At 42.4% G+C, this 72,089-nt stretch overlaps 1 protein-coding gene across 1 annotated transcript; it reads right to left on the bottom strand.

The window, feature by feature from the left end:
- Positions 1-32,246: 32,246 nt before the first annotated feature.
- LOC147888872 (protein NRT1/ PTR FAMILY 8.3-like) lies at positions 32,247-64,334 on the bottom strand. The gene is made up of 4 exons (XM_087392308.1): positions 64,028-64,334; positions 35,000-35,217; positions 34,252-34,805; positions 32,247-33,915 (listed from the first exon to the last, which is right to left on the bottom strand). Exons 1-4 carry the CDS (start codon positions 64,203-64,205, stop codon positions 32,958-32,960), a joined length of 1,908 nt encoding a protein of 635 aa, XP_087248434.1. The 5' UTR covers positions 64,206-64,334; the 3' UTR covers positions 32,247-32,957.
- Between the last annotated feature and the right edge of the window lie 7,755 nt (positions 64,335-72,089).

The raw sequence follows: 72,089 nt of genomic DNA, 5'->3' as shown, positions 1-72,089 counted from the left end.
CTACAATATCATCAAATTTCAGTACTCCACCAAGTGCAGAGTTATGACAGCTATACGGAAGGTATCCCATGAGGATGGCAATGAACATAAGAGAAATATTGCCTTAGTATCCGCATCAAAATTCATCTTCTGAGCCTAAAGCTGGCTGAAAATAATATTGAATTCATTCAAGTGAGAAGCAATGGAGACCCCTTCCTTCATCTGTAGCTCAAACAACCTCTTCATGAGGTAAACTTTATTAGAGGCAGTTTCCTTCTCATAAGTGGCACATAGTTTCTTCCACAAATCTTCCGTAGTCTACTCATCTACTACTGTGAAATAAACTGACTCTGCAAGATGAAGTCTAATAGTAGACTTTGCTAATGCATCCAACTCATTCCAATCATCCTCAAACATATTTGCAAGCTTAGCTTCAATCCCTACCAAGGGGTTAATCTGCTTCTTTTGAATAAGCACATCCCTTATCTGTTCTTTCCACAAAGAAAAGTTTGTCCCATCAAACTTTTTAATGTTGAAAAACTCCTTTTTAGACATGGAAGAGGATTCCATGATGCAAATAAAGCAAAATCCCAAATGCTAGTGCCTGTAAGAGAGAATCACACCAAATACTAGGTGAACCCAAATGTGTATGCCACAATAGACTGAAATATCACCAAAACTCAAAGCTCAAAGCATCAAAAGGTGCACCTGACTCATGTGCATGTACTATGCATCCATATGAGCAAATCTGGCCCAAAAGAAAATCCCAACTACAATGGCAATCCAAAATGCCAATAAGTGCCAAATGCCTCAAGCATAAACACCATCCATGGGCATACACATGAATAATATCTCATCCAAGAGAGCATAACACTGTCAGTGCATCAACTGCAATGTGTCAAAGCTGTCCCTCAACATAAAATAGCATCCATATGCAAAGCATCCATAAAAATAGCATCCCACAAGGCAATTTGGGCCTATCAACGCATCCAATAAGGATCACAATGCATCCAAATGGCCTATAAATCATCCACTGCAACCCAATGCACACCACGAATGAGCGCACATGGCTCAAACTATAACCAGAGTGATCTGCATAAGGTATGCTCAAGAAATCATGGTCCCATGGAAAAGACTGCTACTGAAAATAGAACCTGAGATGCCTCAAAACATGGGTGCCATTGCATAATCAAACTCAGCAAGAAAATCTACAAATATCTCTCTTCTGCCAGAACTCCAAAATCCCAACCGATGAGTGAGAAATGGGAGTCAACACTTATCCACTGCCATGTGGCATAAATCTAAGGTTTCAAAACCTTAGAATGAAAAATGCATAACAGAGAGACGAAATCGAATACATAGAGATCTATAACTCTAAAAATACTCCACCGAATCGTGCAAGAACTGACAGGTAGGGGTTTTTGGGCATCCGAAATGCAATGGGACAAACAGTTTTGGAAACCATGGTCTCAATCACTGGGTCCAACACACGGATTGAAAAACGTTTTGAAAACAGAGCTGTTTGTAAACTCCACCGGAGTGCGAATGATGAGCAACATAGAAGTTTTAGGGCCTCCTGAGTCCATCGGAACTGATAAATCTGCAAATGGTTACTCCAAACTTGAGTTCCAACACCCGGGTAGAAAAACGTAGGAACTGACACAGTGAGTCAGAAATCCAATGAAATGATCCCAGATTCAAGAATGAAAGTGTTTCCAAGCTCCTGAAGTGAAATGGACACCAAAAGCAAGCAATATTTGCCTCTACAAGTTAATACGGAGTCTCTATCATCGAACGAAACAGGGAAAAGCTCAAAAAACGACTTTTTCTTTAAAAACACCTAATAGGCTCTCAAAACCACTTCGCAAAGCCAAAGTGACTTTTCCAAAGGTTCCTCCAAGGTCTCTACACACTTCGATGCAAGTAAAGTCACCCACAAAGCTTCCCACAGAGCTTCTCCTTCCTCCCACAGAGCTATTGAGCTTCCAGGGATTCACACACGCTCAGCTAGATCACTCGGGCTCTGATACTAGTTGAGAGTGCTCTCAACGGAAGCAAGAACGGAAGAGGGAGAAAGAGAGAGACAGAGAGCCACACAAGTTTTGGTGGGTGCAGAACCACCCTAATCTTCTTTTTCATTCATTTATATATGCATTTGAGTATTGTGCATAACCAGGGTAAAGGCACAGTGACCTTTAACCCCCACACACATTAAGTCCAAGCTAGCACGGTTTCAAAATTAAACAATTAAACTATTCCAAAACTCAATCATAGACAACCATGGGATTGGTTTAGGCAACCACTAACATGCATTATATCCAGCATGTGTATGATGTGCTCATCCAACTTCTTGCATCCTGTCTTCTAGGTGTGCATACTTTTAGCACAATATTGGAGGCCTCTTAAACCATGCCTAAGGCTCTCAATTAGGTATTTTTTTGAGATGAGGATAAGCTTGTGTAGTGTACTTTTAAATGATTACTTGATTGCATGTGTGTAGAACAAAATTTTGATGTTTTTGAATAACTTATTGTATCCATACTCTTCAAGATGCATGCTTCACATCCAACATAGAACTTGTAATGCTTTAATGATCTTATTCCAAATTGTTATTCCATATTATTTTAGTCTCATGTCCAAGGTTAGAATGTGTACTACAACTTGAAGACACGTTTGTCAAATTCCATAGAGCAATGTATAAGTTATGGGTTAGGCAAGATACCTATATACAAAAAATACTGTGAACCTTAAAAAAAATGGCTACACCCAAGCAAACATTGACCATTGTAGTTCTTTGAACAAAAAAGCAAATAGTTAGATATTGGTGGATAGGTCTCAGAGTCCACATAACACTATAAGGAATTTTCACAATCAATGGAGGGGCCTTATAGGTGTTGTCATAATCCAAATGAAAATGAGAATATGAAGAACTCGGTAGGTCTTGGTATCATCACAACATGATAGATGAGTTTTTAGATGGATGGAGGAGCCCTAATTGCATTGTGATGATCCAAAAAAAAAGTTAAATAAGAAAACTCTAAGAGTTCTCAAAATCATCACAACATGATAAGGGAGTTTTGGAATAGATGGAGGATGCTAATCTCATGTTGTATTGGGGGGAACAACAAACATAATATGATGGAGGGGAGTTATAATCACAATGCATTGTAATGTTTAGAATGACAAACATAATAAGATGAAGGGGCCTTATAATCACAATGGGAATAAGAAAAACCCTACCGGTCTTGAAATCATCACAACAAGGGTAACCCAATCAACACAAAGTGATGAGGGAACTTGAATCGATGGAGGGGCCATAATTAAAAAGAAAATAAGATAGACCTTTGATAGGTCTTGGAGTCCACACATGATGCTATAAGGGAGTTTCATAATTGAGGGAGGGCCTTATATGCATCGTCATGAACCAAATGAGAATGCAAATATAAAGAACATGACAGGTCTCAAAATCATCACACAACGTGCTAAGCAAGTTTGAGGACATAATCACAATGCATTGAATTGTTTTGAATGACAAACATAATAAGACAAAGTGGCCTTATAATCATAATGAAAATAAGAAAAACCTGACCAGTCTCAAAATCCTCACACCCCAATAAGGGACTTTCATGATTAATGGAGGGGCCTTGTGATGATGATCTAAATGAATAGCAAATAAGAAAGGACCGATAGGTCTTAGAATCATCACAACACAATAAGGGAGTTTTAGGATCAACTGAATGGCCCTGATCACATTGAAATGATCCAAACGAATTTTCTTTTTTAGGATCTAGGATCAGCATGTGTTGGAAGAACAATCCCAGGGGGTGGAGCTCATGGACTTGAAAAACATGATAGAACTTCAAATCAGTAGAATAACATGTTGGAAGAATGATCAAACAAGGAGGTTGCATAGTGAGATTGCATAGGTGGGGGAGGGAGGTCCATGAAAGAGGGTGCAATTCATAAAAGTTAGATGGAAGAATGTGAGATATGTCTATGAATGACTGTGTGGAGGATAAAAGAGATTGATGATGCCTTGGGATCTATTGGAGTAGATTTAGACCCAAGTACTACTCTTTTGTGCTTACAAAGTGCATATTAACTGCTTGTCTCATAATTTGAATGCCTATAAATAGATTAGTAGGCCCAAGAGAAATCATTGTCATCTTTTAAATTAGTTTTTTATTACATGCATTGTGATTATCAAAATAGGTCTTAGCACCACTTTTAATCAAAGTCGAGTCTTTCCACACCATCCATGTTTTATATTGAAAATACCATCTATGTGAGGAAGGTGTTAACAAAATTTGTGTTACATGCCAAAGTAGAATCTATATCAGAGCCATGTTCACGTTTTGAATCCAACAAAATATGTATTACATTCCAAATCGAACTATTACATGTCAAAGAAAAACTTGTATTAGACCATGTTTATGTTCTGAATATAACAACTATATTACATGCCAAGAAAAATATGCTACTACCATGTTCCATGATAACGAAATTTGTATTACATGCCAAAGCGTAAACTATACTCCACGTAGCCCTATGCCAAGGCTTGCATAGACTGATCAGCCATTGCAAAAGGACAAATACTTGATCTAAGGGTTTCATGGAGTGATAAGCCATTGTGAAAGGAAAAATACTTAGTCTTACAGTAGTAGATGACCAAACCGTGTCAAAAGACTTGATCTAGTTATGCCAAAATGGCTACTTCAGTCTTGAGTCTCTTTGATGGCTGCTTGTTTTCAACCTTCTCAAGTTCCTCCTATTGTTCTTGAACCTTCTCCATGAATCATGTCAACTCCAATTAGGTCCTTTTCCTATTACAATGGTTGCTCTTGAAAAATCTTGCAGGATGGCAAGCTTGCTAAATTTTTCAAACAACCATTGTAGTAGGCAAAGGACTTGATTGCAACAGCTGACATGCTCCATGGAGAAAGTTTAAAAAAAACACAAGAAACTCAATAAGGTCCAAAAGAAGTTGGTGAACAAACCATGTCAAAGGCTTGCTCTAAGGCCCCACCTCTCATGAAGGTCACCGATAGTGCAACCATGAAGGTAGTAGACTATGTCCCCTATCTCCAAGCATCAAACCATCACTCACTATGCTTTTCAGAGATATCTCAGACAATGTAAGGGATGGGGCGACTACATGTAGATGTTGGCACTGACTCCCTTGTTGAGATATGGTGCCATAAGCACATAGATTAAAGGGAAAAGGTATGTGATAAGGAATGTATTAAAGTAGCCACCCTAAGATGTGGACTACATGATGTGGAGATGTGGATTGAGTATATCCACAAGGAGAAATGTGGATGAGAGGATCCCACATGGTTTGACTATTCTTAAGGCTCTCTCTATATAAGAAGCCTATCATGTATTGTTGAAAACATGACACACATTGCAAGAGAGATAGATTTGCTATTTCCCTCTCATGTCTTATTTAGTGTGCTTTGAGCCTCCTTAGTTCTTCCGCTGAACTTGTGTGCACTAGGCTTAGTGGCGATCACATGTTGGCTCTTTAACATGGTATCAGAGCATAGGTTTCCCACAAGTCTTTTAGAGTGAGTGGCACACTCTTATCTTGATGTTAGGGAGAGTTTGTGAAATTATGTCCATGAGATAGTTTCAATTCATCGTGGATTCTTGAGTGTTCATTAAGAGCTTTGAGATTTTGTGAGAGTCCTTTGTGAGAGAGAGTGTGTTCATTTTGAGAGGAATATAGGGAGAGATTTCTGAGAGGAAATTCCCTCGTTGAGAGAACCTTAGAGAAAGACAGCACAGCCAGCTTCAGCTTCAAAGCCATACAAAATCTAAAGAGTAAGTACATCTCTTTAATTAAATTTCAAAACAAATCAATCTTTGCTTATAGAAATCAATGGTAGAATCTAAAATAGACAACATATTGGCATTGTCCCTATTAGGTAAACTTTCCTCTACCTCCGATGCAAGAAAATAGCTAATTGTTTATTAAATTCATATTTTGATGCATGAATTTTTAATAAATGGTGCAAAAGGTCACAATAATCATCTAAATCATGCCTTGCCATTCGTTTTGATATGTAACATGACCCCATTTGGATTTGTAAATCAAAAGATACAGGACGTCAAAATTCTCATCTTTTGGGCCAAAAGAGGGAGCGCATTAACGCGTTGCTTGTTTTGGCCCAAAAGATGAGAATTAGGCATCCAAATTTCTCATCTTTTGGGCCAAAATAGGCAGCACGTTAACGCGCTCCCTCTTTTGGCCTAAACAATGAGAATTTTGATGTCCCGTATCTTTTGAATTACAAATCCAAACGGGATCATGTTACATATCAAAACGAATTGCAAGGCATGATTTAGATGACTATCATGACCTTTTGCACCATTTAGAGAAAATTCATCTAGCAAAATGTGAATTTAATAGAATTTTGCTAGTTTCTTGCACTAGATTTAGACCAAGACCACTCGTAATAACATGTTATGATCATTTCGACGTTGAAGTTTTTATTGAATGATGCACTTAAAATATATACTACTTTTTGGTAGCCAAAGCATTTCTATGCAAGATCATCTCATGAGAATAAATAACACAATAACTAATGTAGACTTATATTATAGTCATCTTCAAAATTATGGTGATACGATAAAGCTTTATTAACGATCAATACATGCATATAGTGAGGTTATGTTTTTGTCAAGTGATGCACTTCAACTATATAGTACCTGTTATTGATAGCCAGATATTTCTATTTAAGCTCATCTCATAGACTATAGAACACTATTACTAATGTGCAGTTGCAATATTATGTCATAATCATGTTTAATGTTGAGGAAGCACTATAAATCTTTATTAATGATAAGTACATACATACAATGAGATTATGTGTTGGTAGCCCAACCATTTCTGCTTTGCTCACTTTTTCTTGCTCGCTTATTTGGTCCTGCTCGCTCGACATCGCTCGCTTGATCGACTGCCTCATCAACATCCACTTCCACTTCTCAACCTCAGCAAGCACCTCACCAACAAAGAAAATGAAAAAGAAGAGCAACTAGGCAAGTGTGGGTCCGAAAGGATCCACTACAAGGCCAAGGGTACTTTGAAGGTGAATCATATATTTGGGTTCTAGCAAAACCTCAACATCAAAAGCCACCCCATCATGCAAACAACAAACCCCAACATCAAAGAACAAAACAGTGCCATCCAACAAGAAAGGTACAATACCATTGGGTTTCCACAAGATTACTAGAGGCCCAGTGATATTACATTGGAAACACTTATATTTGGATACCCAAGGTACTAGGTATAACAAGATACCCAAGGTACTAAGTGTAACAAGAGCACCTCCATCATCTTCCAGTAGCAATGACTATGTGCTCAATAAAGATCAAAACAAGGAATGGAGGCCCAAGCCTCTTAAATCTTCATCCTCAACAAATGAGAGGCAAACAACAAACTTTGGGCCTATTGATTATGGAAAATCAAGGCAAAGATTGGAGAGCAGAACCACAAGAACCTACCTTGAAAAGGTAGAACCACAAGAACCTACTCACAAGGACAAAAGAAAAGCACCACTACAAGAGGATCACACACAAAGATCGTCCTCTACCTCCTATCGGGTAGCTACACAAGAACTTGTCTCAAAGAAAGAGACTAAAACACAAGAACCTACTCAACCACCAGTCTACCAAAATGCCTTCGAATTCATTGCATCATCCTCATGCCAAATAGCAGTTACACAAGAACCTATCTCCAAAAAGAGATATTAATACAAGAACCTTCCTTAGTACAAAATTTGGCATCAAGCTTTGTGACAACTACACATGTCAAACCAACCATGCCAAGCACAATGAAAGTCACACAAGAACCTTCCAATGAGAATGATGAACTATTTTCACTGGCAACTTTCTTAGTAGAAACATGGGCCCAACAAAAACAAAAGATCTCTCATACATTGTGATCCTACTTTGATTTGATACATAGAACCTATATCACTATATTATGATGAGTATCATAGAAGTGGTACATGTGGGAGATCACAATGTTCAATGGTGCAACACGGACATCAAGTACACAGTGGTAGTAGATCCACAAGAACCTACTCCTAAAAATAGAGTAGCTCCACAAGAACCTGCTACTGCAATGAAAGATATCAAAGGACTTCAAGCAATGTTGCTACCAATGGGAAGAAAACTACCTGCAAACAACAAGATCTCAATCGATGTCTTAGTGACACTTCTTCCCAATGATTATTACAAAAATATGAGGACCATGTGGAAGGTGAGGTCAGAGATGAAGTAGAAGATATCAATCTTGCTGAAGAAAGACAGCTTGGTGAGCAGTTCAATATTAATGCTCAGCTGAAAGAGATACCATAGTTCCTATAACCATAAGGTATAATCTTAATTATCACTATTAGCTATTCTTCCTTGGATAAAACTCCCAAGGCAAATAGCCCCAAGGATTTGCAATTGTAAAGCAATGCCATCATATGTTAGTCATCATGATAAGGACCAATCATCAGTAAAACTTCAAAACCTTCGACTCTTGAGACATATGATCTCAAGCATGGCTCTAACCTTAGCTTATAAGGCCCTTCATGTAGTTTCTTAGCATGTAATACACATGGACAAAGTAGAAAAAATTCAATGGTTAAACATTCAGGTAGAAATCCAAAGCATATATTGTCAGGATACAACAACCCAATTTCCAACATAGACATCATCTTGGGTGCAACGTTCTTCACATAATTGTAAATCTTGCCAAAATATGGACAAGGACTAGAAATTCTTATACAGTGTTGAATGTGATAGAAACTAGAAACATATCTCACATTGGTAGCTAGGGAAAACTAGGGTTTTTGTAACAATAGAACATCAATTGTTCTGTTTCAAATCATATTACCTCTGTCTATCCACAAGGAGGGAATTGTGATGTCCAAGTGCAGCAACTAAGAAAAAGTGATATCCAAGAGCCGTTTGGTCGAACATTTAAGAAATAAGACGTTAATTTAAAAAACCATATCAATGAAAAATAAGGAATTACATAATGTAGATTTGAAAAGGGAAAAGAAAGGTGGGGTCGGTGTGTGTGGGTGTGTGTGTGTGTGTGTGTGTGTATAAATAATTAGGGTTATATCAATAACTATGAAATAGTGCATCAAGTGCCAAGCGAGTAAGTTAGAGCAGAGCACATATCACCTTACTATCTGAGAGAAGAAGGTGGCACAACATGAGGTAGTAAGGATACAGGACAATTGCGACCAGCTTTGTAGCCCCATAGATGAATGAGTCATGAAGGTGAACAAGTAGTGATGGGCAACCTTGTAGCTTGGATCACACATGAGTAATGAAGGGAGAGCAAGCACCGAGAGTGAGAAGAAAAGAGGACATCTCACAAGGAAGGTAGCAAAGTGAAGAAACAAGAAAATTATAAAAGTGAAAAGAAAGATAACGGAGGGGCGGTTGCTACATGCATGGGAAGAAGGCATTAGGTAAAGAAGGGAGGATGGTTGTTATTGTTTCATTAATGGAGTTGGGTTGTGGGTTTTGGGATTAAGGTGTAACCTAAGCTGTAAGATTCTGTGGGAGTGTGTTCTTAAGGAGGTCAAAGATAAATTGTTAAGTAGGACATTAGGGGTTTATATATATATATATATATTCTAAGTAGGGGGTCAAGGGATTTTTATTACTCTCAACTACTCTCCCTGACTCCCTTTGCTTAACTCCCTCGACTCCCTTTCTTGACTCACGGAGCCATAGGATTGGCTCAAAGTTGCAATAATTGCCAGCATGTTGAGATATCGAGCTCCACTCGTGATATGCCAGGGTGACCATTGTGCATTTATGTCACCGACTTGTTAGCTGCAGATGCGGTTGGTACACCGCCCATGAATAATAGCTAGATGACAGCTATCTTTATGTACTCTAGTTAGTGGCTCAGTTAGTATGCCACCTTAGTTAGCTGAGTTTGGTTTGAGACCCACATATAGGGTTCACCTATTCTTTTGTACTGAGAGAGTTCTTTTGGCTTTCACAACTAAGAAGAGGAAAACTATTTTCAACCTCCACCTTTGTGTATATTCCCCCATTGTGTATGTGAGAAAGCTGCAAGTGAGACTCCTTCCTCCTCTCCCACTCTCTTCACATGGTATCAAAGCTCGGTTTGTGGTAAGGAGCTCAATAAATCAAACCAAGTTCGCGGTGTCCTAGTAAGAGGATCAGTGTTGCTTTCCTTTTTTTTCGAGTTTGGGACCAAATCTCTACAGGTAGCACAGCCGAAAAGTGCAAGAGTGGACTCTCTCAGATTGGGACGCCCTTCGCGGTGTGGCGAGAGGGTAGTATATGCTACGGGAGGAGGCGAAGCCCTTGGTAAAATTATTTTTTTGATTCGAGGCCATTTTGGGGCCCGTTTTGGTGGCGGAAGTTTTTCGCAGGCACTCAGGAAAGTGCCCTGTTTTTGGTGTGCGACCACTGTTCTGCAGGTCAATGAAAAGTTATCGCAGAAATTACATCGTATGCCTATGCACAGAGATATTGGGAGTGATAGAATCATTCTTATTGCCTGTTGATGCATAATCGTCACTAGGAAGTGACTGTGTGGTCAAATACCACTCTCGTCAGTTTTACAGATTTGCCCTTGTGAGGCAGAAGTTGTGTATTTTTGCAGTGACAAAATATTTTGCAGTGTTCTATAATGTCGTCTGATGCTCTTTCATAGATTGTCACTGAAAAGCTTGACAAGAACAACTTCCAAGCATGGAAGTTTAGAATGACGAATTTCCTAAAGGGAAAAACTATTGGCAGTTCATTACTAGAACTGAACAAGAACCAGTTATTCCTAATGTCCCCAATCAATAGGAGTTGCAGGCTTTTAAGGTCGGCATGAGAGAGCCTGAAAAGTTATGTATTGGCTATCTATTAGTATTTCAGATTCTATGATTATGCATATTCAGGATGCAAGCACGTCGAAGGAGGCATGGGATACTTTGACAAAAATTTATAGCACAAATATGCAAGCCAAGAAAATGCAAGCTCAAGCAGGAGTTGCATAATGTGCAGAGAGAAAATATGAGCGATTGCAGATGCACTTGCTTCTATTGGGTCGCCAGTGGAAGATGATCATTTAGTTTCCGTGACCTTTGCATGGTCTAGGAAAGGATTTGCACAATTCCGGACATCCATTGCCATCCGTGAGAGTTTCCCTGATTTTGAGGAGTTGATTTCTCTTCTAATTTCTGAAGAGCAGAGAAATGGTGCTGCATCTTCTTCAGGAGGAACTTCAAAAGAAGCTGTCTTCTACTCAAATGCTGGAAGAGGTAGAGGCAAAGGTAGAGCAGGACGATTTGGAGGCCGTGTAGAAATCAGAATATGCATCAAATTCAAGAAAACCAGTCCTTTGGAGGAGGACGTGGTAACTTTAGAGGCGGGGGGAGCCAAAGAGGTCGTGGTGGATGGCAGAGAGGCCAAAATGCAAACATCAATATTGAATGCTACTACTATGGTAAAATGGATCATAGCATCAAAGATTGCTATAAAAAGCAGAATGATATCATGACTGGAAAATTGCAACAAGGCAATTATGCATCCTCTAGTAGATAGGGTGATGACAGAAATGAGCATCTCTTTATGGTGCAGCACATGACTAATTCTATGACAAGTGTAGAAGAAAGCAATGATGTGTGGTATGTTGACTCAAGTGCATCGAACCAGATGACAGGTCATGCAGAATGGATGTAGGATGATGCAAGGAAAATGGAAAGACCGGGATTTGTGGAGACTGGCAATGATACTGCACATCCTATTGTGCGAATTGGTAAAATTCCTTTGTCTATGCAGGATGGAAAAAAGAAATACTTGTTTGATGTATTTCATGTCCCGAATATCACCAAGAACCTAGTTTTTATTGGTCAAATGGTTGAGCAGGGCTTGTAGGTCAGATTTAATCCTCATGGATGCTTTGTTGGGGATATGAAAAATAAAGGTCGCTTGATAGCAAAAGGGAAGAAGAAGGGCAGGATGTTTACGTTGGATGCGGACATGCCTAAATTGAGTGCAACAATGTTTGCACATGGGACCGGTGTAGTTGCAGATATTGATATCTGGCATAAACGCATTGGTCATGTTAATGTACAGCGACTTAAATTAATGCAGGCCCACAATATTATTATAGGATTGCCTAAGTTCAAGGTTGCAGAAATGCATAAGGTACGTTAAGCCTGTCAATTTGGAAAACAGGGAAGGGAACCATTTCCTAGACATGTTCAAGAGAGTAAGAGGCCATTGGAATTAATCCACTCTAATGTGTGGACTACTAAAGTTGCATCTATTGGAGGCTGTCATTATTTTGTCACTTTTATTGATGACTGCAGCAGAAAAGTTTGGGTGTATTTTATGAAAAAGAAAAGTGAAGTGTTTGCACATTTCAAAGCTTTTAAAGCTATGGTTGAAAAAGAAACAAGCCTGCAAATAAAATGCCTAAGGTCAGATGGAGGGGGATAGTACCTCTCAAATGAGTTTGCAAGTTTCCTACAGAAGCATGGCATAAAGCAGCAATATTCATGCAGTCATATCCCACAACAAAATGGACTTGCAGAAAGTAAAAACAGGCATATTGGAGAGGTATCTTGTGCCATGCTTAACAAAAAGACATGCCAGATTATTATTGGGCTGAAGCAGTTGCTACGGTAGTCTACATAATGAACAGGACTCCCACTGCAACAATACATGGCATGATGCCAAAGGAGAGGTATACTAGTAGGAAACCAGATATTTCTCATTTGAAAGTTTTTGGTTGCATTGCCTATGTTCATGTGCCAGATGAGTTGAGATCCAAGTTGGATCCAAAGGCTAAGAAGTGCATCTTTATTGGTTATTCTGTGCAGCAGAAAGAGTATAGATGCTATAACCCTTCTACTCGTAAGTTTACAGTGAGTAGAGATGTTTTTGATGAGATGAGTAGCTGGTATAAACCAGTAAATGTGATTGATGATGTAGATGCATAAAATGGTAATGCTGCACAGAATTCACAGCAACAGTCACAAAATATTAGTGGACCTGTAGTGTCCTCTAGCAGTGGTTCACATACTTTTCCCTGGACAGGCAAATTGAGATCAGGAGGATCTCCTCAAAGCAATGCAGATAGTTGTATGCAAGTATCACAAAAAGGAAAAGATAATAGATCAGCCCATGGTTGATGTGAATCCAGGTCACTCTCATGTGGATGGTGAATCCAGTGGCTTAGAATAGAGCCTTGATGATGAGTTAGGTATTCCTTCTATTGTTACACCTGGAGTAAGGAAGACAAGGGATGTTTTGAGAGAATCTAGTAGTGAGCCTATTTTGCGTAGGTCTACCAGAGCTAGGTATCCTGTGGATAGGCTAAAATATAATGGATTTATAGCCATTCACTATGCCTATATGGTCAAAGTGATACATGAACCAGAACCCACTTCTTTTGAGCAAGCAATGGGAAAAGAAAAATGGGAGAAAGCCATGGATGAAGAAATGGATGCCTTGGAAGCAAATGCTACATGGGAATTGGTGCCTTTACCTAAAGACAAGAATGCAATTGGCTGCAAGTGGGTTTATAAGGTGAAGCACAATGTAGATGGTTCTGTGAATAGATACAAGGCAAGATTAGTTGTCAAGGGGTATGCACAGACATATGGCATTGATTATGAAGAAACACTCAGTCTGGTTGCAAGGATGGGAACCATAAGAGCAATCATTGCTATGACTGCATCACAGGGATGGCCTTTACATCAAATGGATGTAAAGAATGCTTTCTTGCATGGTGATTTGCAAGAAGAGGTCTATATGGAGCAGCCACTAGGTTATGTTCATGCTATTCATCCTAAGTTTGTTTGCAGGTTGAAGAAGGCCTTGTATGGCTTGAAGCAAGTACCCAGAGCATGGTTTGACAAGATAGGACAGTACCTTGTCACTATTGGCTTTCAGATTTCCAAGGCCAATTTCTCACTTTATGTGAGAAAAACAGAGAAAGGCATTATGCTTCTTGTCATTTATGTTGATGATTTGATCATCACAGGTGATAGTGATGAAGATATCCTTCATGTGAAAATTCTATTAAAGCAGAAGTTTGAGATGAAGGATTTGGGAGAGCTACGTTACTTCTTGGGCATTGAGGTGATTAGATCCACAAGTGGGATATGGCTCTTGCAGAGGCATTATGGATTGGACATGCTGTCCAAATATGGGATGACAAGCTGTAAGCCTATTTCAGTTCCTTTGGAGCAGAATGTGAAGCTGAGCGCAAAGGCAGGTGAGCTTCTGGAAGACCCTACTATGTACAGACACATAGTAGGAAGTTTGATTTATATGACTATTACCAGGCCAGATTTGAGCTATGCTATTGGTTTGCTAAGTCAGTTTATACAGGCTCCAAGGAAACCGCATTTGGATGCGGCTAGACACATACTGAGGTATGTGAAGTTCACATTGCAGTATGGACTATTTTATGAGACTGGGGTTCAGATACAATTGCATGAATACACTGATGCTGATTGGGCTAGTAGTATTTTTGATAGACGATCTACCAATGGTGGATATGTGTTCTCTTTTGGGAGTGCTGCAGTCACTTGGAGCAGCAAGAAACAACCTACAATTGCCTTGTCGAGCACAGAGGCTAAATACAGGGGTGCAGCAATGGCTGCATGTGAGGTAGCCTGGTTGCATAAGCTACTTTATGATATGCATCACTCTACAGATGGGCCAGTTGTCATTTATTGTGACAACATGAGCAGTATACACTTGGCAATAACCTAGTCTATCATGCTAGAACAAAGTGAGAGTGCTCTCAACGGAAGCAAGAATGGAAGAGGGAGAGAGAGAGACAGAGAGCCACACAAGTTTTAGTGGGTGCAGAACCACCCTAATCTTCTTTTTCATTCATTTATATATGTGTTTGAGTATTGTACATAACCGGGGTTAAGGCACAGTGACCTTTAACCCCCACAACCTCCCACTTAAAGGACAATGTGCCTTTAAGGGAGAACAACCAGTGAGCATACTATCCAATGCCCATCAATACACGACAATACTCAAACCGCTGACTAGGTAGACTCTTTGTCAGCATATCTATAGGGTTATCATCTGTATGAACCTTGACAAGCTCTATGCGCTTGTCCTCAAGTACCTCCCTGATGAAATGGTACCTGACCTCAATGTGTTTGGTCTTTGCATGAAAGACCGGATTCCGTGCTAGCTGAATAGCACTCATGGAATCACTATGCAATGTCGGTACACCTGTATGAATCCCCAAATCTCCCACTAGCCGATCAAGCCATATAGCCTCCTTGCAACCCTCTGTGGCTGCAACATACTCAGCCTCTGTGGTAGACAAAGCAACGCACTTCTGTGCATAAGACATCCACAACACTGCACCACCTGCAAAGGTGAACACATAACCAGAAGTGGATCTCCTACTATCCACATGCCCTGCATAGTCTGAATCTGTGTACCCAAGTACACGCATGTCTCCTTTACCAAAGCAAATGCACATCTCCTTGGAACCCTTCATGTACCTCATGATGCACTTAACTGCCTCCCAATTCCTCTTTCCTGGATTAGCCATATAGCGGCTAACAACTCCCACTGCAAATGCAATGTCTGGTCTAGTAGCTATCATAGCATACATAAGACTCCCAACCGCTATGCATAAGGAACCTTGGCCATCATGGCCCTCTCCTCATCTGATTTGGGACTATCTGTATGACTCAGTTTCACATATGGAGGCAATGGAGTACTCACTTCCTTCCCCCCCTCCATATTGAAACGCTGCAATACTTTTGTAACATACTCTTTTTGTGAAAGCCAAAGGAGTTTCCTACTCCGATCACGCGTGATGCGCATACCAAGAATATGACCTGCAAATCCCAAATCCTTCATATCAAAGGCCTCATGCAACTTGGCCTTTAATGCATCTAGCTCATAAGTATTCTTGCTAGCCAATAGCATATCATCCACATATAGTGCCAGGATTATCAGGCTACTATCCTTAGCCCTTTTAGTGTAGAGGCAGTGATCAATTTCACTCCTTCTGAAACCCTGGGACCGAATGAAAGCATCAAACTTCTGATACCATTCTCTAGGTGCTTGCTTAAGACCATAGAGACTCTTCTTCAGCTTGCAAACTAAATGCTCTTTGCCCTTTTCTTCAAAGCCTTCCGGCTGCATCATGTAAATTTCCTCATGCAAATCCCCATGCAAGAAAGCTGTCTTGACATCCATCTGCATAAGCTCCATATCCTCTGATGCCACTAGTCCAAGCATGCATCTAAGTGTGGTCATCTTCACAACCAGAGAGAATATCTCATCAAAGTCCACACCCTTCTCTTGCTTGAACCCTTTAGCAACCAAACGGGCCTTGTACCTAGGCACATCATCACCTGTGACCTTCATTTTGTAGACCCATTTACATGGCAATGCTTTCTTTCCATGTGGCAAAGAAACCAAGTCCCAAGTCTTATTCTTCATAAGTGAACTCATCTCTGATTGCATAGCATACTCCCCTTGCGTTGATCCTCACGCATCATAGCCTCTTTGTAGCAAGAAGGCTCCCCGTAATCAGTAAGCAACACATAGTCTACCCCTGGAACAAACCTATCAGGTGGTCTAGACACTCTAGATGATCTTCTCAAGGGCATTTCAGCTTGCTGTCCCACCTGCATATCAGCCACATTTAGCTCATCATTTCCACCAATAGATAATCCATCATCTACCCTTGATTGTATACCTGTGGGAGTACTTGGTGGTACCATTTCTTGCACATTTGGTGCATGGACAGCTTGCTGTCTATCAACATATGCAGGTGGATTCACATCCTGGAAAGTGATTCTCCTCATTTCCACATCCCTCATGGGTGCCTTATGCATCTTCTTCTCATTGAAGACCACATCATGGCTGCGTATGATCTTCTTTGCTTCTGGATCCCAGAGACGATAGCCCATCTCTCCACTTTCACCATAGCCCAGAAAGATGCATTTCCTAGACTTAGGATCTAGCTTCTTTCGAAGCTCTTTTGGCACATGTGCATATGCCTCACACCCAAATATACGCAAATGAGAGTAAGAGGGCTTCTTGCCACTCCATGCCTCTTCAGGAATACCACCATCCAAACTCTTACTAGGTGATCTATTGATCACATGCACTGTAGTCTTCATTGCCTCAGCCCAAAAACCACCAGAAAGACTTGCATTGGAAAGCATGCATTGCAACCTTTCTTGAATGGTACGGTTCATCTTTTCTGCAACTGGATTTTACTCTGGAGTACGAGGGGATGTGAGCTCCCTTTTAATACCACGTGTATCACAGAAATGCTGAAAGTCATGAGAGAGATACTCTCCGCCATTGTCAGTCCGTAGGCATTTAAGCGTTCTACCTGACTGATTCTCAACCAAGGCCAGCCATTTTTGAAATACCTGGAACACATCACTCTTCCGAGCTATAGCATAAGCCCACACTTTCCTAGTTGCATCATCAATGAATGTCACATAGTATTCAGCCCCGCCTAATGACCGTGTAGGCATGGGACCACATACGTCTGAATGCACCAAATCAAGCATTTCAAACTCTTTCTTTCCCCTTCTTTTATGGGCTGATTTAGTCTGCTTCCCATAGAGACAGTGCTCACAAAATTCAAAATCAGAGAAACTCAAATGCGGTACATAACCCAAACGGCATAAGAGTTTCATTCCATTCTGGCTCATGTGCCCCAACCTGCAATGCCACAAAGAAGTGCTTGGCTACTCGGTTATTGCAACAACATGATCAAATACCCCTGATACATGTAAGGGATACAAAGTCCCACACTTGGCACCCCTGGCCAAAAGCATAGAGCCCTTCTGAATTTTCCAACTCTAAAAGCCAAAAGTGGTGTGAAAACCAGCATCATCTAGCTGACCCACTGAAATAAGACTCTTGGTCAGCTTAGGCACATGTCTCACATGTTTCAAAACAAATGCAGACCCATTTGCAAAAGAAAACTTTATGTCACCTGCTCCCACTATGTCACATGCATAGTCATTTCCAAGATGCACACAACCTGTCTTTCCACTGTCATAAGTGGAGAACCATTCCCTATGGGGAGTAACATGGAATGAAGCACCAGAATCCAAAATCCAATCCTGGGAATATGCATCATCTGAAGTGGCAAGCAACTCTGTAGATAAACTAGACATGAAGAGAACGTCATTGTCACTATCATGTGTGACTGCATTGACCTCCTCGATCTTCACTTTTCGTTTGTCCTCCCTTGGACTCTCTTCCTTTTGATTTGCACCCCAATTTGCATTCTTTTTCTTATACTTTTGCTCTCTTTTCAGCTTGTAGCAATCCTTTTTCATATGGCCCTTCTTGCCACAATGGTAACACTCAATGTTCTGTGCCCTAGATTTGCTACGAGACTTCCCTCTTTCTTGGGACTTCCCCCTGAACTGTGATCTGCCCCTTTGCACATTTAAGGCTGCATCCTGCTTGTTGCCGTCCATAGACTTCCGTCTAATCTCCTCGGCCAACAAGCTACCTATAACATCATCAAATTTCAGTACTCCACCAGGTGCAGAGTTACTGTTAGATGTACGGAAGGTATCCCATGAGGATGGCAATGAACATAAGAGAAATATTGCCTTAGTCTCCGCATCAAAATTCATCTTCTGAGCCTGAAGCTGGCTGAAAATAATATTGAATTCATTCAAGTGAGAAGCAATGGAGACCCCTTCCTTCATCTGCAGCTCAAACAACCTCTTCATGAGGTAAACTTTATTGGAGGCAGTTTCCTTCTCATAAGTGGCACACAGTTTCTTCCACAAATCTTCTGTAGTCTGCTCATTTACTACTGTGAAATAAACTGACTCTGCAAGATGAAGTCTAATAGTACGCTTTGCTAATGCATCCAACTCATTCCAATCATCCTCAGACATATTTGCAGGCTTAGCTTCAATCCCTGCCAAGGGTTTAATCTGCTTCTTTTGAATAAGCACATCCCTTATTTGTTCTTTCCACAAAGAAAAGTTTGTCCCATCAAACTTTTTAATGCTGAAAAACTCCTTTTCAGACATGGAAGAGGATGCCATGATGCAAATGAAACAAAATCCCAAATGCTAGTGCCTGCAAGAGAGAATCACACCAAATACCAGGTGCACCCAAATGTGTATGCCACAATAGAGTGAAATATCACCAAAACTCAAAGCTCAAAGCATCAAAAGATGCATCTGACTCATGTGCATATACTATGCATCCATATGAGCAAATCTGGCCCAAAAGAAAATGCCAATAAGTGCCAAATGACTCAAGCATAAACACCGTCCACTGGCATATGCATCAATAATATCTCATCCAAGAGAGCATAGCACTATCAGTGCATCACCAGCAATGTGTCAAAGCTGTCCCTCAGCATAAAATAGCATCCATGTGCAAAGCGTCCATAAAAAATAGCATCCCACAAGGCAATTTGGGCCTATCAGCGCATCCAACAAGGACCGCAATGCATCCAAATGGCCTATAAATCATCCACTGCAACCCAATGCATACCACGAATGAGCGCACAGTGCTCAAACTACAACCAGAGTGATCTGCATAAGGTATGCTCAAGAAATCATAGTCCCACGGTAATGAGCGCTACTGAAATTAGAACTTGAGATGCCTCAAAACATGGGCGCCATTGCATAATCGGACTCAGCAAGAAAATCTGCAAATATCTCTCTTCTGCCAGAACTCCAAAATCCCAACCGATGAGTGAGAAATGGGAGTCAATACTTATCCACTGCCATGTGGCATAAATCTAAGGTTTCAAAACCTTAGAATGAAAAATGCATAACAGAGAGACGAAATCGAATACACAGAGATCTATAACTCTGAAAATCCTCCACCGAATCACGCAAGAACTGATAGGTAGGGGTTTTTTGGGCGTCCGAAACGCAATGGGACAGACGGTTTTGGAAACCATGGTCTCAATCACTGGGTCCAACACACGGACTGAAAAACGTTTTTGGAAACAGAGCTGTTTGTAAACTCCACCGGAGTGCAAATGATGAGCAGCATAGAAGTTTTAGGACCTCCTGAGTCCACTGGAACTGACAGATCTGCAAATGGTTGCTCCAAACTTGAGTTCCAACACCCGGGCAAAAAACGCAGAAACTGACACAGTGAGTCAGAAATCCAATGAAATGATCCCAGATTCAAGAATGAAGGTGTTTCCAAGCTCCTGAAGTAATGTGGACACCAAAAGCAAGAAATAGTTGCCTCTACAAGTCAATACGGAGTCTCTGTCATCGAACGGAACAGGGAAAAGCTCAAAAAACGACTTTTTCTTTCAAACCACTTAACAGGCTCTCAAAACCACTTCGTAAAGCCAAAGTGACTTTTCCAAAGGTTCCTCCAAGGTCTCTGCACACTCGGATGCAAGTAAAGTCGCCCACAAAGCTTCCCACAAAGCTTCTCCTTCCTCCCACAGAGCTGCTGAGCTTCAAGCATTCACGCACGCTCAGCTAGATCACCCGGGCTCTGATACCAGTTGAGAGTGCTCTCAACGGAAGCAAGAATGGAAGAGGGAGAGAGAGAGACAGAGAGCCACACAAGTTTTAGTGGGTGCAGAACCACCCTAATCTTCTTTTTCATTCATTTATATATGTGTTTGAGTATTGTACATAACCGGGGTTAAGGCACAGTGACCTTTAACCCCCACACAAAGCACATTGAGGTGCATTATCACTATGTGCGGGAGAAGGTTCTAGTAGGTTTTATTGATCTAGTTTATGTCAGCATAAAGGATCAGGTAGCTGACATATTCACGAAGGCATTGGGTGCAGAGAAGCTGCACAAGTTCAGAGACCTACTTGGTGTGCAGGAATTGGGATTGAGCTCGAGGGGGAGTGTTGAGATATCGAGCTCCACTCGTGATATGCCAGGGTGACCATTGTGCATTTAAGTCACCAACTTGTTAGCTGCAGATGTGGTTGGTGCACCGCCCATTAATAATAGCTGGATGATAGCTATCTTTATGTACTCTAGTTAGTGGCTCAATTAGTATGCCACCTTAGTTAGCTGAGTTTGGTTTGAGACCCACATATAGGGTTCACCTATTCTTTTGTACTAAGAGAGTTCTTTTAGCTTTCACAACTAAGAAGAGGAAAAGTGTTTTCAGCCTCCACCTTTGTGTATATTCCCCTATTGTGTATGTGAGAAAGCTGCAAGTGAGACTCCTTCCTCCTCTCCCACTCTCTTCATACAGCATAGCTCCCTCTCCTCCTCTTGGCACCTGACAACAACTTCAGCCTATCGTTTCTCAAGTAAGTCAGTCAAGTCCCCTAACTTTCAAGATTTTGAAAGGCAAAAAAAAATCAGAGAAAGTATCTCCCAAGAGGTCGCGGTCTCAAGAGAGACACTCTCCCGTGTTTTTGCCCTTCATGGGGCTCTTGTTGAACGTGCATTCCAGGAAGATTTTTTCTTGAAGTGGCCTCTCCATATCTAGTCTTGTCCTACAAGGCTCCAAGAGATTCTTGATCCTTTGAAGGGAAGAGCGGATCCTTGAAGTGGGCATTGATTGTGATTTATAAAAGACAAAAAAATAGGGCCGAGGGGACTCATAGGAGGCCGTGATATTGCGGCCTCCTATGAGCCCCCTCAGCCTTGTTTTTTGGTCTTTCATATGGCCAATGGTTTTCCCCTAAAAGGGCTCAAGCAATAAAGGAGCATGACTCTCCAAAAGATCCTGAACAATCACAACTATTGGAGACATCTCGACCTCCTTTGGCCCTTTTCTTTGATCATGTTTTTAGACAAAAGGAACTCGAAAATGAGACAAAAAATGGGGAGATAGGTCTCCTTGGAGGTCACAATATCGCAGCCTCCTTTGAGGGAGCAATCAAAGGCTTTAGTACCTATTGCCGAATCAATAAGGCCATTTGATACACCATCTTGAAGGTTCAAAAAAATATAACAAAGGAGGCTTGAAAGGAACCATGGTATCACGGCCTCCTTTGAGGGCTAGATCAAAGGCTTTAGTGCCCATTTCTGAATCATTAAGGCCATTTGATGCACCATTTTGAAAGTTTAAAAAAATATCAAAAAGGAGGCTTGAAAGGGACCACAATATCATGTCCTTCTAAGAGTCTCCTTTGCTTGATTTTGGGGGCCTTCATAAGGCATACAAAGCTTTTTCTTGATTTTAAACAAAGATAAGTATTTTAAACAAAAATTTCTAAACTTGTATAATTTTCACACTCTAACATGCAAAATAGCTTCATTCATATCATTCCAATCGTTTCAACTATAAACATGACCATATTTGAAGTCCTATCTAATGAAGTTATGGCCACATTAAAATTTATTGGAGGAGCCTCCCAAGAGGCCACGACATCGCGGCCTCCTTGGAGCCCCCTTTGCCTCCTTTTCTTACCCTTATGAGGGCTCCCTTCAATGTTGCGACCTCTTAGAAGTGTTGTTTTGCCTTTTTTTTTGCCCATTCAAAGGCCTGAGCCAAATACATATGTAGCATGGAAGAATACCCAAAAAAATGGATAAAGGGGGCTTGAAGGAGACCGCAATGTCATGGCCTCCTTGGAGTGCTATTTAGCCTTTTTTGGCCCATTTAAAGGCTGAGCCAAATACCAATGTAGCATGGATGAATATCCAAAAAACTGGAGAAAGGGGGCTTGGAGGAGACCACGATGTCGTGGCATCTTGAGAGTGCTATTTGGCAAATTTTTAGCCATTTGCTTGACCTAAAAGAGCTAGGTGCCTCCAAATTAGCCCAACATCTATGCAACATTTTGAAATTTCTTTGGAACTCTTCCTTGGCTCTTTTTTTTGCTTCTTGGAAGATGCATAATTACCAAGGATAAGTTAGATTTGAAATCCTAAAAAAATAGTGAATGGAGGGCCAAGGAGACCGCGACATCATGGTCTCCTAATAGCGTCACTTGGACATTCTTTTGACCATTTAACAAGCCCATATTTTGTGCAGAAAGGGCTTCCTTACATTCTAGTAAGGTGCCAAAAATTTAAGCAAATTAGATGTGGAGAAGGCCGCAACATCACGAGCACTTGTATGCCCTCTTTATTCTTTTTTTGAAAAGAAATCAGCGTCTTAATTCTATCATCGCAATTGACTTCACAGCATCTCAATTTTATTATTCTAATGGCATTGTGAAGAATTGTTTATTTCTTGTGGTTGTTTGAGTTACTGTTGCAGATGGATATGAGGGAGAGCACAACTCCTCCACCTCAGACAAGGGGGAAGGGTAAAGAGAACGTAGTAGCACCGTCACTTGAGAGGCAACTATGTGGTCGAGATATACATTGTTGCTAGGATTGAATTCCAAAAGGTTCCTTGGAGAAGCCGAAGCCTTGCTCTTGGGGGTATCCTTGGGGAGGCTAAGGTAGATATGGGAGGTGATATGCCTATGAACACAGAGGATACTACAAATCTTCATGACACTGAGGGAGTAGAAGATGAGATTGATTCGAAAATTGAGGATATTGACTTGGATCTTGTCACTGGGGGAGACATCATTTCAAAGTCTAGGCTTAGCTCAGATGACTATCCCAAGATCCCTCTTTGTAGACTCATCACCTATGCTAGAGTGAGGGGTGTGGCTGCACTAAAGAGTGCATTTCAGTATGAGGGTTATCTCCTCGTGAAGGGAGCATTCATTATATCCATTTGCATAGGGAGTGGGGAGGAGATGGTGGCTACTTGAGCAAAGAGAGAGTCTTGGTCTCCAATGCAGAGAGAGGTCAATGATATGTTCGAGAAAGAATTGGAGCAGAGGTCAGATTTGTATTATCGTGTGAGAAGGCAACCACAGGACAATGGCATGGATGTCTGCCCATCAAGGAGTCTTACAAGGAAACTAGGGCAAGGCACATACATGTTATGTGCACACTGATAGACCAACGGAAGACATCTGAGCTTGTAAAGGATGAATTCGTAAGACCCAAATCATTTTTGCCTATTTTTTCATTATTTATTTAACCTTTTTACTTAGGACTAATCTTGGAATTGGATTGATGCATATTGAATGAATATGTTATCATAAAGTCGAGTTTAAGGGATGTTCTCATTAATGCCATTTTTTCATTGTTAACTTTTTTTTAATTATTTGTTTACCTTTTTATTTAAACTAATCTTGGAATTGGATTGGCAGATTGAATGAACATGTTGTCATAAAGTCGAGTTTAAGGGATGTTCTCATTAATGCCATTTTTATTTTACTTAAACTAATCTTGGAATTGGATTGATGCAAATTGAATGAACATGATGCCATGAAGCTGAGTTTAAGTGATGCTCTCATTAACGCCAACAACATTTATGAATGCGATGCTCAGGCATTTATGAGCACATTAACCTCACAAGAACGTCAAGTAATTATTAATGCTAGGAATAAGGAGGTGAAGGAGACTCTGGGATGGTATCCTCTTAGTAGAGGGCATTTGGCATGTCTAGTTTTCTAGGTAAACAAGCTACTTGCACCTCCTTTGGTTGGAGTTTGTTTTGTTTTTAGTACATACCAACCAATACAATAACTTTGAACTATAATTTGTTTTTGGAGTATGAGCTCAACAATCTCTCCTTCTTCCATGAATTAAACACAGATGTGAAGAGAGCACTTGAAAGAATTAAAACTATAGTTCCTGTTGGGGAGAGGGCTGCTACAAAAAAAAAGGAAATTGATGGGATTCAACAACAACAAAATTTGATCGCATGGGAAGAGTAAGTGAACTAAATTTTGAAAATGTAAGTAATTCAAACTCTTTCTGTGTTAATTCTCTTATTGTAAACTTAATCTAGTGTAGTCTTGAATTGTCTTTATCCACAATCAAGGGATGTTTGGAAAACAAAACTCTTTTCATTGAATTTCAAGGGAGCACAGAGGGTGATTATACTAGAAAAACTTAAGTGTATTTCCCTCGCACCCCTAAGAGTCGAAAAAAAAATCAATACCTATCATTGTTGGAAGTGAGTTCCATCATGAGGAACATGTATTCGATGCTTGCTTTTGACATTCCCTATAGAGGGCGAGTTTATAAAACCTATGTATTTCATCTTCCACTTTCATGCTTGGAATATTGGTTTATTTTTTATTTCTTAGTTTGTTTCAAAAATAAGATGGATGGCTCAAGAGGTCTTTCTGGACAAGATCAAGAATCGCACAATAGCAGTGCTTGGGGAATTAAAGATTATGGCAAACATTGGCCGTCTTTTTGCCCTACCTCAAAATTATCCTCTAAGCTAGTATTATGATGACATTAAAGTGGAGGGAAGGAAACACATGTTCACATCCCTGAAGATAAGGGAGTTTAGTGAGTTGAGGGGTGTTTCAAAGACTGATAATCCTACTACAAAAACAATAGAGCTTGACCAAGAACCACAAAGGATGGTCTTCAATACAAACCAATTTCACTAAATTGAATTGATGAACTCCTTTGCAAATTATTGGATATATACTTCTTACTTATGTACTTATTTTTCTTGTAAGTTGTTTAGATATCTCACCCATTCGAAGTATAAGGGAAAGATAGATGATCTCCCATGCCATTGCAGGGATTGGACATAGATTTCCAACCCTACCACCTCTATGTATCCTACCGCAATGCATGACCATTCTTAATGGGAATCGACGAACTGTCCATGGTGGCTAGACTTCTCTGGTGGTAATGTCATCATGAGGGTGCTTGACCTTTAAATCATGTATTCAACAACCAAGAAGAGGAAAGTGTCCCCAATGGGTAAAGATGTTGTAAGTAGGTCAAGGGTGCAAATGAAGGAAAAGAAAGATGGTAAAGAAGGTGTGTTCTTGTTTTTACATAGATCCACTTCTAGGTTCTTTACAACTCCCATGGTCTTTACTCTAATATTTCAATCAATTTGATACAATAAGGAGAGATACTATTAGAGTATTTTAAATTGACATATTTCATGATCTTCTCACTTATGACATTAATTAAGACACCTCCATTAATGTAACATTAGAAATTATTTGACCATCAATGACCACATCAACCATACGCACGTCATCACCAACATCTATATCTGTCTTTAGAGCAAGTGGAATGACATCGTTCTTCTTTTTCTTCTTTGATATCCTTGTGCTTGCTAGGATTATCCATTCTTGTTATATTGGAGACCAAGCAAGCAGTTGGCCAAGGGTGATACAGGCTTCCTTTTCTTCAAGGCCAGACAACAAGTTTTACCTTTCGATACATTATTGTAAAGGAAAGTCTGACTAGCTAATTTTTCTCCTAGATGCATTCTTTTTCTTATTGAAGCGTTCCTCTTTTAGATGTTTGTTATCTACTGCTTCCTCACTCGCTTCTTCTTTTGCTTTACGATGCTCATGATCCATTTATGGATCAATCATGAAGATGCCATGGCTCATAGAGCTGTCCTTTCATATTTATCCACAAAGCATCTGTATCAAATTGCTAATGTAGAGATTGTCTCACCCTCTCCTTAATTAAACTAGTCCAACTACAAAAACAAAGCATTTGCCATTTCCACTGCCCCAAATGTCAACTCAATTGCAGCCACTACTTGGTCCTAGTCCTTCTTGGTAAAGTCTAGTAAGGCCTCATGCCAAGTTAAGGCTATATCTTCTAGAAAATCAAGCACGATCTCAACCAACCCTCATGAACCACTCAGAAAGTCAACATCCTGAAACAAAATCCTAAAGGTAAGACTTTGGGTCTTTCCCTTGGATCCCTTAAAATACGAGAATCTTCACCACAATGAAACAAATAAGGAAAAAACCAATATTAAAAAATAATCTCCCACAGAACCTCAGTAAACCAATCCTAACTTATTATACATAATTAATTATCCCTTCAAAAGCTTCCAGAATATGATCATCAAGCACATGCTCAAGAATAATAGACCAACCAGGCCCATGAAACGACTGTGTATACATACAATCAAGAAACACTCTTCTAATAATTAGAAGTATGCATAATAGCTTCAAGATGTTATGCTCGAGCAAAAGAAATTAAAGTTAATCAAAAACCACCGAAAGACTTAACTCCTCTTTATACCATGCTGTCAATGCATGAATCAAAATCCAACTTGTCATTGTGCTTAATAGTACCGTCGATTTACCAAAATATCCAAGAGTGCAAACCTAAAGGATATGATCATAATGACAATGCAAATGGCTTGGGCATCACCATTAACATCTTCTAATTCTTGTAACCATGGTTCTTTCTTTTGGCCACATTTTTATTTTCCATTATTGAGATCTCATTCTACTAATCACACGTTTGTATTCTTCCATGTGGGTCCTAATTGCAGGATTCACATCCCCTGACCGGCATCTTCTGCTACCATGTGGACATGTCTTTCTACAACTTTGAGTACTCTCTTTTCATGGTTGATCACCATGCACGCTATCTTCTGTATAGCACTTGTCACCTTTAGTGTGACTTTTTTCAGATTTTAGAGCTCTTATCACCTTCAATGCGATCTGTCGCCTTCAGTGCGACCAATCACCTTCAATGTGATGCACCATCTTCAATATGGTCTTTCTCTACCTTCTTTATCATGGCCATGGATCTTCAGTATCCCATCAATCACATTCAGTGAGACAGGATGTCAAAAGCTAGTGCATGGGGTGGACTTCACACCAGTAAAGTTACGAGTCAATTGACTACCTTAATGGATCACTCTCCACCTTGTATTAAACTATCAACATGCCATAATGATGCTTCCCACATCCACAAGGGATCTCCATACCCGACCTTTCCTCCCTAACATCTTCAACAGCCTTGGTGTGTTAGGCTCTGATGCATAGCCAATGAGGACGGATCTAGATCGCATAGCTTAGTGAGTTGGAAGTGATCTCAAAACCTAGTCTTTAAGTATCTAGTTTTGAAACCTAAAAGATGGTCTCAATTTGGTAGAATTCTTACTTGTCTAGAGTTAGATAGAAGTTGTCTAGGTTCTCGGGTTAATTGAGTCCTAGGCCTCTAGATTAATTAACCTTCGTGAATGGGTAAAATAACAATGATAATAATAACTATATTCATAAAGTTATTGAAGCATTAAATTATTAAAAGTTGATGCTTTTCTAAAAGTTAAAGGAAAGGCTGAAGCTATTCATGTGGCTATCTTCACCTGGAACTGCCAGTGGTTTGCTTTCTTGGATGAGTATGGGTCATATGTATATTTGGGCTCTATCTTTGACAAAGCATCTTTATAGAAGTCTCATACTTGAGTCTTAGTCTAGAATTTTGGGATTATCAGAGTGGGTTTGGCCTAAAGATCCATATTACCATTGTAGTGAGGCTAAGCATCATTGAAATATAAAATACAAGTGGGATTACCCAGTTGGGGGAGCAACCTCATTCTCACCCAGTCATTTGTTGGTGCTTTTGTCTCCATCTCTTATTTTCTTTTGATATGTGGATGAATATGACGTGAATGCATTTTAAGTTGTCGTACTAAGAAATGTATTAAAATTCTTATTTTATTAAGTTAAACTGAAAATCGCGCTTTCGAATAAGCACAACTCTGACAGGTTTCATAGCCTAATAGTATTTTCCAGTTGAAGAACTTGGTAATACCTAGGGTTTGGTCTCAAGTTATTCTAGGAAAAATACCTTGTGTACCTGATTGAGCATAACCATTGTTTAGCCTTCTATCATCATGGTGAATATAAGAAAATCCCAAGTCGAGATAGCCAAGAAGCAACCTTGGCAGTCAACAAATCCAATGCCACTAAGCCACAAAGAGCTCGAGAGTGAAGCAGGTTGCAAAATTCAAAGCCCACGAGAAAAGAGAAGACAACTCCCTCTACCTGAGATGAGAGAAGAGATAAGAAATTGGAAGAACTTTGGTAGATGATTCTCTCTTAAGGTGAATATGGAAGCAGATTTTTAGCGAAGGTTTGCAGCCCTACAAAATCCCATGGAGGGCTCAAGCCAAGGCAAGCATGAGGCAAGAGAACGGGACGTGAACCACAACTCCACGAATTAACCGAATAGGAAAGTACAAAGACCTTGACCTTTAGCCTTTAAAGGAATTGATGATATGCTTGAAGATTATGATGATGAGGGTCTAGAGGAATGGATGAGGTACGAGAGGAGTCACCCCAAAGAACTTCAAAGAAGCACCATGCTCAAAAATCACCCGAGGCATCCTATTCGGAGTCACAAGGGTGACAACATCGACTTATCAAGCTTGGTGAGAAATATGTACAAATGACAAAGTATAAAGGAGGATCAGTGCTCAATGTCTGATTTCAATGAAGCTTATATTAGCAAGAAGCTCTCCTTAAGGCACATCTTTCGATGTATTTAGTTTTAATATTAGAGGTCGGAAGAAAGAGTTATGAGTCTCTTTGTGTGACTGTATATTTTATGATGGTTTTTATTTCCCTTTCAGTCAATTGTCCATAACTTTCATGTCACTTCTCGATTTTCCATAAAATTTATGTAAGCATAAAGCGTAGTTAAAGGTGTTCTCCCCAATTACTAGTATGACATTTCAATAAAAAGTTATAGACCTATATGATGACTTTAAACTTCTTTGAGAGAAGGACGTGCCATGTTTCTCTGCACTTAACCATCCAACCAATTCATTCTCTTCATCTCTCTTAAATATAGCTGTCACATGGGAAGAAATTGCTTAAAGATGCTCTAACTTCAGCTCCAGCTTTGGTGATGCTAGATTTGCAGAAGCCATTTGTAGTCCAGGCTGAGGCCAATGGTTGTTGCATTGAAGTAAATCTTTCACAGGAAGGACATGCATTTGCCTACAAAAGTAGAAGACTTAGAAACGTTAAGAAAGTTTTAAAAATTTCAAGTTTATTAAGTTATTCGACTGGAAATCACGCTTCCTAATAAGCCCGACTCTAACAATTCTTGTAAACGTGCTGCAATCTTTTCTAATGGAGTTCTTCCATGCATCTTTTTTATCACATAACAAAACGCATGCCTATACTAGGCACGACATGCAATCCACTATACTCGATATCGTTTAGTAAGACGAAATGAATCCAAGAACAAGCCTACCCAATGTCTCCATCAAAAGATGTGACATGAAGTTAGGAATAATGAAACTTCATGACTTTAAGGCTTCCTACTTATTTCGAACTCAGTGATAAAAGAGAGAGAAAATGCAAAGGGAACAACTACATACCTTCTTTTCTTTCTTCTGTCAGATAAGAATAAAGATGCGAACACTCCCAAGTTGCAGTATAGTCTAACATAGGACAATACATGAACTGGTATTCTTGTTCCAGCTACAGTGTTGGAGATCCACTTGATTCAATACAACCAGACATGGTGCAACACAGGCTCAGACACATGTAACACAAGCTCACAGAGGCTTGAATATGATGATATCCCACCCACAACAAATTGTTGGAGATAAGTGCACACTAAGTGTACTATTTCCTAGTCTAAGTCTAAGTCTAGTCTTTATGTCTTGAGTGTGTGCCATGTGGCACTTCTACAATTATCCCATAAACACTCTTGCATTATGTCTTGTACTTTGGCCCATATATTCAATGGGTCACATCATTCTAATCTATCTGTCTAGCTTGTGTCTTGTCTACACTCTTCTCAAGGTATTTCTTATCTTTCAGTCTTGTCATCTCATTTCTAGTTTCTAGTTCTAGTTCTTTCTTCCATATTCCAACATGGTATCAGAGCTAGGTTGATCCCTCTTCTCCCTCTTCTCTCCCCTCAAGTCTGCCTTCTCTCAGAACTCTCCCCCGCTGCAGTCTGCCTTTTCTCAGATCTCTCCCCTGCTCCAGATCTGCGCGCCAGATCTGTGTGTTTCTGCTCCAGATCTGCGACAGATCTGCGCTCCAGATCTGCGCATCATTTCTGCCAGATCTGAGCGCCAGATCTGCGCAGAACCTGCTGTCACCGACAGATCTGCGCAGTCTAACATCCACCTCTGCTCTCCGTACTCTTCCGTACGCCGCCGTACGTCGTACTCCGTCCGTATGTCGTCGTCGTACGTCGCCCGTACTCCGCGCCGTCGCCCGTACTCCGCGCCGTACATCCGTACTCTGCGCTGTCGTCCGTACGGGATCCGTACCTGTACAGACTGACGACTTCTCCGTACCTGCACAGGCTCACTTCTCCAGCAGCTGCCCACGAAGATCTACCCCAAAATTCTGCATCTCTGCTCTCTTTGTCTCCCTCCGGGTATCGTGGCTTTTGTACTTCATCTCTTTCTATCTGTAGCAATCTCGATTTGCAGCTGTCTCTCTCTCAGGTTACCCCTGAAAAGGTGGAAGACCTGAGGCAAAAACAAAATGGATTATCTTCTTATGCTGCAATATCTCAGTTCTATTCTTAATTGTTCTCTCTCTTGTACGGGATTAGACACTGCCAAGTATGGTAAGACCTTCCCATCTCTCATATCTGTCTATGCTTTCCTGTTATCTACCACCAATGATCACCGATGATGTAGATCATGGGGTAATGTCATGTCTACTTGTCTACATGGACTCATCTTTGTACCTACCCAAGAGGCACCCCTACATTACTCACTCTAACAGGAGGATTGCCCTTGAGGAGGGATTATTAGTCAAGGTCCATCTCTCTGTCTATCTACAATCAGTCAGTCTCTCTGTCTAGGTGTCTACAGTCATATGTCTCTCTCTTTGTCTGTCTATGATCCACTTTTTTGTCCCTACCCTTGTGGACCCATATGAGGATATCACTTGAGGAGGGGTGTCTCAGGATCTTTTGTCTGTCATGTCTTCTATCTTGTCTCTCAGTCTATCATTCTTTATGTCTGTCTTCTAGTCTTGTCTTTCTGTCTTACTCCTAGTGTCCACTTAAGGAGGGTGTTGGAGATAAGTGCACACTAAGTGTACTATTTCCTAGTCTAAGTCTAAGTCTAGTCTTTATGTCTTGAGTGTGTGCCATGTGGCACTTCTACAATTATCCCATAAACACTCTTGCATTATGTCTTGTACTTTGGCCCATATATTCAATGGGTCACATCATTCTAATCTATCTGTCTAGCTTGTGTCTTGTCTACACTCTTCTCAAGGTATTTCTTATCTTTCAGTCTTGTCATCTCATTTCTAGTTTCTAGTTCTAGTTCTTTCTTCCATATTCCAACACAAATGGCAAATGAATCTGTCCTGCGAATGCCTCAATGGTATGGGCAAAATGCAAAGAAAATTCAGGTTACTAGGGCAAACTGGCGGTGTCCACCCTGTGAATAACTACCTGTTGCCTCCCAGTATTCAATAAGAATTTAGATGCATAATAATCTAATATTAATCCAAAAGCTCGCCCAGAGCTACTCCAAATCTATTGAGGTAACTCCATCTAGGTGGGGTCCTTTCTGATTAAGAAGCAAAGCCCACTAATCAGAAGTAAAAGTCATGTATACCTGTGTTTCAGTGAAGACATTTCCAATACTTGAAAAAAAAACAATAAAATATGTCTACAACATCCTTTCAGTTTTCTGGCAACGCCCATTTTGGATCCAATACTAGCTCAGCATCGAATTTCGTATCCTGGAGGAAACGGAGTTTGACATTACCTCTGAACTACATACCAAAACTAGGAACTGTAACCTTTAAGATCTTTGAATTAGTAACCATTTCATCGCGGACTTTAACACACGATTTGCTCTTTTTCTCAAGATAGCAGCCCAGGTGTAAAGTGGAAAACTCTTCCGATTTTTTAAGGTCTGCACAAGGTAAATATAAAACACCCCATTCTGTGTTGCAGACTTGCTCGTCCAACTAGGGACTCAACTCAAGCCTGTTCGTTTTTCTGGAGCCTCGTTTGTCTTTTAGCCACCATGATTTCATCCAAGATAGACGTTCACAGCAACAGGCTACAAGCCAATGATTGGAATCCAGCCTGAGAAGCCTTTGGTAAATGTCATCTTCATTTCAAACTATCACACAAACAGCCAACAATCTTTTGAGGAGCTCCATCAAGTTGACCTTATATGGACTTATTCTCTGCTGCCTCCAATGTGTCCTGTTCATTGTAACTTCTTAGATAGTATCCTCCTCACTTACCTGTATTCTTGGGGCGGTTTCAACTGTCTTATAAGTATATGATGATGCCAATGTGAGAAACACACACAGATTTAGAGCACATATAATGGCAAGAAGCCAGTAATAGTAATCCAGATGACACCTGTTCAGATTATCTACAATCCAACTCTCGTTTCCAATTCTACCTGTCACGGCCTCCACGACAGTGATGAGAACACTGCTTAAGAAGCTTCCCAGCCCATTTGCACACAAATAAAGAGCCATACCCAAGCTTCGCATTGCGTCTGGCACCTGATCGTAGAAGAACTCTTGCTGTCCTACAAGGGCAAAGACATCTGAGACACCTAAAATCACATACTGAGGGACTAACCAAAACACACTCATTGGAATTGTGGCACTTGAATCATCTAGGAGTCCATAATCTCGTGCAACTTGCAGACGTCTCATCTCAACCAAGGCTGCAACTACCATAAACGCTATTGATAAGGATAGGCCCACCCCTAATCTTTGAAGCAATGTTAAACCGCGTCCAGAGCCAGTAAACCACCGAGCAACTGGAACAAATACACACTCATAGATGGGCAGCACAATAAGGACAGAGATTGAAGAGAAAGTCAGTAACGATGCTGACGGAATTGTAAATGAGCCCATTGTCCTGTCCAGTGTGGCAGCTTGTTCTACAAAAAATGTAGTTGCCTGAGCAATGGCCAGTCCATATATGGTCATGGTTAGCCATATTGGCAAGATCCTGATAACAAGTTTGACTTCTTCAACTTGTGTCACCGTACACAGTCTCCAAGGATTTACATTTGTTCTCTCTGAAATATCGGAGTCTTGTGTTGCAGCAGAGATGTTGGGTATCAAAAATGACTGTTTCCCATCTGCGTCTTCTGTGACGTCATGCTGCCATAAAGCTTCGAGTGAGCTATCTTGTATTGCTGCCTTATCAAGACACCTATGCACAAGTGAATATTGACAATGAGTACGTCTCTGAGGAAATATATTACATTATTTACCAAATCAGATTACTAGAAGGTCACGTGCATTTAACTCTCTCCCCCTTCCTCTATCTATCTACCTCCCTCCGGCCACCCTGTCCCCTGCCCTACACAGACACAAACACCTGCATTTGCTCTCCGCCTCCCTCACACCTGTGTGCATCCACACGCATGGGCAAGGCAAACTCCGTCATGCACACACAAACACACACACACATGCGCGCGCGCGCATAGTGACACAAGTACAACCAGTCACACTAGAAATGACACAAAGCTGGTCGAAGTGCGCACACCGTAGGTCTTTTGTATGCAGAAGCTGCCTCCTTCCTATTCGTAGAGATTCTTTGTCCTGAACTTCATAAAGAATCTTGTCATCATGTGGAACTGTTGAATTCCACTTGCGTAAAGCTGCAACAAATACCTGAAATATACGAGCTAGAGGGCTTCCACCTGGAAGCTTGTTTCGATACAAGGGGGTTCCAACTAGGAAAAGACCCGCTGCTATTGTGATAACAGCAGCCAGTATTCCAAAACTAAGTCCCCAGCTCACAGTGTCCTCGATGTATACAATGACACTGAATGCTAATAAGGCACCCGTGCAAAGTCCAAAGTACCACCAGTTAAAAAATGAACTCTTTCTCTCCCTTTCAACTGTATCTTGTTCATCAAATTGATCTGCACCTAAAGCTTCAAGGCAAGGTTTCACACCACCTGTGCCAATGGAGACCAAATAGAGAGCAAGAAAAAAGAAAGCTAGCTGAGCTGTCGTCGCTGCTGAACAGACATTATCTGTACAAGAAGGCTTGAGAGCTTTTACAGATGCAGAAAGTGTTAAAAGGATCAGTCCCTGAAAAATGAACGAAAGAAAAGTTTTAATCCTCGTTGGTATAACTTCATTTAACTACTTGGTACATGATAGCAGAGTCCACTAGGGGTCCTAAATACATCTAGCTACATGGACACCAAACTCCATAATCTTGTATCCCCCTCTGGTGCACTGCATCACACGAGGCTTGCAATATTCAGATCATCGTTACTTACAAGGACATAGCATGTAGAGAGAATCGAAATGGTCCAATATCTCCCCAAATAGGCATCAGCAATGAAGGCTCCAATGATGGGCAAAACTGTAGTAACCCCTGTCCAGTTGTTCACATTTTTGGCAGCCATGCTTGCACCCTCGTGTAGCTCCTCTGTCAGATATGTAACAAGATTTGAAGCGATGCCATAGTAGGCAAGCCTTTCAAACAGTTCATAAACTGCCTCACAGGGATTAAGAAAGTTGTATTAACCTCATGTATATAGAAGTAAGACTCACATAAAGGAGCAACAAAAGGTCTGAATCTGTATGATCAGACCCTGCCAGTCAATAAAATATTCCTTGCTCAGTAATTAACATCAATACATCTCACACCCGTTACTAAGACTCAACAAAAATCTGTGCCTCCGGAAGCAAAACAGGAAACATAAAAGATAGAGTGAAACAAGATTTAATGTTCAAGGGCCCTTTTAATAAAGATTATGCATACCCAGAACAGGGATCAATGTATATGTTTAAAACGGCACGCCTAAATATGACCAATGCATAAGGTACCTTCAACCTGTAGATAACAATCCACAATTCATGGGGCATGTGTAATCCGCCAACAGGCAAATCCATAGCATATTTGGGCACGAAGGTATATTCTGAAGGACATGCATGGTGCATCATTTGAACATGTTCAAGGTGGTTGCACCACATTAAAGAGTACAGGAATCAACTTTATAAGTTGGTCAAGCCTTGCAAGCATTAATGAAGAGCTATAACATCAAAGGTTTGGTCTAATTTCACAAGACTCAGTTGTATAAATCATAGCAATCTAAGTAAGTGACCATTTCTTAAGTAACAAACAACCAAATCAAGGGAAGTGGTGCCAATCAAGTCCATGAGCACCTAAAGAAAAAGAAAGCTGTAGCTCCATGTCCACAAGAAGGCCTGTCATCAATTCGAGTCACCTAAAGATAATCCCAGATCCTTCACAGTGCATAAATATAATCAGTCCAGAACAACAGAAAATATCAGAAATTAGGAATTGCAAAATATTGCGCTGCTTTGCAGCAAACCTGGGAAAAAAGCAGACATTTGTGTACATGTTGTTTGTGACTAGTAGCATGCCAACTATTATTCTGTTTTGCCAGATGGAACAGTTTTGTGAACTGTTGCGACAGAAATTTGCAATTTGGGATGCTTAGTGATACATGGTTCTGTAAATTTTACAAAATCACATGCATTCATTGTTGTAAATTTGGGATATTGAATTGCCAAATTCGTGGGGGGTGAATAAAATTGCAGGTCTTGTGCTCATTTTGGTTGCAAATTGATCAAGTTTTGATCATAAATTGACTTTCATGGCCTCAAGGTTGTGGCATGACAGATTCAATCATACCAAATATTCAATCTTGAATTCCGTGTGAGATTTGACATGGTCAGCAGGCTCCCACCATTCGTAGGCAGCTGTGAAGTGTATCGGGCTTACATGGAAGGCTAGCAACATCAGGATTCCTTTCCAACAATGGCAAGGAATTGGGCCATTTGACCATTGCAGTTGGCTCACTTGGACATATGTGGGCCAATGCCCACGAAGTCTCTCACCAAATCCATCAAATGACTTCAATCGGATGATGTGGATCTATACAACTATCCAAGAAGACTCAGGCCGTCTACAAGTTCAAGAAATGAGGTGATCCACTGTATCCTTGCCGTCGTTTCCCTTTGCATTGGGGATACCATGCTAGCTGTCCCCTTGCAATTGTTCCTGCTCCTTGGGGGTGCCCTTCCCAATGTTTCCCCCCTCATCAGCTGGCTCAAAGATCTCCTTGTCACCGTTACCCTCCCGCTTCTTGTCTCCATTTTGTCCACTTGTCTAGCTATTGGCTGCTCCTCGCCTGTTTCTTGCTCCTGTTGTTCCTCACCTTTATCCTGGTGTTGGTCTTATTCTTTGTCCTACTTAGTTTTTTCCCCTTCTTGTTCCTTTCTCGTCTTGCTCCCCCTGTGCTTGCTGTTGCCCCTTACCCTGCTTAGCTTTCCTTGCCCCTCTTGCTGGTAGTGCACCTAGCCAAGGCACTCTCCCGGACATGAATCTGTGACGGAGCATATAGCATTGTAGGCTTGCTCCTTGTTGACAGCTTGGAGCTGGTTCTCAAAAGCCTTTTCAAAGATTGTGAACCAGTCCACATGGAGTTGGTCCTCCACTACTGTAACAACGCGGACTACATACTGGCAAGATACATATCCAACATGCTTCTTGAGCTTGATGAACTCTGACAAAAATCGACAGGTCACCCGAGATCCAAAAAAGCGAAAAAGAAGACAAATTGGATGTGCAGTGGAGATGGTGCACAGAAAAGGGGGCGGAGATTGCGGAGATAATGAAGAAAGAAGAGAGAGAGAGAGAGAGAGAGAGAGAGATTAATGTCCACGGGAGGCCTCACGGGCCTATGGGACAAAGTACACAGAAAAGCGAACTCATACAAGCCTTAGTGGGCTGAAGCAAAGGGTACGCTAGGACCCTTGCTGAGTATTAATCTACTATCCAAGTGCTGGGATGAAACCGAAGCCTGGTACAGTGATGGCTCTCTGGTGGGCTGCGAAGATGTCTCGTATTTGCATCTGTCAAGCTATCTCGCGCTGCGATGGGGGACACGGTCTCCTCGCTCTCTGGACTCTCTGGGCTACGTCTAGGGTGACCCCTCGTCTCTATCAGTCTCCCCTGAGGAAAGTTGTGATAGGTCGGACCTCGATAGAGTGTATCCTGGGGCTCTTTGTCACACATGTGGCCTCAGCGCCCCTCTCTCGGTGGTACTATGCCGGCTGCTCATCCAGACTGCTCTCATGTCGGCTAGCTCCTCCTCCTCCACTCCCCCATGTCCGGGGCTGACTCAAATGTATAGAAGTATGTGACTTGTCGCTGTGCCTGGTCACCCTCTATGTCCTATAGTGGTCTGACCATCCCCTGCTCCTCTCTGATCTGTCATAGAAGCATCTCCCTATGTCGCCGCATCTCCATCAAATAAAGCCCGATACAGACCTGGTCATGGAAATGGATCAGTCGTGACAAAGGACCGAAGCCACTCTCCTCTAGGTAGAGACAGTGGTAGCGTCCCCGAATCTCGTAGTAGGCTGGACAAACACAAAGAAAATGCTCCTCTGTCTCAACCGCACCCGGCGTACATAGTGTGCAGACCCGCTGCTCTCTGGGTATACCCGTTGCTCTCCCTGCCTCAATCCTCAGCTGGTGGGACAAAACCCGCATCTAACCAATGGCAATCCTCAGTGCATGGGAGACTCCTCTATCCTCGAGATACTATGGTCTCATAATGAATCCCTCCTCTGATACTCTCAAGAAGTGGTCGCGAGAGAGAGAGTCCACGGAGGACCAACAGGTCTATGGGACAGAAAAACCTATCTAGTACATCTGCTTAGGGAGGGCACGTGGCAGCTCCCAGAGAGTGCAAAGAGCAGCTCCAATTATTTAGAGTACCTACGTTATAGCTTGGAAAACATAATCAGCCATACATCAGTTTAAGACTGAGAGTCTTTTGGCTTAGATTTAAACTCCTAAATGATTGCTATGCCTCCACGATATACTGCCCATTTTCCATCCTTCCTAGCACCCTTGACCTTAGCTAATTTCGTTGCTTTATTTTTCATTTGAGCTCGTGTAAGTCCCTTAGCTATCCATATCTTAGTCCCTTTCAATTTATAAGATTGTCAGAGAAGCTTGATACGTAGATCGCATGAGTTGAGCGTAATGATAGCATTACCTTGATACTGTGAGATTTCAATTGGTCTGGCTTCATCATCATCGACATCATCACCCTTGTCAACTGTCCAATCAATATTAGGCATGGCTGCTTTGACATGTGCTAGTGTCACCGAAAGAGTCCTCTTCTTCATACCATCCTTCAGGAAGTCCCTTTATTCTTATCTTCGGATCAATGATACCCAAGCCTCCCAATGCCTACGGCATGATCACCGTCTGCCAAGCGACCAGGGCTCTAGTATTTCTCGTGCTGTCTGATCCTGTCCAAAGGAAATTCTGAACCAAACGTCGGAGCTGTCCAATGCACCCTCTGTAAAAGCACCAGAAGGAGGCAATGTACCAGGCCGTGGCAAGAAGGACCTCATTTGCTACTAAGGCACGGCCGGAGAGTTTGGTTGAGTTCCAGTAGAGAAACTTGCGCCGAAAACTCTCAAGAACCGTGGCATCTTGCTGCTCTGCTATAATATCAATACCCACTTGGCATCAAGGTATCTCGTTGTCTGGCCCCGTGGTATCCAACGGAAGCAAAAGGCACTCCCCCACTCTCAAATCTCCTGTGTCTCCTCAGATCCTGTGAAGAAACCGATGGCGATTTTGTCCAACTAATCCGTGCACCCGAGGCCTCACAATAAATAGCCAGAGCTCCTCATACTCTCTCCAAGCTCATTGTGCTGCCCTCTACATACAAGGCTATGTCATCTGTAAACTCGGAATCTAACAGGTTTGGACATGTCATGTCCAAGATTTATGCATCAGTACTTGACTCCGAGGTTAGCAAGACTTGCAGAGCGTCGAGGACTTAGAGCAACAGGACAGGCCTGATCCCGGCATGATCATGGAACCATGGACCACATTCTCGCGCTCAAATGCATCATCGAGGAGGCGAGGTCACGGAAGCAAAGGGTTTATTGTTGCTTTGTGGATTTCTGCAAGGCATTTGACACGGTTCCGAGAGCCCGCATCATACGGCGCCTACAGGACTTGGGTTATGACTAGGAGATCATTTGGGCTGTCATGGTACTTTACGAGAGAGTTTCTGGCAGAGTTCGGGCAAGATCCAGATGGACAGACGAGATTATGAGCACCATCGGGGTCAAACAAGGGTGTCCTTTGTCGCCTACCTTGTTTGGCCTCTACATTGAGGAGCTTGAGACAGTGATGCAGACACAGGGGGGTGTAGGTTGCTCTCTTGCGGGCATGCTAATCTAGATTTTGCTCTATGCAGATGACGTGGCTCTCTTGTCTTCCTCAGCAGAGGGGCTTCAGAGACACCTAGACGCACTACAGTCCTTTTATGAGTCTCATGATTTGAAGGTCAACTTGGGTAAAACCAAGGTCATGATCTTCAATACATCTCGAGCCATCATGCGTCAGGAGCAGTTCACATTTGTGGGGTCAGTTGTTGAGATAGTTTCATCATACACTTCTCTTGGGGTTATCTTCTCCAGACCCAGCTTCACTATGAGACCCGTGATGCAGGCACGCTTGAGTAGAGGGTATGCTTCATTGGCCAGACTAGAGAGGCAGTGCTTCCACTTGCACTTTCAGGATCCCCGCACATAGGGGTTGCTTTTTGACTCCTTGGCTCGCCTAGCGGGGATGTACGGCAGCCCTTGTTGGGGGCCAGACTTGTTGGATACATAGTGGGCCCGTGTGGAGTGGCTATAGGTTCTCATGTTATCACGGATGATTCGTGGTAAGTCATCCGTTCCTCACCAGATCATTCTGGCTGAGTTTGGGTCACCCCCTTTACAACTAGATGCTGCATATCAGGTCATCACATATCTGTACCGAGTTAGGGAGTATGGGGATTATACCGCGGGGCGTAGCAGGCTACCATGGATAGCTCTATCCTCTTCTATGGCACTTGCAGTAGGAGGAGACCAGAGGTGCTGGTATGCACGTACAGAGAGATGGTTTGAGCGATTGGCACTCCACATGGATAGACTACCTCCCTTCCAGTACAGCATGGATGCTCCGTTTTCTGCCCTCTTATCACACGAGGTCAACCAGGTTATCCGTGACGATCTACTACAGCTACACACATTTTGGACCTGGTTGGGACCGAGTGAACTCCTAGTGAAGCTTAGCGTTTACAGAGATCACTTCTTACATATCACAGCGGAGGGTTTCATTGACCCACCAGAATACACACAGATTCACCTACCCCACTCGCTGAGGATCTCTCTTGGGCAGTTCTAGGTCTCTTCACACAAACTTCGCATCGAGAGCGGCAGAGCAAAGCGACTACCCAGGAAGAGGCGCATATGCACAATGTGTGACATGTAGGAGATTGAGATAGAAGAGCATTTCATCTTCAGATGTCCTGTGTACTATGAGATCCGAGGGCGTTTCCACTGCCTCTTCAGGGATAGTTATGGGATTTTGGGCTGTTTCCTCTCCTACCCAGATCAACGGTTTTTGGTAGGTTTCATTCATGAGGCACTTAGACACCGTGAGAGAATACTTCGAGTACGAAGACAGGAGCAGGCTTCTTTTTCGGCTGATCCCTCTCAGAGCTCTATCACGGAGTTCTTTCAGCTAGATCACATGGACGCCCACGAGACAAGGCCTCGACATGACCGTGACCCGGAGCCTGTGACCCGACGGCTCAGACAGAGGGTCGACACACAGATCACACTTGGGGACATCCCCTCCTTCTTTAGAGTCGGAGCCCGACCAATGGGGGTCACAGTAGCCCTGGTCAGACGCAGAGCTACGACTAGGAGATGTGCCAGGACCACACCTCTGAGTGACCGGCAACACTCTATTGCCGACTTCATGCCTCCACTGTCTCATCCATCCTGATATCTTGCTGCTACCGATGATGATGATGATATTGATGACGATGCCGAGACTGATATATAGTCAACCATCGACATGACTATGTTGTACTTAGGACTTAATATTGCCATTTTGCATTTTTGCATTTTGCATTGGTATGGACGCTCATTTAGTAGCTCCACTACCACAGCTTGTTGTATCACGATTTTCATAGTCTCATAGACCCATCGGTCTTCCGAAGACTTTAATAAACTTTCTTTCTTTCTCTCTCTCGCTCGGTGCGCCAAGGCTGTCCCCTAGCTCCTTTCTTTTTCTTTTTGTGGGCTCCCAATCATATTAAGGTTGAACCTTCCAATGTAGAAGAATAGATCTAAGTTTGTGCAAACTAAAAAATAAATTATGGAAACTAAGAAATGGTTACAGCTTAGAATTACAGACATAATAGCATTACACTTCAATGTTTAATCTTACTCAGTCATGTAGGACCCATTTTCTGAGCGAAGGAAAAAAAAAAGCTTCCAACTATGTGTATGGCAAAAATGGATCGGAAGAAAACATAGTTTCACTTAGAAATATGTAAAGTATTTTAAGAATGCATATTTCTTACACAAATCTTTACATGAATCTTTAGGAATGGTGAATATCATAATGGGATGGCTTTTGAAGAAACCCACATGTAGAGTAGATTTCTCTATGAAAATCCCCTTATGATCCTTCTTACAACTTTTACTTAATAGGGAGGTATAATGGTCCTGTAGTTCTCCGAGCTCATGGGATCCCCTGCCTTGTGGATGGGTGAGATAGTGTTAATGGTCCAACTGTGTGGAAATCCCAAACAAACAGCTTCATTAAAAAGCTTTGCTAAGATCAGGGCTAGGAGGTTAATCCCATATGCAATGAACTCAGTGCATAGCCCCTCATGATCCTTCACTCGGCCATTATGAAGTTTCATTACGGCATCCTTTACCCCTCCTCTAGTGAAGAGGGTGCAAGATGTGGGACCAAGCATGTGTGAGAGGTTAGGGACTGGCTGATTTGGGATGTCATGAAGTGTGCATGCATAATCAAACCAAATCTGAGTGTGAGTGAGTGGCGGAGGAGACCGTCCTTCTAGAAATCTTCGCCAGAAGTCCTTAGAGTTGTTACTAAACAAAATGTTTAGTAGCTTCTCCTCGTTCCGCAAACGAAGTCTCGTTTCGTCCTCCGTACCAATCTACGGTATTCACATAGCGTATCTGGTGCACTCAGAAGACTATTTTTGGTTTCGAATCTGAGTTGACAGTGTAAAGCCTTACACTCATCATCGTACCAACTATTACACGCTACGGTTCCAGGGGGTGGTGTTCCGCTGGTGTATGCGGATTCAGGGGTGCGAGGAAAGGTACACCATTTGCTGCTCAGCCTGCGACGGAAGGTGCCATTCGTACTTCGATTGATCAGGGTATGAAGCAGGCGGAAGTAATGATAAGCGGGACCGGACCGGGAAGAGATACGGCTTCGAGGGCTATTCGTAGAAGTGGTATAATTCTCAGTTTCGTGCGGGTGGAGCGGGTGGAGTGGGGAAAAGCGTGAATGGTAGCCTCGTGTAGTGAGCGGGTGACAAGGACAGCACGATCCTCTCAAAGGGGTATGAAGTCAATATAAGCGAGAAGTATGTACAAACGGTCAAAGTAAGAAGGTGAGTGGTCCCGATCAAAGCGTATATCGCGGTAGGTGGAGTAAGCACTGAGTGGGGTGGAAGGTATTGTGCGAAGGGAGGTGGAGATGCTAAAGAAAAGGTATGTATAATCAGCCCCTGGGGGGAGAGGTGCTATAGTGAAGTCAATAATGCGAGATGTGAAGACAGGGGATCCCATGATGTAATCAACAACACTGGAGCCCCCCCCATGTGGAAAGCATGTGAAACTACCTAAAGCGGGCCATCTGTCAAAACCATTATAGATAATGAGATCATGTATCCTGCCGAGGTCTAATAGGGCCTGCCCATAAGATGAGAATGGACCTCGCCTGTCAACCAAAACCCATAGCATACCTCCCTCCTCAAGGTCAATATCTAGCAGTAGAGTGGAATCATCTCTAAAGTCAAGAAGTGGTACCTGACGGGCCCTTGTCCTCGCGTTGAAGTCCCCCACTAGAAGGACTTCTCCGCGGCTAGAGAAGTCGACAATGGACCAATAAAGGGCAGCAAATGGGGATGTCTCATCATCACCTCGGATATCTCTGGCAAAAGTGGGAGGTCTCAAGGGGAAAGTAGCAAACTGCGACAAACAGATCCCGGCTCTCCATGTGTCGAATCCGGATCCAAAGAAATCTGGAATGTGTATCTCTCTGCTTTGCTGAAATGGTCCCCCAAAGTGTGGATCTGAAAAGGACTACAACTCCACCTGAACCTCGAACTCCTTCTGTACCCCTCGTCTTATCTCTGTATGCAGACTCCAATGTATACCCGCTGACTATTGGAAGAGAGCGCTTTGGACTCTAATGTGTCTCTATATAAAAGACTATGCCGTGGCTTGTATAGGATTCCGAGAAGTTCCTTGGTTCTGACCATAAGGTACCATTATAGTTCCAAATGATGCAGGACAGGGTCTCGGATATCTGAGTCTCATAGACCCCGCTTCCCTATGTAGGGGAGGGAGCAGGTGGCCTACAAGGGCCTGTAATAAGTCGTCCCTCTCGTACCACTGCCCACTTCCCCTCCTTTCGGGCCTGATCCCGCTGCTGCAGGAAAGAGCACCTCTCCTCAACTTATAGAGGTGTAAGGTCCTCATCCATAGAGATCGCTGGCTGATCTCGAAGGACTGACCTGCGTCGTAGAGCTAAAAGTCGTGCCTGAGTGTCATGGAATTGTATGATCAGGGGTTGCTCTCGGTTGGGATCTCTCCCCACCCGCCATGCCCTCTCTATCCTGTGCTCAGCCACACCCAGGGTAGCGGCCACAAACGCAGTCGCATCTACCATCGGTGTAGCCTCAGTGCATGGGATCCCGCATACTCTGATATTGAGAGCCTTACTGGCTCTCTGCTGCTGCTCCATGAGGGTAGCCGAAATGGTTATCCTTGCGGGTTCCCGTTTGGCCAGGTCAACCCATCTGGAAGTCTCCTCAATAGCAGATTGCATGCTCGCAATATGTGCCTCGACCACCGGGGTACTCCCTGGGACAGTGTGTATGGATGTGACCTCCTGTCGGAGTTGCATGATATGATGTCTGAGTCCCTGAATAAGATCTGCCTGCTCCCGAATGGCCCTAGCGTGCTCCTATATGATGCGTCTCTGCTCCTGGGAGAGAGGCGGGTGGAGGGAGGTGGAAAGGCTAAGCTGGTGAGGGGGGGCTGAGGCGGAGAGGCTGAGCGGAGGGGAGGCTGAGCGGGTGAGGGGTGGCTGAGGCGGAGAGGCTGAGCGGAGGCGCTAGCGGAGAGACTGAGCAGAGGGGAGGCAGAGCGGGTGAGGGGTGGCTAGCGGAGAGGCTGAGCGGAGGGGAGGCAGAGAGGGAGAGGCTGAGCGGGAGAGGGAGAGGCTGAGCGGAGGGGCTAGCGGGGAGGCTAAGCGGGAGAGGGGAGGTTAAGTGGATGAGGCAAAAGAGAGAGAGAGAACCTGGCCCGTGTGTCCACCAATAAGCATCTGACTAGAGCTCCCCGCATAAAGCGCAGAGACTTCACTAATCCATCTGTTTGAGAAACCCAACCTCTGCATAGTGCCCTCCAGGAAAGACCACCCAACCCTCTCATAAGCTTTCTCAAAATCCAAGAGAAGGATGTGTGAGGGGTAGAGTAGTGGAAGAGAGCAAGAGAGTGAGAGTGAGAGAGAGTGACACTCTAGTGCGGGTGTGAAGAATGATTGAGCCACACCACAAACTCAGTTGTGTTTTATTAGGATTAGGTTTACCCTATGACTGTCTTAAGACAGTCATAGGTGTCCTATCTTTAATTCTTTAATTAAGGGTTGGCAATGTGCCTTTACCCCAACAACCTCCCACCTAAAGGCCAATGTGCCTAAAGGGGAGAAAAGAATAAAAATTACAGCAATATACAGTTACTGTATACAAGACCATAAAGTAGGAATGGTCTCATCCTAATCCCATGATGTGGCGGCAATGTGCAAACCGCTCTGTAGGCAAGCTCTTAGTGAGCAAATCTGCAGGATTATCATCAGTATGCACCTTCACAAGCTCAAGTCGCTTGTCTTCCAGTACCTCCCTGATGAAATGATATTTGACCTCTATGTGCTTGGTCTTTTGATGAAAGACCGGATTCTTTGCCAACATGATAGCACTCTGACTATCACAATGCAAAACTGGCATATCTCCTGTAATGCCCAAATCTCCCACCAGCCGAGTAAGCCATATTGCTTCCTTGCAAGCCTCAGTGGCTGCAACATATTCAGCTTCTGTGGTTGACAGTGCAACACATTTCTGCAACCGAGACACCCATGATATAGCACCTCCTGCAAATGTGAAAATATAACCGGTAGTAGACTTCCGGTTATCCGCATTCCCTGCATAGTCTGAATCTGTAAAACCATGCACCAATGCATCCTGCCTACCATAGCATATGCACAAGTCTTTGGTACCCTTGAGATACCTCAAGACACCTTTCACTGCTTCCCAATGCCGCTTGCCTGGATTTGCCATATACCTGCTGATGACTCCCACCCCAAAAGCAATATCCGGACGAGTAGCAACCATGGCATACATCAAAGAACCAACTGCAGATGCATACGGAACCTTGGCCATTTCAGCCTTATCATCATCTGATCTGGGGCTGTCCTTACTGCTGAGTTTTAAATGTGGAGGCAACGGGGTACTAATGGACTTCCCCCCCTCCATTTTAAACCTCTGCAGTACTTTGGCAATGTACTCTTTCTGTGACAGAAACAAAAGTCCCTTGGACCTGTCACGGGTAATACGCATGCCAAGAATATGATTTGCATCACCCAAGTCTTTCATGTCAAAAGACTTATGCAGTTGTTTCTTCAAAGCACTAATCTCATGCTGAGATTTACTGGCAATAAGCATGTCATCCACATATAGAATGAGTAGCATCAAACTGCCATCCTTTGCCCGTTTGGTGTACAAGCAATGATCGGTCTCACACCGATGATACCCTTGGGACTGCATGAAGGCATCAAACTTCTTGTACCATTCTCTTGGCGCCTGCTTGAGTCCATACAAGCTCCTCTTGAGCTTACACACAAGCTGTTCTTTCCCTTTAACAGCATATCCCTCTGGCTGACTCATATAGATCTCATCATGGAGATCTCCGTGAAGAAAAGCTGTCTTCACATCCATCTGACATAAATCCATGTCATCATGAGCAACAAGAGCTAACACTGCTCTCAAAGTAGTCATCTTGACTACAGGGGAAAAGATCTCATCAAAGTCAATGCCCTTCTCCTGCTTAAATCCCTTGGCAACCAATCTGGCCTTATACCGAGGTAAAGCATTTGAATCCACTTTGACTTTGTAAACCCACTTGCATGGCAAAACCTTTCTGCCTGCTGGTAACTGCACCAAGTCCCATGTATCATTCTGAAGTAGGGAGTCCATTTCTGACTGCATGGCTTTCTCCCACTTCTTTTTCTCTGTTCTTCCCATAGCTTCCTTGAAGCTGGAAGGCTCACCACAATCTGTCAGCATGATAAAATCAGCCACATTATTGGCTCCTGGAACAAACCTGGCAGGAGGCCGTTGTGCACGGGTGCTCCTCCTAACAAACTGTTCCGGATTAGGCTGCTGTCCAGCCTGTTCTTCATGCATGACCGGTGGCTGTACCACCATATCTGGCTGTTCTACAGCCCCATCTGTTGGCACATCCAGTGGTGCATTATTGGCAAAATTATTTGGCTGATTTTCAGCCTGTATACCCTCTTGAACAGGGTGATCTGCAGCAGCCTGCTGCTGCATATAAATGGGCATTCTTTGCTGTCCAACATCATCATAAATAACCCTCCTGTATTCCACAGGTTGCACGGGTTCCTTGTGTACACTATCTTCTTTAAAGATGACATCATTGCTGCGTATAATCTTCCGTTTAACGGGATCCCATAACCTGTACCCCATTTCACCTTCGTCACCATAACCCATGAAGATGCATCTGATAGACTTTGGATCCAGTTTGGTGCGTAGGTCTTTGCGTACATGAGCAAAGCACTCGCAGCCAAATACACGTAAGTGCTTATATGAGGGTGGCTTGCCAGACCACACCTCCTCTGGCACTTTCAACTCCAAAGCCTTGTTTGGCGACCTGTTAATAATGTGAACTGCTGTTTGCACGGCTTCTGCCCAAAATCCATGGGGTAATGCAGCATAAGACAACATACATCGAACCTTTTCCTGAATAGTTCGATTCATCCGCTCACTTGCACCATTTTGAGATGCATTATGAGGGGCTGTGAGTTCCTGTTTGATGCCCTTAGCTTGGCAAAACTGCACAAAAGCATGTGACACATACTCACCCCCATTATCGGATCTGAGGCATTTCAGCCTACGACCTATCCGATTCTCAACCTGAGCGACAAACTTCTTGAAAGCATCTAAGGCATGTCCCTTATGCTTCAAGAAATAGACCCACACCTTACGTGTGGCATCATCAATGAAAGTAATAAAATATTTTGCACCCCCTAGTGATAACTGTGGCATCTCACACAAATCAGTGTGCACTAGATCAAGTGGTGCTCTATTCTGGGGAGTCCTCCTCTTATGAGGAGTCACAGAATGCTTGCCAAATATACAATGATCACAAGTAGGCAAATCTGAAAAAGAAAGAGACGGCAGATAACCCAAACGTGACAGTTCTTGCATTCCTTTAACAGACATGTGTCCCAACCGGCTATGCCACAATGAAACCTTTGGCAGCTCGGTTATGGCAACAACATGATTACCCACACTGGAAACATAAAGAGGATACAAGGTATCACTCTTAAAACCCTCAGCCACTACAGTATGGCCATCAGTAATCACCCATTTGGAATCCCCAAATGTGGTGTGGTAACCACTGTCATCCAATAAGCCAGTGCTAATCAGATTTTTCTTGATTTGCGGCACATGGCGGACACCATCAAGCATGAATGTGCGTCCATCAGGAAATACTATCTGTATACTGCCAATCCCTGCAATCTGACATGCATAGTTGTTCCCAAGATGAACAACTCCATGAGTACCTGTGTAGGAAGTAAACCACTCCCTATGAGGAGTAACATGAAAAGAGGCACCTGAATCCAAGAGCCAGGTGTGCATGTCATGGCCATCAATAACCAAAGCATGTGCTATTACAGCAGAAGAGCATAAAACATCATGTATGTCACTGTCACTGTCCTCTGCTGCAACATTCACTGCATCCAAGTCATCTGCCTTGGCCTTGCCTTTGCCTTTGCTTGTATTTCCTGCATCCTTTGTTTCAGCCTTCTTGGCTTTCTGATCCCGTATGAACTTGAAGCACTTAGACTTCACATGTCCCTTCTTGCCACAATAAAAGCATTCAATGTCCTTTTTGCCACGGGACTGACTGCGGGATTTGGACTTACTAGCAGATCTCCCCTTCTGCTGAGTCCTGCCTCTATCCTGTACTTGCAAAGCATTTGAAGACTTGCTGCCCGCATTATTCTTCATGCTCATCTCCTCCATAAGGAGAGAGCTCTCTACATCAGCATACATAAGAATAACATTTGAATTTGACAGGGTGGTCTTGAAAGTGTCCCAACTCTCAGGGAGGGTACACAACAAGAAAGTAGCCTTGAACTCCTCATCAAGGTTCAACCCCTGTGCAATCAGCTGTGTAAAGATAGAATTGAACTCACTCAAATGTGAGGTCATAGCTGTACCTTCCTTCATGCGAAGATCAACCAGCTTCTTCAACCAATAAACCTTACTGGCTGAACTCTTTTGGGCATACAATTCTTCTAGTCTGTGCCATAGACCATAAGAGGTCTTTTCAGTCTGTACATTGAACACAAGAGTGTCTGAAATAGTGAGCATGATAGCTGCCCTCGCGGACAAATCAAGCTCTTCCCAGTCATCTGCTGACATGTCAGATGGCTTGACACCCTTCACCCTTATGGGCTTAGCAATCTTCTTTAACAGAAGTACATTCAAGCACTGTTCTGCCCATAATGCATAGTTGTGTGCTCCTTCCAGTTTCTTTATGTTCAGAATTGAAGAATCACTTCCCCCTGATGCCATATCAGATGAGGAAAGTACCTAACACCCTGGAAGTAAAAAGACTGAATAAAAATTCTGATTTCTCAGAAAAACCTGCTCTATTCAAGAGCCAGAAGCACTCTCAATGGTGCTGTTTTTACTGTCAGTAAAATCTGCAGCAAAACAGTAAATGACCCTGCAAAAACTGTACCTTCTGACACACTGTTCTGAGCTCAAAGAGGCATAAAAGAACAGTAATTTCAGACTGCTGCTGCTGCTCAACAAGTGCTTAACAGTGCATAATCATCTGACAAAACCACCAACACTGCTGTACTGACTGTACTGATCACTTCTCCCACCTCAGATGAGGTCTTGCACTGAGTTAAATTGCAGAAACCACTTGACTAACACCCAAAAAACAGTAAATGATCCTTCAGCCTGTCACAAAGCCTGCAACAGTAAATGGGATAAATCCCAAGCAATCACCCTTCTGCCAAGGGGATAAAATGCATCTGAAGATCTCTGTCAGTGACCCAAGTGATATCAAACAAAGTCTGGGCAAAAGCCCCTTGATCTGACACCTGAACCAAGTGTAGAACACCTCAACACTGAGGTAGCAAGCAATATGAAAATCTCTCTGACAAAATCATCCACCAGTGTAATGCATATACTGCCCTGTGTAGAAATGACATACACAGATCCCAACGTACAAACACTCAATGAGTAACCTTTTGAGCACTGTCAACGATGGACAGTTAGGGACCGAGTAAACTCGATGCGCCCTGGCCAAGCGTGGCTCAACTGAAGTTCTCTGAGTGTGGCACAAGAAATGTGACCTGCAAGAAAATGTCACCTCGACACTGCGGAAATCAAGACAAAAGTGTGGTCTCTGGCACCACACTGCCTCAAGGCATACAATGCATCACCTTCCGGGCAAAAGCCCTATGATCTGCTCACCTGTAAACTGAGATTCAAACCCAGTAAAAGCATATGTCCTTTTGCAAAATCAAGGCATTACATTTCCAGAACAGAATAACTGTGCAATCAACCACACACTGTGGTTCCTTCACCTCAAGCACGAGATGAATGAAAGTACTTGCTGTACTTTCAAGATAAGACAGTTTTGTGAACTGAAAATGACCTTGAATCAAGAGGAATGAAGAGCAGAATGCTGTTTCAACTCTCTTTCTTCCTTACTTCCGTACTTGCTGTACTTGTACAACAGCAAGATCCAAAAAAACTTTGGACACAGATCCCGAGAAAATGTACCTCCCTGCTGTACACAGATCGAAAAAAAGCTCTGATGTAACTTCCTGTGGGTGTGGCGGCGTCGTCCGTACAGCTGTACGAAAATTCGTACGACTGTACGGTAGTCCGTACGACTGACGTCCGTACGGCTGCCCTTGGAGTAGGCTGCGCGACGCTACAGCTTCGCCCTGCAGCTGTGTAGCTGCTTGATGCAGCTCCGCCCTGCAGCTGTGTAGCTGCTGTACAGCCCGCGTCGCCTGCAACCGTGCCTACGCCACAGCCCACGCCTACGCCCGCACTGTCGCCCTGCAGCGAAATGCACCGCCGTACCCTGATCTGCTCGACGCGCTGCACACTGGTCTGCTGCCCTGCAGGCGAAATGTGCCGCCGCAGTCCGTCCGTACGACTGTACGGACGACGTACGGCCGTACGGATCTGTCCGTACGGAAAAGGGGTAGGCTAGGAAGAGGAGGCTCTGATACCAGTTGTGAGGGGTAGAGTAGTGGAAGAGAGCAAGAGAGTGAGAGTGAGAGTGAGAGAGAGTGACACTCTAGTGCGGGTGTGAAGAATGATTGAGCCACACCACAAACTCAGTTGTGTTTTATTAGGATTAGGTTTACCCTATGACTGTCTTAAGACAGTCATAGGTGTCCTATCTTTAATTCTTTAATTAAGGGTTGGCAATGTGCCTTTACCCCAACAGGATGGCCAAAGGTTGTGACTCCTCCTTGGCCCAATCCATTGCCTCCCAGAATGTGAAAATGTTGTCCAGGATGCTGCGCTCCTATACAAAGCCAATATGTGTATCATGGATGATGTCGATGAGATGAGGTTGCAACTGCAAACTCAAGACCTTAGCGAGGATCTTGTATGCGGTGTCAAGCAGGGTGATCGGTCTCCACTGCCAGATGTCTGACCTATCTCCCCTTGCAGGATCAAACAAATCCACCCCCTGCTCAGGGATTGAGGAAGGGAACCCGTGTCAAAGATCCCCCGACAAGCTGAGTAGAAGGGGGTGGAGATGATCTCCCAGAAGTTACGAAAGAATGCCGGAGTCAAGCCATCTTCGTTAGGACAATTCTGGGTCGGAAGGGCCTTGAGGGCTTCCCAAAGCTCCTCATTCGTGAAAGGCTCCTCTAGTCTCCTGCACAACTCCCGTGAGACTACTATTGGAACACGGTCCCACGCTAACTCTCAGGCCGCAAGGCAAGTTGGAGTCACCCTCTCCGCTTGAAAGGCTGGCTATAGAAATCCGTGGTCGGCTCTAGAATCTCTTGTGGATCAGTGTGCAAAATGCCCTGCGGATCCCTTGATCATTGTAGTTGCGTGCCTACCAAATTCCAATCGAAGTCCAGTGGTCTAAAAAAGTTGCTTCGTCATCCCATCCTCCTACTGATGCCAATATTACCATACATGAAATTGGGCTGCACACCCCCTAACATGCCGTGCATACCTGGCTGAAAACCCATTGCATAATTCCCGTATACACCTGGTCCTCCTCCGACTTGACCAGCCATAGCCTAAAACACAGATCCTCCCCAAAATATCCTATGTGAGCACTTGCATATCTCAAGCTGTTACGGAACCAATCCCGTGGAAAGCAACATCAGCACTCAGCCCTGGGCTGTTACAGTGCCCCTCAACTAACAACCAACAGATTTGCAATGCACAGCAAGGCACCCTAACTGACCACTTGTGAGTAAACTCACCACACAATCACCTGGAAAGCAGCCCCATCCTGAAATCAACCCAAAATCTCAACTACCAGCCTTCAACTACCCAGCAACAGACCAACCACATCATCCACAGATTGGTCTCTATTAGAAATCAGCAAAGGGCAGACCTGCCAGCAAAAACACAGCCCAGAATGCCCAAAATGCAACTCGCCCAACCTGTAGGAGCTCCGGAACAGCTCGAAAGTGCCACAGATCAAATCGCCCACACTCCAGGAGCACTTGCACAGCCCCAAAACCAAATCGCCCAGCTACTAGGCCAAGAAATCCGCAAAAAAAGTATCCAGAAGAAATTCGCCCACTTATCTGGCTCCTGAAACAGCAGAAATCTCCTCCTAGTCAAATCGCCTCACTCCCCTGGCACCAGAATCAGCAGGATTCAGCCCTGCAAACAATCGCCCTGCCCCCTGGAATAGCCAGAACTCAGCCCCAGATGAAATCGCCTATGCAAATCCTGCTCCAGAATTGCCTACAAACCTCCAGAATCAACTCGTCAGATCTACCCCGGACTAGCTTGGAAGCAGGGAAAAACCAATCGCAATTCACTCTGGCAGCTTCAAATTAGCAACCAGATTTTTACCACTCTTTTGGATCACCGGAAAACTACCCCAAGGCACAATTAATACACCAACACGTGCACAAATTGCTTGGGATCACTCGGAAATAATTCCCCAAGCCTGATACATGCACCAGAACTCTCGGAATTCCCGTACCACCAAGGTCCAAGGTATTCACAAATAAATTCAATAACATTAGAATTCACATCCTCGAGACATCCCCTAGGAAGATGAATGACTAGTGCTAAAGCTAGGTCTTACTAGCATTGAATATCATCATCTTGGTCTTCCCAATACTGACCTTCATGTCGCAATTATCGCAAAAAGCCTCTAGAGTTGACAAATTGTTTTGTAAACCTACTAGTGTGTCTGAGATCAAGGCCACATCAGGTGGACAAGGACAAGTGTCCTCCCCACCCACCCAATGTGTCCACAAAGGAAGCCAACTTGTCAATGTGGAGCCCGAAAAGCATGGGGAGCAAGAAGCACCCTTGTTGTAAACCAATGGTGCCCACCGAAATGGTGTCATCTCCAATCCCCAATGCTCGAATTGTGAGACGAGGCAAGCCAATAAGACTAAAGCAAAACCCTTACGAAATTCCACGAAGCAGCAGTAAACCTTTTGTTTCATGTGTCTGGCCTCCTCAACAATGGCTCTAGGAATAAAGTTGTGATCAAGGTGGAGTAGTCTCTAATACCTAGATGAGTCCAAGAACATGCCCAAACTCATCCTCTAAAAACACAACATTGTCACGGGCATCCACAGCCCGTGGCCATGCTGGACTGCCACGCAGGCAACCAGCTCAATAGGAGCCCATGCAAGCAGCCACACCGCATGGGACTGCCACAGAGTCAGCCAACAAGGACAGGGCGCAGCAACAGTCGCAGCAGAGGCCCCACATCAGCAGCCAATCGACTGCCACGTGGAGTGGTCGGTGCCACATCAGCAGCCAATCGGCCACGTCAGCCCAGTTGGTGCGCAGCAGCAGGGCCGGCCCTGCTGGTCAGTCAGTTTTGAGGCCCAGGGGGACCTATAAAAGGCAGCCCCTTGGCCTTCATTTCTCATCCTCCATCCTTCAGTGAAGCAGCACCTAGGCCTCCCTGCAGCAAACCAGCAAGGTAGCCACAGCCTCTTCAGGGATCTATTGAGGATTCACCTCCTCTAGGAAGTCTAGTCTTCCAGTTTTGCAGTGAAGGTTTCGCCCCTTCATAGAGTTGTATTCAGCCCTTTGGGCATTCATTATTCAGATACCTATTCCCTCTTCAAAGGTCCACTACATTTCTCTTCCTCTGATTCTCTCACTCACATCCACAGCATCAGTTTGTGTATTGAGTGCATCATCTTGCAGTTGCAGTTAGTATTGAGCAAGAGAGAGTGAAGATAGTCATCTCCCACTACATTGGTATCAGAGCTTCAGATTCTTTCCTGAGACAGAGGGTTATCCTCTTTCTTTTTTTGTATTTTGTTCTGGTATCTTCTTTCTTGAGACAGAGGGTTATCCTCTCTTTTTTTTTGGTATTTTGTTCTGGTATCAGAGCTTCAGATTCTTTCCTAAGACAGAGGGTTACCCTCTTTCTTTCTTTTGTATTTTGTTATAGTATCAGCGTTTCAAATTATTTCCTGAGACAGAGGGTTATCCTATATTTAATTTTTGTATTTTGCTCGTATCCCGGGCTAGAGGTAGCACCATATTCCATTAGCCGCTCCACATCGCGCATCGGGCCGGCTCCCGTCTTCACCCATAGGTCTTTACACCTTGCAGCGTGAGGGGAAAGTTCGTTTCCAGGAGTCAGGAGGTTCAGGTCAGTCAGGGACAGCCCCATCGTTTATGGTCTAGACAAAATCCGGTAAGGACACCATGGCACCAGTGAGCAGTCCAACATAGGGGGGAGGGTTCAGTGTCTCCACCACCACCCCCACCACAGAATCCTGCAGACACTTCCATGTCTACCATGATAGACATGCTGCAGGCTATGATGCAGATGCAGCAACAACAGTCCAAGGCTCTCTTCACCCGCATGACCCAGCTTTAGAAAATGCGGGAAGATCGTGAGCAGGCCACCAGAGAGCGCAAAGGGCTAGCTCGGGAGGCAAAAGAAGAACGTGATCAGGAGGCTCAGGAAGCAAAAGAAGAACACGATCGAGAGGCTCAAGAAGCCAAGGAACTCTGAGACCGCAAGGCTCGGGAGGCCAAGGAACTCCGAGAACGTACCGCTCGAGAAGAGAAGGAAGAACGGGATCGGTAGCTTCTCATTTCTCTACTCCGACCAGCGAAGGGAGAAAAGGAGAGACTTCCACCTCCAACCAAGCCTTCCTTTCTGGGGAAGCTCAACTTCACACGGTACGATGGTAAGCAAGAACCCTTAGTGTTGACTTCGTGGCTCAATCGGTTTAAAAGCTATTTTTCAGTGATGCCTACTACAAAGGACAACGAGCGGTGCATCCTAGCATCCATGCATCTCACAGGTGAGGTGGTCACCTGGTGGCTCAAGTGGCAGAAGGACCACTATTGTGCGGACAAGGAGACACCTTTCTACAGCTGGACAAAATTCGTGAAAGATCTTCGATCACGATTCCTGCCACCACAGTACCTGGACAGGCTCCGGAGTCAATTCTACAAGCTACGCTAGAGGGACACCGAGTCAGTGAATCATTATGCCAATAAATTCACGCAGGTATTCGTATAGTTGCAGCTGGAGGAGAATCAGAAGCTGAGCAAATTCCTTCATGGGCTGCGATCAAACATCTAGTGGTACGTCCATAGTTTTCGGCCACAGGACTATGAGTGTGCATATGAGCTTGCTCAAAATTTCGAGCTCATGCACAAGGGTCAAGGACCCAAGTAGTTCAACAGTAAGAAGCCCCCGGATTCCTCCACCATAGATGGAGGAAAGAAAGCCAGAACAGGGCAACAGAAGAAGAACTGGCCAGCAAAAGACAGCAACAGCTATGGAGGGTACTTGGATGCAGCAACCTGAACGACCTATGCCAAAGAGAACCGATGCTTCTTTTGCCATGAGCAAGGGCACAAAAAGCAAGACAACCTCAATGGTTATAGAGGAGATCAAAAAAGATCAATAGAAGGGGGACTCTCACCAGTTTCCCACCATGTTCCAGTTCTACGGACAGATTGGCAGCCAAAAAGTCCTCATCCTCATAGATTCAGAGAGTTCCAAGGACATCATTTCTACCAAAGCTGCTTAGCAAGCCAAGTTAACTCTCACCCTGTCTGATACCATCATCCCGAATGAGACATTCATAGGACAGCAGGCAGATAGCAACAAGGTGGCCTCAGGCGCCACTCTAAAGATAGGAGGATGGGCAGACACCCGTACTTTTTTGGAGCCCTATGGTGGCACCAGTTCGAAGTTCACCCAGACTATTAAATGTTAGAAACATGGTGGAGAGAGAGGGAGAGAAGGTTAGGGTGTGAGGAAATGATACATGAATGAAAACATAATGAAAGGCTATCTTATTCATTATCATGAGACGTACAAGCCTTATATAGGCTACTCACTCACACACTAGCAAATAGTGCATATGGGCTAAGTCCCATAATGACATGTGGCACTCACACATGACTCACACACGAGAACTAATACTAGATCACCTAGTACTACACACTAATACATCACATCACCACACTCTTTGGCTATGATATCTCCAACATTAAAATTCCAGACCACGGGGGTAAGTTCATCACTTGGCTTAAAGACACTTCGCCTCGCCCTTTGATTTCCAAAATCTTGATGGCACACAAGATTCGCAAGGGAGGAGAAGCATACATTGTCTATGTCAACGTGACCAATACAGAAGTTCTAGCTAGGACCCCCGAGCAAGATGTACTCCTTCAGCAATACCAAGAAATTTTCCTCACATTGAGCTTGCCTCCAGCCTTACCACCCAGTTGGCCAGAGGGCCATCGTATTGAGCTTTTGCCTGGATCATCACCTCCCAGCAAGCATCCTTACCGTCTCAACAAGACGATGGAGGAGGAGCTTGAGCAACAGTTAGAGGAGTTGTTACGCAGTGGCTTCATCCGCCCTAGTAACTCACCGTATGTAGCTCCGATCCTCTTCGTCAAGAAGGACAATTCAGCTCGAATGTGTGTGGATTACCGCGTGTTGAACAAGCTGACCATCAAGAGCAGGTTCCCCATGCCAAGGATCGGCTACATCTTGGAGCGCCTTAAGGGCCCCGGAGCCAAGATGTTCTCAAAAATTGATCTAAAGACTGGGTACCATCAGATCCGGATTCATGAGCCGGATATTCAAAAGACAGCATTCCACACAAGAAAGCCCAGCATGAATTTGTGGTGATGCCCTTTGGTCTCACAGGGGCACCCCCATCCTTCAACCGTATGATGCTTCAAATCTTCAAACCGTTGATCGGTAAGAGTGTCTGTGTTTCTCAACAACATTCTAATTTTCTCAAAAAATCCAACACATCATATGAAGCACGTTCAACACGTTCTTCAACCTCTGAAGGACAACCAGTTGTACACCAATGCCAAGAAAAGCAGTTTTTTCTTGGAGGAGCTACATTATTTGGGCTACATCATCACTGCAACAGGTGTTTGCCTGGACCAAGCCAAGGTGAAGGATTTTGTGGAGTGGGAGGTGCCTACCATAGCACAAGAGATTCGGATGTTCATGAGCATTTGCCAGGCCTATCGGGAGCATATCAAGGATTTGGCAAAAATTGCAGTTCCCATCACCAATCTCTTACAAGGAGTAAAAGCCAGGAAATAGCCTATCACCTTTACTCCAGCAGCTCTTTAGGCCTTTGCCCAGTTGAAGGAGGCAGTTACTACAACACCGTGCCTAGCATTGGCACAATGGGATCAACCCTTCAATGTACGGACTGATGCTAGCGACTATGCCATTGGCGGTTTTAGAGTAGAATGTTCACCCCGTCGCATTCCAGGGACGCAAGTTGCTTCTAGCAGAGACCAGATACTCAGTCTATGACAAGGAGTTATGTGCAGTCATCCATGCTCTCAAGACATGGAAAAACTCTCTATGGTCACAATTTCACAATCAAGCCTTGCGGTGGCTTCAGACCATGCCCGCCGCTCAGTGGTCCGATCAACAAACCAGATGGAGCCAGACTTTTCAGCAGTTTGGCGGCATGATCAAGTATGAGCCCGGATCAGAGAATGTTGTGGCACATGCTCTTGGCAGAAGAGGAGGAATGGTCACCTCTATTTCCATAGTCCAAAAGTCTTCTATCGAGGAGATGCGCAACCAGTACTATACGGATGCAGATTTCCAGACTTCTTGATACAAAGTCATGCTTGATGAACGCTCAGGCAACTATGCTATGCATGACGAGTGGTTATTCTTCAAAGGACAACTTTGTGTGTTGCCCTCATACCGTGCTACCATACTCCATGATATGCACGATTCTCCAACAGGCGGACAAAGAGGCGTTGCAGGCACTCTCGAGAAGATAGAGCGTAAGTTTTTCTGGCCTCATTTATGCAGTGATGTTCATCAATATGTCTCATTGCGAGGTGTGCCAGCAAGTGAAGGTATCTCACAGGAGCTACCAGGATTACTCTAGCCCCTCCAGATTCCGAACCAACCCTTTGAGTAGATTAGCATGGATTTTGTTACAGACCTTCCACTATTGGTACCAGGAACACCATGTGCCTAACCATCGTGGACAGGTCTAGCAAGTTTCTCATGCTAATTCCATGCAACGGTACCATCAACACACAAGACACTAGCTTGTATATTTCTCAGATGATGGTATCCGATGTGTGGCATGCCTCGTATCATTGTGTCCGACAAGGATTCCAAGTTTACCAGTCATTTTCAGAGAGCCCTATTTGACAACTTTGATACCAAGATCAGTTTCTCTAGTAGTTTTCATCCACAGTCAGATGGCGAGTCAGAAGTTAGCATTTGATATTCTGAAATGCGTTGTTGCGGATGCTTGGTCCCACTGGGAACAATACTTACCCCTAGTTCAAGACAACAGTCGTTCTTCTAGTGTGAGTCGGACTCCCTATGGAGCAGCTTTCGGCAAGAAGTTCAAGTCCCTTCCCACCAGGACATCCGAGAAGGTATATGAAGCCGATCGCATCACAGAGACCTATGAGCAGATCATGGAATCAGTAAAAGACCACATTGCCAAAGCCTAGGAGTCCTACACACACCACTTAAGATAGAAAGAATTAACGCAAAACCAGCAGGCCGCAACATGGACGAAAACTGCACAAGGTGAAATTTGCATGTCTGCTAATACGGCAAAAGCATATACCTAGATGAGTCCAGGAACATGCCCAAACTCATCCTCTAAAAACACAACATAGTGCAGTTTCGATCTCATGATAGTCACTCATAAGATTGAAAACCATAAACTCCATCATGCATAGCAGGGACTAGCTACTATGACATCCCCACTAACGTCATCAGCGCCCAACAATGGGTGTAGACCATAGTACAAACATATGCTCTCACATATACAAATCCACACACCCACATAAACTTGGAGTAGTCTCGCCTGAAACCTTCTATTTCGATTGTCTGGCCTCCTCAACAATGGATCTAGAAGTAAATTTGTGATCAAGGTGGGGTGGTCACGCGTGAAACCTACTTGACCCTCTACCCACATGCCTACCCACTCAGCTTGCTCAATGATATGTATCTCGAACCCCAAGCCCTACAATTTGCAACAGATGGCCCACCACGATGGTCCAATAGTCACTAGTGTCCTTAGGTCTCTTGCTTTGTGGATCGGGACAATGGTGTCGATGGTTCAGGTTGTAGAAAAACCTGTGCAAAAACCTCATTAAACAACTTGGCCAAGATCTGTGCAGGTATCTATCAGCCGCGAGTCAAGAGCTTAGCTTGGAGGCCTTCGTGATCCTCGTCTTTGCCATTCTCGAGTTTGATTTATTCGTTCAGTCGGGAGATGGTGAAAAGGGTAGAATTGGTGGGACAAGGAATGTCTAAAATCTTTGGTTGGTGCTGGTTGGGGACATCATATAGGGTATCGCATACTTCTTTCAAAGAGCAGGGTCCTGGGTAAGGCATGGTGATCGATTAAGGTTGTTCAGGAATTCCTACACGTGCCATCAAAAATATACGTTTCTTTTGCCTCACCACTCTCTGCCCACCTGCCCCAAGTCAAGGTGTCCCGATTTGGTCTAAGGGCTTTGCATTCGTCATCCAAAAAAAAAAAGCCATCTAAGGGCTTTGCATTCGTCATTGTACCAGCTCTTTTTTGTGGCATACCACTCGATAATTTTCCCCATGGAACTAACAGCGAAAGAGAAGGATTGTTGTGCAGTGTTGTCGATGAAGTGAGTGAAGACTGGGCTTTTGCATCAAAGGTGGGCTTATAATCTATATCCTCGAAAAATCTGGTCAGATGGCAGCCATAAATCTGATCAAGACAATGATGGACGTGGTACTGATAGTAAGTCAAAAGAGTGGGTGGAGGAGGATGCAGGAGGGGCTGGGGTAGAGCTAGGTGAAAGGAGATGTGTGATTGGTCCGATTGTGCCCATGCCCCTCCTCGTGAAGTTTGTAAGTGTATTGCTCTGATCCTAGCCGGACATTATACATGATCAGCTCATGAGCTGTGCAACATGTCTAGCAAAAGCTTGCTAGTGTTTATCCTCAGATTTATGTCTGTGGCAACAAGATATCATTATGTCACCTCCAACTAGAAGCTAGACTTCAGAATAGATGAGTCACAGGATGTGGATAAATCCTCATGACCACAATCATCAAAGAATGACAAATCTGAGGAAGTAAAAGAAAATCACACAGACAAAAAATAGGTGGGACGAGGGCAGACTAAGCAAACTCAAAGAGTGACACTATCATCTCAAACTCACACCGTTTCCCAATCTTTATGTAGTGCAGAAAAACGGTAGCATCGACCCTGTCATTCTATACATTACACGCAGTTATAACACCCTCATTGAGAAAGGCTGCACTTTGCGCACAATAATTTATGGCAATTCCACTATTTATGGAGCACAGAAGTACAGCAGCAGAAAGATGTGAGACAATTAGAATAGTAAAGGCTTACAACGTTTTATGTCACTTGTGTCATGGTACATCCCAAAGCTAGCCATTGGAACACAGCCAAAGGGATCCTCCCGTACATATAGTGTACTATGCATTTTGAGATCTTTTATGAAAGATTCAAACCACAAGGATTCAGTGACCATGATTGGGTAAGTAAGCAAGAACAGGAAGTCCACCACTAGATATAACTTCCCAATCTGCAGTTGGAGTATCTCATAGGTGACGCAAAAAAGCTAAACATCTGACTCTTTCTTCCACAGACATTGAATACATGAGCGCTTCAGCAATGTTCGAAGCAAAGGTTGCTTGGTAATCTTGGAATAACACAAGTAGCTTCAATTCCAGACTTGCGTTGCTTTGTCAAGAATCCTATACATCACACCATAACCAAGCAAATCAGGTACCAATTCATCATAGAGAAATTGGAGGATTGCACATGTGCAAAAAGATGTTCTGTCCAACATATTGACCAAGCCAATACTAAAGGGGTTGTTCTTTCTTTGTACCTATCCAAGACAACTCTTAAAGAGGAGGCTTGATGATACATATGACACCAATAAGAATTAGATAGTATGAATCTTTTTGAGTGCATATACCATCCCAATTATGAGGATAATCCCAACTATGAATCTTTAAATACTATATATCTTTTTGAGTATGCATTTAAATAGTATAAATCTTTTTGAGTGCATATATCATCCCAACTGTATTGCGTTTATAAGGATAATCCCCTCATTCGTTGTAACCATTCATTATATTTGTGTGACTCTAGGTTACTTTGATCACTAGCACTAAGACATATAGACCAAAGTTCAATATCTTGGTAGTTCTACGTGGAAGCTTACGATTCTACATGTGGCATGCCCATGTAATATTCACATGAAGTATAAGCATGAGGTCCCAAGATTAATATCGTTGCCTAGAACAAATACTTTCACTTAAGAAATATGAAATGTTACCCCAAGAAGTAGCAATCCAGTGTATAACTGCGGGTGTGAATATTTCATTCTTCTTAAATCCTCTAGCTTATGGTCCCAAAAAAATTCGTTAGGGTTTAGTTTCCTTACAAAACCGTCACTTTCTTCCTATCTTCAAGTGGTTGCAATACATTTCACTATCTTCAAGTGGGTGCAATACATTTCACGTTGCTCTTAAACGTGTGTTCTCTCCTCTCCATTTCTCTTCAAAATGAAAGATCTTTGATATTATATACAACGTACTCCATGAAGAGGATAGCTATAAGCTATCACCAAAGGAACCCCGTGTAGCACCTTATGCTACCCATCCTGGATTCAATTAGGAAGCAGTTACTCCCAGTGCAACATATTACTGATCTCAAATGAAGAGCAAAGTGATTAAGACTGCTACCTTTTGTCTTTCATGTCAATAAATGAAAATATATACATCTCCAACCTCTCACATTACAAGAAAACGTTGAGAAATCAAAACCATGGACTTCACTGTGACATTGCCAATGCAATAATCAAATAAGGGCCGTTGTTTATCTTTTTAAATGGTACACTAGAAAAATTTCGCTCTGGGTCATGTCATTGCTCCCTTTACGTTGTGCAAGTGTTCAAACTCCGTGGTTTACCACCAGAGACTATTAATTTTATAGAGATCCCAAACTCGCAAGTGTCTTCTAGGTCTCCTTTCGGCACAGCCAATTAAATAGTTCAACATACAATCTAGACATAAATAGAACGGGTCAAACTATCGTCTAGTCTAGACTCTTATAAATTGAAACTATACTAAAGTGCCACAGGTATGACACCTATTCAAGCGTCCTATAATCAAAAGGAAGTAGCCCTTAAGACTCAAAGTATGCACGAAATGCAAGACATTTAGCTACAAGTTAGGGTTCAAACGAGTTAACCGCAAGAACGGCATCAACACTCAACCCACAAGTCGATCTGGCATCTAAATTATAAGTTGAGTTATCAAATTTTGGTATAAATAACATGTCGATAAAAGAATTATCTCCATATTTTTTACCCAACCGCAACTAAACCATCATCAAAGCGATCCCCATCATCACCTTCGTGTAGACTGTGCTACCTCGCCGACATGGCTTCTTGTCGTGCTACTTTGATGATCTTGCTCTGTACCGCTCCAAATTTCCCAGGTTTTTGCTTTGATTGGGAGGGGACCTCTAGACTCATGATGTGAAACTTCAACCCTTTCCCACAACTCTAACTATCGATGGATCGATGGATTGATTCTTGTGAAGGGGTATGCCTTTCAGACGCGGGGCACTACCAACAGGCCTAGCCCCTAACAAAGAAACACAACCTTATGGAAGAGAGACTATCTTCCATAGACAAAATGTTGACTCTCTATCAAGAAGCTACTTGTTGGCTCTACATAGTAATCTATAGGTTCCATAGGTATCCTTTTCTAAATTTGCATTACTCCCTTATGTTGCAACCGTGACAAGCAACGTTTCTACAATAATTCCGCCAAAGGAAGGTTTAATTTTAATGTTGATACATGCTATAAAGGCGAATATCAAGCCAAGCCTCCTTTGTGTCAGAAAGAAAGTAGAATATAAGTAGCCCTTGAAAGCCACCAATGTCGCCTTAAAACAAAATGGGAGGAGAACATGAAAGCGGAGGATAGAAGACTGACGAACGTGCAGCAAAATGCGAGCTGAATGGGGCAAAACGACAACAAAAGCGAAGCGTGTACTTCAGCACAAAAGATTTGCGGAGAACGAACCCAGCCGAGAGGAGAGAGAGAGAGAGAGAGAGAGAGCGCATTACTGATGATGAACGAGCAAGCTACCCAGCCGCCAGTGCGGGCGCGAAGGACGGGGCGACCTCGAAAGTCGACGGATCCATCTTGGACGAAGAGGGAGGGGTCGGGGGAAGGGAGAGGATGGTAAGGGAGTAACGAAGACGAGACGATCTCCGGGTCAAGGGATGCAGCAGCAGCCGCCATGGCGACCAGCAACACAAACACACACGAGAGTGAAGTAGAAGAGAGTGAGCGTGGAAGAATAAGAAGGTGGAATATACAAGGTAATCAGTTGCGACACGGAATCTCCAAAGCGTGGCAGGGAATAAGTTGAGGTTCCTCCATGTGATCACTAAGGGCCTTAGAGGAGCTCCTCGCGTGAGCTAGGAGGGCTATCCCAGCTCTCCAGGAGCTTGTTTCCAAGTCCCAGCATTGAATGAAGTTTGGAGGTGCATTTCTATGCTGTGCAACAGGTGGAGCCGGTAGAAGGCTGCATTTCTAAGGTGTGCAGCACGTGCATCCGGTGGAGATTAAACATTATCTACACACAGGGACGCGCGTTCTTGAGAGAGCAGTCCTACCTAGCACCACTATTGGCGCGGGGAGGCACTCCTAGCACATGAATGGGGCTAGCATGGGTTTAGGATGGGAATCTTTTTGTCATCATTTCTCCCATCCTGTGGCAACCAGAATGGGTTCCCCTTTTTTAGGGATTCCAAAACATGGGTTGTCCTTGTCCCCACGTGGTCCCCACCTCCTAAACCCATCCCTAGCTCTTTTTGGCCTGCCACGTTTAAAGTGGAAGTCTAAGGGGGCTTAGCACATGGGAAGAAATAGGATGGGAATGGGAAAAGGTGGTCCAGGTGGTCCCATGCATATTTCTATCCTATTCCTATCCCACCATGTACTAACAAAACAAGTTGAATTACATTCATAAGGCATGCAGGGCCATTAAGTTAAATTTATATTAGTGTAAATAAGTGAGTGGTCTAACTAGTAGATAAAGTTAGTTCCTGATAGAGTATGTTGTTTTGGTTTGTTAGTCCGTATGTGGTCTATAATTGATCCGTGAACAATTATCGGTTGGTGAGTTAATTGTGTCATATTTTTATTTGTCATGAATGTATGTAGGTTTTTCGTTTTATTGTTGAAATTTTTATAGTTAATGTTGAAGTCTCCTATGATTGTTGTTGGTGTGTTTGGTTGTAAGGTTGAAAGAATTTTTTCTAGTGAATATAGAAGTGTAGAAGTGGATGATGAAGGAGAATTGTATGCATTTATGATTGCAAAATTGTCCATGTTTGTGCTTCTGAAGGTAGTTAACAAGCATTCGCAACCTTTGTTTTGTATGTATAATTCTTCTTGCAATTGCATTTCATTTTTGTAACATGTTGCAATCCCTACTCCATTAGTTTTTTGTAGGCATGTGAAGTTAGGTAACAATAGTGGGTTGAATTTGTTATGCAATTCTTGAAAACAAATTACTGTGGCACTTAAGAGGCTTTTGTCATGTAATATGTCTCCAAAGTGTGAGTTTAGGGTTCTTGTGTTAAGAGACTGTAATGTATTTTCTATGCAAGACATCCAAGAATCCCAAAATGCACTCCACCGGCTACCATTCATGTGATGATGGATACAGATCTGAAAACCAAAACACATTTTAGTTTATGCTAAAAATAAAAATGCTCGAAACTACCATTCCAAAACTGAAAGAGTTAAAAACTCACAATTGGGCCTCTGTCGTGGAAGATAATCTGGATAATTATGCAGCGCAAGTTCATTGTGCATATATACATGTTCGACTAGTATTGAATCCTTATCTATATACACTAGGCCATGTGCTTTGATGGACGAAGGATCAAATGCAAGGGATTCCATTGTCAATCCTTGGGAACGATGGATTGTTCGAGCAACAATAGGCTGAATTGGGAATTGTGTTCGTGATACAGTGTTCAAGTAGTTTTTTCCTATTTGGAATTCACGTGTGATTGTATGTATTGGTGTCCAATTTGATGGGATGTTTTCATTGTAAAGCGAAGTGGAATTGAATCTAGCTTTCTTACCAATGTTGATGTTGGTAACAAAACCCATAATATTTTATGATCCGCTTGTATGTTAGAGTCTTTGAAGATACCATCGGCCTCATTGACCAATCCATTTGAAATGTCAAAATTTCCCGAGCAAATTTCTATTATCATTTCAAGTTTTAAGAGTAGCGTTGTGTGCAATCCTCCCGTATTCTTTGGATCTGTTGGTATTGCTTTTTTTTTTGCACATGTTTTGTGTTTCTTGTCAATAGCATGAAGAATATGTGGTTTATTATTTAGCAATTCAAATACTTGTTTGTTATGATTGTCCTTATCACAATTTGTGTAGAATAAGTGAGGTATATTTTGTTTTTGTGTTGATTTTCTGAAGAACTGTTTGTTAATGTAACTAATGTCCTCAAACGTATGTTTGAATAGGATGTGAATGTACGTAGGATTGTTTTGCGGCATTGGTATGCTTTAATTCGTAGAGAACTTTCTCTTTCCAATATGATGTCACCAATTGAATTGTTTCTTGATTGTTGCATAAAAACCCATGAACCTTTTGTTGGACTTGCTTGGCATAAATCTCCGCATAAGATAACATCAATTCCCCCAAATTGTTCTAGGTGGTTGTGTTTAATTTCACGAAGATGCATGCCTGCGGCCACCAACGTGCTATACCCTACTAACGAAACCTCGTCAAAGACAACTAGTTGAGCATCTCTAAATTGTTGTGACAGCTCTTGCAATGTTTTTGTTGAAAGGCTTGTATAGTGGGATGCCATGAGGGGCAAGCGAAGAGCTGCATGGATGGTTATACGGCCAATGTTGAATGCTGCCTTACCTGTTTATGCTAGCATGAGCACCTTCGGAAGGTTGATATCATTGGTATCTTTGTGTGAGTAATATCTTAGCAATGATTGTACAATTGCCATGAGTATGTAGGTTTTTCCTGTTCCTGCATTTCCTGTCAAGAAAATATGTATTTGAGTATGTGGATCTACTCTTTTTTTCAACATAATATCTTCAAGAATTAAACATTGCTCGTTGTTAAGCTTCCTTAAGTTTGTGTAATATTCATTATTCGGTGTTAATTTAGAAGTCAGTAAAGTTGTTTTATGTTCTTGATGTTTTATTTTGTTGTTAGGCATGTCAATTCCAATGTCATATTTATTTATGTCATGTAGTTTGGATTTGTTAGATGATGTGGAAGCACTAGAAGTGGAATTTGATTTTGTAGGAAATAGTGGAATAAGTTTATTGTATTTCTCTTTGTTTTTTATAATAATTTGTTTGTTTTCATTGTATTTGTGGTGCCATATAGGAGTGTCTTCATTAAGGGATGGTTCCACTTTGTGGTATGGAATGTATAAAGTACATTGTTCTCTATAGTAGTTTTCGGCATCGTTGGATTCAGTTAAGTATTTGTCAACAATGTCGTCGAAAAAGATGTTTGTGTCTTCTGGATGTAGTAGTTGAAGTTGTTCTCGCCGTTTTAATAGCAGTGTTCTTTTGTCTGGAGGATTTTTGTTTATGTACTTAAATTTGTCTCGATGACGTTGATAGAGGCAGGGAGAGACACAAGTACATAGCTTACTGTTGTGAGCTAATGTGTTGTGTATTAAGAATTGCATTTCCAACACGTCAAATGCGATCATTGGGTGCAAAATTTGATTCCATACTTTGCGTGAGTGCTGCTTTAACAGCTTCGTTGGTCTCTTTATCGATTTTTGTCATATAATAAGTACAATATGAAGCATCTCCATGTGGGTTTAGTATGAGTTGTATATCAATATTTGCCCCCCAAAGTGCTGGCAACGTTGGATTGAAAGTATTAGTGTATATGTCTTTTGGTTCTCTTCTTAGGAATAGTGTTGGTTGTGAAATAGATGCTTGTAGTGTTGAAATGTACTCTTGTTCTGAGAATCCAAGTTTTTTTTAATAATCATTATAGTTTAATGACAACGTAGTTTCTTCCAATAAGAGAAAGTTGATTTATTCCATGTTCTTTTTCATTTGTTTGTCTACTACTTGTATTTGCAATGGTAAAATGACACGGGTTTTTTCCATGGGAAATCGAGGAAATCCAAATCTACATTTTTTTGTTTTTTTGAAGCATGTTTTTCTATGTCTATGAGTTTGGATTTTTTTTTTGTGGGAAGGGGATAAATGAAATGTTTGTACAGATGTATTTGTCCACAAATTCTTCAATCTCTGTATTTGTGGATAGACAAAAAATTGGTGCATTGTCAATCCAAAGAAGTCCATGATCATGTTGGCTTCCTCTATTTTGGAATTCAGTAACGAAGAAGAAGTCATTGACTTTTCCTAGAATGGTGTCATCTTTTTAAAGAAGTGTCTTGAGGGCTCTGAATTTGTGGATGTAATATTGGGCTGTTGTTATAGGATCTGATCGAATCAAGTTTCTCAATTGCATGTTGTAGTTAACATTGTTGGCTTCTTTAGGAAGATCATTTAGCATTTCCAAAGATTCTACCAATGGTTTCCACAACTTTTCTACAGAGGACAATGTCATGAAGAATGAAGGTGCCCCTAATTGGCATAGCATTGCAAAGAGGTTCTTCTTGAGATAGTACTTTTAATCAACAAATGTGCAGAGGTGAGAGAAATCACGATACCCTATGTTAGATTGCAATAGTTTTTCAATGTTTGTATTGAGAAGTACATCTTTTACTTGTAGAGTTTTTCCATTTGTTTGTGCCTTACGCATTTGAACCCAAGATAACGAAAGTACTTGTTGTACTAGGATTTTCATTGTTTTGAAGAAGAGATTTTCTATGCATAGAGCAAATCGACGGTCAATGTTTGTTAATTCCCAAGAAGCAATGGCTTGGTATGAAGTACGTTCTGGGATAGAATAACTTCTAGGAATACCAAAGAATAATTTTGGGAATGCAAGTTCTTCACAATGTTTATCTTTGAATATACTCAATGGGGAGTATCCTTCAAAAGGAGCAATTGCAATGGTTTGGTTTTCAAAATCGACAACTTGTTGACTTGTGTATATTCCATGAACTAATGTACCGGTTTGAATATCTTCATCAATTAGTTCATTGTAGTAATCATCTTTGTTTTCATTTTGTAAGTTTTCTTCTTGTAAAGATTTTACATGTTCCTCCCAAAGAGTATTTATGGAGACATTATATTGCTTATATAAATAAGTTCTCAATAATTCATTTAGAGCAAGCATTGTGAATGTAGGACGAATAATGCCACTCATGTAGTTGTGTTTAAATGATAATTTTTGTTTGATTGCTACTACAACTGTGCCGTTTTCGCTTAAAACACTCAATGTGCTCTATTGACGTCTGTGAACACGTTTACAACACTACCATGTAGGCCGAATTGGCCCTCATATATGAACTCAAGACTGTTTTAGTAATTTTGAGATGATTCCAAGTCCCAATGTTATAGAAAAATCACTATTACTTTCATGCCATGCTCAAGCTTGAGTTCGAGCATGGCCTATAATTTTCAAGTGTTCCATACTCGAACTTAAGCTCGAGCACTAGCATATAATGTTCAATAAAAATGATAAAGAGAGAGGGAGAGAGAGGATCAAATTCATCCCAAAATCAAGGAATTGTCCCAAAATTACTAAAATAGTCTTACTCTCAAATTTGGGCAAATGGTATTCTAATAGAGGCTAAGCGTGCTTCAACGTCATTAAGTTTTGTTGTGTAAGTTGAATTAGCTGACATCTTTATGTTTTTGGAACATAGCAATGGTACTTTATTGTTGTTGATGTCTCTATAGCAAATGGAACAAAGTGAATGATTTGATGAGTGCAAATTGGTAATACTAATACCATTTGTTTGCAAAAGAATATTCATTTTCCCCTTTACTTTGTGCACTTTTGACTTAAATTTTAATGATCCACAACAAATACATGGGTGGGTTGGAGTATCTAAGATTTTATGTGTATATTGTTGGAGTTATTTTATTTCGTTTTTGTTTGCATAGAGAAGTTTGACCAATGATGCTTGGGTTTGGAATTAGTACTTTGTTTTGAATAGTACCATTTGAAAATATAGTTCTTCTCATTTTGTAAATTTTGTTGATACTTGCTTGTAGTGGATATGTACTTTTCAAATCATTGCTTTGTAGCAACAATGCAATATCTTTTGCGCATAGTGTTGGATTTTGCAGAATAAGACTTTGCAATAAGTTCTCATCTTCTTCCATCCATACATTATATCTACGTTTTTGTTGGAGATGACATAGTGGAATAATTATGGATACGTCATTTGACTCATCCAAAAGTAAGGCTTTGGTAAGAGCTTGTTTTTCTTTCCCTATACTAATTTTCTTACTCAACTTTATTCCATTGTAGCACATAAAAGTGAACGATGTTCCAAAGATGGCATGAAAACATTGACGTATATCTACAATGAGTGCACATGAAGTTGAAGAGTTTTCTACTAAGTTTTGTATGTTTTGCTTTGTTTATGATTGCATTGTTACTGTACATACTCAACTTGTGCCATGGTGTATTTGTTATTGTTCAAGTCAAGCAAATGTTCTCACAAAGCGTAGTTAACAACTTTTGGTAAGTTAGAGAAGGGTAGAATTGGAGGAGGCAAAGAAGTGTGTTTGTGTTCCTTGTGTAATTGGATGTAAATTCTTCATTTGTCCTTAGTTGCTTCTCTTCAAGATATTCAAAACTATTCATGTTGTGGCTCTAATTAATGTAAATCAAGGTAATTCAACAATTTAAGATGAAAGATGAAGAAGTAATGTAAAATCAGTGAATAATTTCATAACACAAAAGTGGCCTAAGAAGATCTCATCTAACACACTCCGCCACAAGCCTCACAAACATATTCTAGCAAATCAGCATTGATGTTTATGAAGTGAAGAGTACCAAAGAACTACAACAAAAGAAGACAAAATTAGTAAAAGTTAAAAGCAAAGTAACTTAAATTCATACGTTCGTACCTGTGTTCCATAGCCAAGATGAGCCACTTGGCTAACAAATGCTTGCTTGAGGTCATCTTTGGTTGGTCCTTCAGGAACCTCCGCCAAGATGGTGAAATCGAACACACAAATTGTTCCTTTTGCCTTTAGGAATGATACATTCTTCAAGACATACATAACAACTCCTTCATTGAACTCTTACACAAGTTGAGTAAGACTTGCCTTTCTTTCTTTTACAAAAGACAACTGCAAACCCAAATATAGTATTTGAACCTTGTTTCAGTTAAGGCTTTACTTAAAAAGTGAATACTAAAATAACATCGATAAAAGAATTAACTTACAACAGCTCTATCTTCATCTCTTGGTCCATCAGCAACAACTATGATTTGGTTTGCCATTCCCTCATCACTTGCAACTTTGATAATAACTATTGCAAGTGTCCCCATGACATTAGAGATTGACAAATTTCCAAAGTTGATATATTCTCTGTGGCCCAATGGACATAATTGTGAATGAAGTGATTGGGTTCTAAACGAAGGTTGCCTTCAAAAGGTTCTCCTCTAATGATAAGTAGTAGCATCAACAAGTAGAGAGAACTTTGAAGTCCCACCTTTTGTTGGTCCTTTTGTCACAACAGTTGCTCCCTCTATTCTATAAAATTCACCAATTTGCAAGAAGTTGACAAATTGGTGGATGTATGTAGAGGGAATGAGCAAGGTGACTGTATGTGAACAAATTCACCAGTTAAGTCCCCTTTCAAGGAGGTTAGATACTTTGGATTGATGACCTTGTGCCATATTTGCAAACAAGTTTTCCCTCAAAGACAATACTATATGGTGCACAATTAGATAGTTTGGTAATACCTAAAGAGACCAAAGAATATCCACCCCCCACAAACATCATTTTCTTCCTTCGATGCATGTTACTTGCTTGCTGCAAATGCAAGAATAAGCAAAAGTAAGTTGCAAATACTTCGCTTACATAAGAAACTCATGCAATTTTTTGTAAACACTTTACTTGAATGGGTGAGGTAATTATTTTCATATCACAAGTGTAAGTAATAGCAATAACATCTTTCTAATTGTACATAAGATTATTTGTACCATAACGTAACATCGAG

This window comes from Dipteris shenzhenensis, chromosome 21 (assembly GCF_047967505.1).
Source record: "Dipteris shenzhenensis isolate YYH24624 ecotype China chromosome 21, Dip_SZ_1.0, whole genome shotgun sequence".
NCBI lineage: Eukaryota > Viridiplantae > Streptophyta > Polypodiopsida > Gleicheniales > Dipteridaceae > Dipteris > Dipteris shenzhenensis.
Note: the sequence above shows the minus strand (reverse complement) of the source record. Positions and strands in the feature narration are given on the sequence as shown.

Bases quoted from the DNA above. Each gene is read 5' to 3' on its own strand.
- LOC147888872 (XM_087392308.1), bottom strand. From the start codon at position 64,205: ATGGCGGCTGCTGCTGCATCCCTTGACCCGGAGATCGTCTCGTCTTCG. The intron at 35,218-64,027 runs GTAATGCGCTCT...CCTGTGAGGCAG, and splicing joins AGCTTGCTCGTTCATCATCA to TTTATGAACTGTTTGAAAGG. The intron at 33,916-34,251 runs GTGTGCGCACTT...ACTTGTGCATAG, and splicing joins CTGCATACAAAAGACCTACG to GTGTCTTGATAAGGCAGCAA.